This window comes from Hipposideros armiger, unplaced genomic scaffold (assembly GCF_001890085.2).
Source record: "Hipposideros armiger isolate ML-2016 unplaced genomic scaffold, ASM189008v1 scaffold_742, whole genome shotgun sequence".
Taxonomy (NCBI): domain Eukaryota; kingdom Metazoa; phylum Chordata; class Mammalia; order Chiroptera; family Hipposideridae; genus Hipposideros; species Hipposideros armiger.
In genome coordinates, this window is record NW_017732092.1 from 521,754 (window position 1) to 584,116 (window position 62,363).

A 62,363-nucleotide genomic window follows, 5' to 3' on the forward strand; every position below is an offset into this window, starting at 1 on the left:
CCTATAGCAGGTTGTTTGGGGGTCTTGGGCCCTCCCAGTTGGACCTGTCTGACTGGGGTCACCTTTTTGTGGGGTCTGTCTTCCCCAGACTAGAGGACCGTGGTGGTAGCACTGGTTGCCAGTCGTCATCTAGCAATTTTTATAGGGTCCAAAACAGTACCTGAGGTCCCCTAGTAGAGACTGGCCCCCTTAAGAGACACTGATTCCTGGAGGCCTCATTGTCATAGCAACCAATAAGGCCCTTCCCCCTTGTGGGGCAGACTGGGAGGTCGCCCCCTGCCCTGTTCCCCTTTATAAGTTACATGTCTAAGGCCCCAAGGGTACCTGTAAGTCCTGCATCTTTAAGGGTGTACCCTTTTGGGAACCCTGGTTGCTAAGGCCACCTTTCCTTGGCAACCAGGTCCAGAAAGGTTCAGGGAGCCTAACTCGCTTTCTGGTTGTCTGGGCAACCAGGCCCAGTGGAGATTAATGATGCAGGGTTTCTCCACTCCCCACTAGTGACACTTGGGGCCAGATAACTCCTTGCTGTGGGGGCATCCTGTGCACTTTGGGGTATTTCGCAGCCTCCTTAACCTCCATCCATGAGATGCCAATAACACCCCTTTTCCCCCAAAACTGAGAAAACTGAGACAGCCAAAAATATCTCCAGACATTGCCAGACGTCCCTTTGGGGGTTGTGGAAGGCCGGATCATGTCCTGCTACAAAGCGATCCACCCCCTGATACTGAGAACAGTGATTATGTTACTTTATAAGGCAACAGGAATCCTGTAGTTGTGACTAACACTAAAGTCCTCAGGTGGGGCGATTGTGTTGGATTATCTCAGTAAGTTTTTAAAACCTTTCCCAGCTGAAGTCAGGGTTGCAGGGAGATGTGACCACAGAATGACCTTCAAGAAGATGTCGTGTTACCAGCTGTGAAGATGGGAGATGAGCAAAGGAATATGGGCCTGTGGCCTCTCAGAAGACAGAATCGGATCCTCCCACCCCATAGCCTCCAGGAGGGAGCGTGGCCCGGTTCTTGGGACACTTTGATATTAGCTTTGTCATTTCTGACGTTGGTGAAATGGGCCCTGAGTCTGGAACCACTGCTCCCAAGCAGACTTGACTCTGGGACTTGGGGTTCTCCAGTGACAAGGCCACCCAAACTCCTGCCCCCATGGCTGGGGTCCTGTTTACCTGCTCCCTGTCCCCATGGGGCCTATGGGATACCTATTCCAAGGGGAGGAGCTGCCATATCTCAGGAGTAGAGCTGAGCAGGACTCTCTCCACTTAGGAATTCGGGTCATCTCTGGTTGTTAGGGAATTCTACTTCCTGACAAGGAGCCTAGCATCTGGGAAGCCCCACCCCCTGGAGCACAGGGTGCATGCTCCCAGGTGAGGCCCAGTCCTTGAAGGCCAGCTCAGCAGGGCCAGAAAGGGCACCAGCTTCTCCAGGAACCTGCTCACAGGTCTGCAGATGATGCCTCAATGAAACAACAGTGTCAATGCAACAACAGGTGGTCCTTGCTGCCCCACAACTAAAGCCTCACCTGCAAACCAAATGCTGCAGCATATGGTCATCAGGAAGCCTCCCCTTCACCCCACAGGATAGAAGAGGGAGATAGCCCCACACCCCTGCTTCCCACCTGCCAGAGCCTGTACGGAGGGCTGGTCATGAGTGCTCAACAGCTGTGCCTGGATGGTCTCCACGACTCGCTTGAACCGACGGCTGGGACCTGGAAGGGGCAGGGAAACAGACTGACTTGGGGACTGCTGGGGACAGGGAAGGCCCTCCCATCCTGTGGAACCTGTGGTCTCTCCACCCAGCAAAGGACTCTCCTTCTCTTGGTCTCAATTTCTCCCACTCTATTGGGGCCAGGCATAAATCCATGGTTTGTAAATGGAGCTAAGAAATGTTGGATTTAAAATAACAATGGGTGTTGTTTACTATTTAAGTGGGTTCTATTACGTGTTAGTTTCCAGTGGAGGCCATGAAGCCAGAAATGTAAGAAAAATCAATGGGAGGAAAAAAATCTTAAAACTGAGAATGTTCTGCATTTTAGTCTTTAAGGAAGAAAAAAAAAAAGCCATAATTCATTTTGGTGATGTAACACCCAGTGTTCCATAGCAACCTGGTTTAGAAACTATGGGAGCAAGCTCATCTCCCAATTGTGACATATTAACCCTAGTGACAAGGAGAACAGACAAAGGTATCCCTCCTTCTCCAAACTTATTATCAGGACTCATGAACCAAGTAGAATTGGAAAGAAGGCATTTCTGTGGTTTTCATCTCTTGTGCCAACTCTTGATTGGTTGTGGCTGCCTGGAGTTTCTGAGGCTGCTCTGAACTCAGCAGGAAGAACTGCTGTGACCGATTGGTAATGTCTGCTCTGGGTGAAGGAATGGAGCTTGGTTTCTACGTTTTCCACCGGTGACAGCATCACCCATGTCTTCGCTCTTCTGACATAGTCTTTTTTTTTTTTTTTAGCTGAGCCATCCTGCCACCTGTTGGCAGCTCAGCGGCAGCTCAGGTTGGGCTGGGAATCGAACCGGCAACCCTGTTGCTCAGAGCTCACACTCTTGAGCAAGCCCTTAAACACCTGAGCCATTCAGCCAGCCCTAGAGTCTTAAAGTAGTAGGAAGAGCTCTGTACTGGGAGGTCAAGAGACCTAGGTTGAGCCCCAGCTCTGTCACAGTGTGCAGCGTGACTCTGGTCAAGTCAATTTAGGACTCACTTTCTTTTTCGTCAGATGGATGATTACTAATACCTCAAAGGCTACTGAGAATCTTTGAGGAAATAGTGAAGCACTAGGCACATTGTAAATGCTGTTATGACATTAACTGTGAAGGGAGAAGATGTGGGTGTCTGAGTGAGGAGGGGGTTCACCAGCTGAGCACCATCTCCTCCTCCCTCATGCTGCCCTTCTGGGCTGCTATCCTACCTCAGCTGCCTTGTGTGTCCCAAACACTGGGCTGGGGCCGTCTAGTCGAGGTAAACTTACCAGAGATGAGAGTAAAGGTGACAGAGTAGATGCCGCCACCACCACCACCACCATCCCGTCGTGGGGAGGGCTCTGGCCCCTCAGAGGAGCTGATGTCCACCTGGAAGCGGACAGGCTTCTGGAAGACGGAGGGGCCACCGCTGGCCTTGTACTCAGCCCTGAAGCTGGTCTGTGACAGCACACTGTGACTCAGGCTGGGGATCTGAGAGAGGTGGGGGACATAAGGAGGGGGTGACTCCAGTGACCTGATTCCAGGGAATGGATAATCAACCCTACCACTGCCTCTGCCCAAGGAATTAAAAGTCCCATCAGTCACTGGGGCAAAAGGGATAATAAAAGGCATCAGGATGCCCCTTGCCTGCTGGGATTTGTAGTTTTCTCCCTCCTATATAAACAGGGTACAAGAGGAATAACTGAGCAACTGATTCCCAACACAATGGTAAGGGAATGGCAAGTCATCAATCCTCAGGGGACACTAATATGCGGTAACTGTAATTCAGAATTCTATTTCACCACTTCCAGACCCCAGGGCACAACAAACCTCTCCTGCTTCCTTTCTCCCACAATGACCAAACCCAACTCTGGCTGTAAAACTACAAATCCCATGAGCCCCAGGAGGAAGTCAGGCCTGTGCTAAGGTGGTAAGCCCCAAGGGCTGCTGGGATTTGTAGTTCTGTGGTGGCCTAGGTCCATGGGCACCCAGTCCCCTCACCGACAGGAAGGCATGGACAATGTCTGCTTTGATGCTGCTGAGAGGTTTGTCCTTTAGCACGAGGAATATTTGTTCTTCTTTGTCCAAGGAGATGAAGTTACCAAACCAGGAGCGTTTTGCCAGCCTAAGTGGGAGGGGATGGTTGGAGGAGGGTCAGGAGGGGGCTAAAGGAATGACTTCCCCCTCCTCTCCTCCATCCCCTCTTCTCTTTTTTGTCAGACTCACTCTGGAGAGGACTCTGGCGTCAAACTGGACATCTCCTCTGCGGTGGGGACTGGAGGGGGGAGGGGAGGGTATGGTCAACACTTGTCCATCATCCTCGAGTCCAGCACACAGGCCAGCAGTCGCCTCCAACTAGGGGGTCCAGACCCAGTGTCTATTCACCTCCCAATAGCTAAAAAACCCCAAATGACAGGCTGCCTGATGTTTCTAGGGCTGCTGACCCATTAGGCCAAGCCCCTGGGTGGGGCTTACTCGCCATGAGCCAATGGGAAGGTGAGCCAGAGCACCCAAGAGGCGTGTCCTTCAGAGGAAGAGGCCCCACCTCCTCCAACACCTGCATCTCTGCTCACAACCCCATTTTCTAGGATGTGGGAATCCGGGCCTCAGACTCCTCCCCACATTGGGACGTAGGATTTCGCGCTCCCAGGGACCCTGTACCCTGCATCTTGCGCCGGTGAAAGCGAGGGGAGCCCAGGAAGCTGTTGCGGATAGAGTTGAGACGACTCCTCCAGGCGGCTCCCCCGACGCCACCGCCGGGGCTTGGAGGCGGAGTTGTTCCCGGGGTCCCAGTGGGACTGGCCCGGGGCGTGTGCAAGGGCGAGTGCAAAGGGGTCCCCCCGGAGGAGCGTGGGGAGCCTGGAGGACCAGGCAGGGGCGTGGAGCGAGCACTGGGGGGAGGGGGCTGCTCCCCGGCGCCCCCACCCCTGGGGCCCCGAGAAGGCAGCGTCTGCGTTTTGGAAGTCGGAGAGCCCCCGCCCCGAGCCTCATCTCCAGCCCCCGGCTCCGGTGAGAAGGAAAAGACCGGACTCTGTGGAGGAGCGGAGGCGGGTAAGAGGACTACAATTCCCAGGAAGCTCTAGGCTCCCATTCACACACTCACGCAGGAGAGCCCAGATGCATGCTGGAACTTGTAGTCCGATTATTTCTTCCCCCCCCCCCATTGTTAAGGGGGCAGGGACTTTTTCTATTATGCTCTCCGCTGTAAACCCAGCAGTGACTGGTACACAGTAGTCGCTCGATTAGCTTCTTTTAAATGAGTAAATGAGTCCCTTAGACAGTAAACACCCAACCCTATAGAGGTGGCAATGGCCCATGGATTAAAATACTAACGAGGCCTTGGGTCTTTTGGCCCTTTAGGGACAAGGAGGCAATATCTCTAAACTTCATGGGAATTATTTTGTGCTGCTCGATCTTTGCTCCACAGGATCTTCAACCCCTTCCCCCTTCCCAATTCATTGGGGACCTGGCCTTACCCTCGGGCTGCTCAGAGGACTGGAGGACAAACCAGTGGAGGCTCCACTGACACTACGGGATCTGTTTCCAGGATAGATTAAAAAAAAAAAAAATCAGGAGTAAGGGCTTCAAAAAGCTCAAATGTCCTCTCCCTTCCAAATGAGGAAATGAGGCCCAGAAAGGGCAGGTGACTTGTTCCAATAACACAGCACCTTGGAGGTGGGGATGGTGTTAGAACCCTTAAGTCCCTTCCCACCCAGGACTGTAGATCCCATTGGAGGGGCAGGGTTCCTACCTCTGGCTGTGCTGGGCCATCTCCAGGGCCCTTCGGGTGGGTACGGGGGAGCCACCACCCCCGGCATCTGTGATGCTCAGGACTTCCATGGACTTCCGCTCTGGCCGCCGCTTCCCGTGACGGCTCAGCATGGGGGAGTCCACACGCTTCCGAGGGGGGTCTGAGGGCCGAAAGTTTCAATCCAATCAAAAGACGGATTCTTCCAGCTGTACATGGCACTCAGCCAGATGGGGAAACTGAGGCCCCAAGTGAAGAGGTGTTTTGACAAAGATCACAGAACAAGTCAGAAAGTCTATAAACCCAGAGCCTCAGGTCCTGCAGCTAGCTCCTTTCCCCCTTGGAAATCTGGGGTCTGGACTCCCAGCCCTGCCTTCTCACCAACATCATTCCGGGGAGGCAGGTCCTGGTCCTCACAGCTGGGGTACCGCTCCTTCCGATCCAAAAGCAGATAATATATCATCTTTTCTTGGTTCTCCCTATTGAGGTGGATGGTGGAGGGTAGGAGAGGATTGGAGTTAGAGGTCAAGTCCCAGAGTCAGTCTCACCCCCTCCTCTCAGCTGTGGCTCTCTGAGAGTTCAGTCCACCCAGTATCTCTGTATATGGTTGCATTTTCCTAGGTATCAAAATGGTTGGTTCCTTTGTCTTGGTGTATATCTCAGCATCGCTTTACTCAATAATAATAATAAATGTAATGATGATAATAATATCTAACATTTGAGCATGTACTCTATGTAAGTACTATGGGAGACACACCATCTAAGTCTGTCTCAGCATCCACTAATACTTTTCAGCATCGTCTGTCTTTTCCCTTCTGGTCCTACCGCCCCCTCGTGGTTCCTCTGGGAACAGCTCCACCCGGGAGTTTTAAGCCACGCCCCATCTAGAGGCCGCGTCTAGGGCGCTGCCGCGTCCAGCGAGTCTGCGCGTGCGCCAGGTCAGGCGCGCCCCTGTCCGCCCGTCGGCTGCGGCAGGAGATACCGCAGTTCACCGGGAGTGTATTTTGGCGAAAGCCTTACTCCTCGCTGCGCAGCTCGCGGTGCAGCCGCTCGCGGTCCCTGAAGCAGCCCAGGGAAGCCATGCTCTCCAGGACGTCGGGGTCCAGCTCTCCATTTGATGGCAGGCTCCGCATGGCCACCCTTCGGCCTGGGGTTGGCTCCAGGCATGGATCCGGCTCATGTTTCCCACCCCTGGGGAGGGGAAGAAACATGATAGGGAACCCAGCATCAGGGATTCCAGCCTTCCCTTTCACCTGAGACTCGGGGGTCCTGGGTCCCAGCCTTCACTTCTCTTGGGAACTCAGGAATCCAGCCCCCCCCCCAGCCCTTCCTCAATGCAGAGAAGTCCAGGCCCCCAGTCCCTCTTCCCTCAGACCCAGGAGTCCAGGCCCCAGTCTCTCCTGTCCTCCACCTGTATCCTCTTCCTGTAGGACCCAGAAGTCCGAATCTCTAGCCCCTCCTCATTCAGGAACTGGGACATCCCACCCAGTAGCTGGCCCTCCTTTTTTGGGGGGGCCCTTGATATTTGGGCCACTGTCCCTCCGTCCCTCAGGAACCCCTGTGTCCAGTTCCTCCATACTTACAGGTACCAGGGATGTTTTTGAATTTGCTCCAGCTGTGAGGGGGTGGGTAGTAGAAAAGAACAAGTGAGGTTGTATGATCACAGTTGGTCGCAATGAAAGTTGATGGGGTGGTGGGGGTCCTTGACTGTGCCCACTACACTCCCAAGGGCAGGATGACTGTTCTTGTCTCCCCTTAGTGGTGGCTGAAGGAATTGCCCTGTACATGTGCCGTCCAACTACTCTGGACCCTGTCTGGGCCACGTGGGAGGGCCTGTCTGGGTAAAGGGGAGAGGGATGATCCTCCCCGTTTTGGAGTGGCAGGTTTGCAGGACTTGGTGCTCCTCCTAGCCATCACCCCAGGGACTGACAGGCCAGTCCTGGAAATCCATCCTCATGAGTCCCTTAGGGATTCTGTCCTCATCACCCATTGTCCTTGTCCCTGTCCTGGTCCCCCCAACTCACACTGAGCCTTTTCTCTGGCTCCACTTCGATCATCCCCCTCAGAAGGCTCTGGCAGTCTGGAGGAATGAAGTGTGGCATGTGGAAAACTCCCCGTTTCACCTTCTCCAGCAGCTGGCGGAGGTTGTCATCATCGAAGGGTAGAGCTCCCTGGGTGACAAATCACCAGCCACTGTCCCAAGCTCTTCCAAGGCTCCTGGCTGCCCCATCCCTTTTGGGGACCCCCTTGGACCATCCCACAGCTCTGTGACTGAATGGTTACCTCCAGGATCTTGGTCTGCTGGTGAATACACCCCCCACCTTCCTGATACCAGTTAAATATTTGAGAGACAACCTATGCAGTGAGGATGGAACTTCAAGTTCTATGCTTCCACCAGGCAGGATTGTTCTAGAAATGAAGCAGGAGAGGTGAGGGGTACCTTACCACAAGCAGGGCAAAGAGGATGACGCCACAGCTCCACATGTCTGCCCGGCGGCCGTCATACTTTTCTCCCTGGAAGAGAGCAAGACCAGCCATGAAATTCACTTCACCAGGCTCCCTCCACTCCTCTCCCCACCACCTGCTCCTCACTCACCTTAATCACCTCTGGACATGCATAGTGGGGGGACCTGAGGGAGAGACGTGACGTCAGCCTCTGGCCAGCTTCTAGCCCTCTCCTGGGGACTCAGGAGACCAGGCCCCTGACTCACCCACAGCTGGTCTCCAGGAGGCTGTCCCCCACCTGCAGGGACGCCATGCCGAAGTCTGCAATGCGAATGTTGTTCTTCTCATCCAAAAGTAGGTTCTCAGGCTTCAGGTCTCTGTGGCTGAAATAGGTAGGTGGGGCTCAGGCCTCTGTCTCCCTCCTGGAGGCCTAGGCCCCATTCACTACCTCTCAGGGGGGGAACACTTCTGGAATCTCTGACTAGAGACAATTTCAAACATGTCCCAAGGTAGATAGAAGAACATACATAGAGAAGCCCCTGTACCCATTCCCTGGCTTGAGCCATTATGAACTCAGGAAAAATCTTCTCTCGGCACCCCTATATTGTCTCTCTTTGCCCCACTGGGTTATTTTGTGGGAGCCCCCAGACGTTGTATCATTTTATCCACAAATATTTGAATATGTACGAGGCAAGATATTTTGAGGTAAACAGGGCTGATATTGAGCTGGCTCTTTAAATATTTAAATATTTCCGTACTGAATAATAAAAATAAAATACTGCTACCCCAAGCTTGTCACTGGTCCCTCCCTCAGGTCTCCTTCCTCCAGGGCCAAACTTCTTAAGATTTAAGGGTTAATGTCTGGTGGTGGGGGCGGGGACCTGGGGATTCTACTATTTCTGTTGCAAGTGGTCAGAACTGGGTCATACTGGTTGTTAAATATGTTGACTATAGTCCCTTGGAGGTCAGTATTTTTTATTTTTTTTTAAGATTTTAATTTCTTTTTATTTATTTATTTTTTTATTGGGGAATTGGGGGAAGGGGAACAGACAAGTTGCTATCCTTTTGTTCCTCAGTCTAGCTGTGGAGGACGTTGCTTCACTAGCCCAAGTTGGCACCATTGCTTCACTAGCCCAAGTTGGCACCATCATTGCGCTCTTCCTGGGTGATCAGTCACCGGCTTCTGGACAGCCGCTCACAGCAGCTCACAGCAGCTGCTGGCCGCTCACTGCTGGCTGCTTGCTACACTTGGTAGCCCATGCCAACCCACCTGCCATGTTGCCGGTGACTCACTGCAGCCCAGCTCCAGGTCGAGCTGCTGGTCAGCATTTTAGCTGTAGAGGGCACTGTCACTGGCTCTCATATGTGGGATCCAAACCGGGGCCCTCTGGCATCCCAAGCCAGCTCTTAACCAACGCGCCACTCGGCCGGCCCGGAGTCAGTATTTTTAATGTCAGGGTTTAGATGCCATAGTGTCAATAGGGAGGTGTTGATAATTGAAATAAGCTGCCTTCTTATCACCCAGCTTTACGCCCAAGTCTGAATCCCTCCACCCTGATCCCCACCCCATCTCCAATTCCCATCTATTTTGCACCTTAATTAATCATAAACATGCTGCATACTAAATATCTTGTTTTGAGAGCTGAAAACAATTCAGAGAGGAAAGAACGATGTTTTCCTGTGGGCGTTGATGTCCTAAAAAAGAACCTCAACTCTTACCTCCCACCAAATACAAACATTAATTTGAAATGGATCCCAGGCCCAAATGCAAGAGCTAAAACTATACAACTTCTAGAAAAAAACATAGGAGGAAAACTTAGCAACTTGATCTGGGCAAATATTTCTTACATCAGACAAAGCATGAACTGTAAAAGCAAAAAAAAATCAACAAACTGGAATTCATCAAAATGGAAAACTTTTGCTTTTCATAAGACGTTGTAAAAATGCAAAAGTATGTCACAGACTGGAAGAAAATACTTGAAAAATATACATTGATAAGAGATTTGTTCCTACAATAAATCATTCTTACAATTCAGTAATAAAAAGACAACCAATTCAATTAAAAATGGACAAAAGATCTGCATAGACATTCCCCAAAAAAAGATATACAAATGGCCAATAAACACATGAAAAGATGTTCTACACCATTAACCATCAGGGAAATGCAAGTCAAAACCACAATGAGATCCCACTTCACACCCACTAAGATGGCTATAATCAACCAGATAATAACAAGTGCTGACCAGGATGTGGAGAGATCCGGACCCTCATAGACTGCTGGTGGGGATGTTAACTGGTGCAGCCATTTTGAAAAACAGTCTGGCACTTCCTCAAAAGGCTAAACATAGGGCCGGCCAAGTGGCGCGATGGTTAAGAACTGGCTTGGGATGCCAGAGGGCCCCGGTTCGGATCCCACATATGAGGGCCAGTGACACTGCCCTCCACAGCTAAGATGCTGAACAACAGCTCAACCTGGAGCTGGGCTGCAGTGAGTCGCCGGCGACAGCGTAGGCTGCAGCCCCTGTGGCAGTGGGTTGCCATGGGCTACCGTATGTAGCCAGCAGCCAGCGTGAGCGGCCAGCAGCTGCAGTGAGCGGCCGGGCAGAAGCCGGCAACTGATCTGCCTCGCCCGGGAAGAGCGCAATGATGGTGCCAACTTGGGCCAGTGAAGCAACGTCCTTTACAACTAGACTGAAGAACAAAATGATAGCAACTTGTCTGTTCCCCTTCACCCAATTCCCCATCACTGTTCCCATCCCCCCAATTCCCCAATAAAAATCTTAAAAAAGAAAAGATAGTCTTTAAAAAAAAAAAAAGGCTAAACATAGAACTCCCATAAGATCCAACAATTCCACTCCTAGGTATGTACCCGAGAGAACTGAAAGCACAGGTACACACCAAAACCTGTACATGAATGTTCATATGTCCACATTATTCATAATAGCCCAAAAGGAGAAAGAACCAAAATGTTCACCAACCGGAGAATGGATAAACAAATTTGGTCCATCCATACAATGGAGTATTACTCAGCTATGAAAAGGAACGAAGTACTGACACCTGTTACAACACGGATGAACCTTATAAACATTTTGCTAAGTGAAAGAAGCCAGTCAAAAAAACCACATATGAAAAAAACCAAACAGCAAGGCTGGCCGAGTGGCTCAGTTGGTTAAGAGCTCGCTCAAGAGTCCGAGCTCTGAGCAACAGCGGTTCGAGTCCTGGCCTGAGCTGAGCTGCCGCTAAGCTGCCAATAGGTAGCAGGATGGCTCAGCTAAAACAAAAAACAAAAAAAACCCACATATGGTAGGATTCAATTTCTATGACATGTCCAAAATGGTAAATCCATAGAGATAGGAAGCCAATTAGTGGTTGTGCCCCTCACCAGATGGAGTAGCTATGGCAGAAGTCCAGCGCTGATACAATCTGGCGGAAGAACTTCCGGGCCTCCTTGGGGGTCAGTCTCCCCTTCTTTACCAGGTAGTCAAACAGCTCACCTCCAGAGACATGCTCCAGAACCAGGTACCTGAAGGATATGGAGGGGGCAGAGGGCTGGAAGGGGCAAGCGGGGGACCAAAGAGCCTGGTCTACCTCTTCCATCAGTTCCTCAACCCCAACACCAGGCCCTCAATCATGGAGGCAGAGAACCCTAATTTCCATAAGTCCCTGGAAGGAGCAGATTCCAATTCCCATGAATCCCTGGGAGGAAGAGCTTGCAAGTCCCATCAATCCCTTGTAGAGACTCCAATTCCCATCAGTCATTGGGAAGCAGAAACTTAATTTCCATCACCCATGGGCAGGGGAGACTCCCATGTCAACCTCAGGAGTCAATACTTTGACTTATAGTTGTCCTCAGAAGATAAGGCAATTTCATTAGCAACTGGAGGTCCCAATTCTCCTAGGCCTCTAGAAAATAAAGCCCCCTATTTCCATCAGCTCCTGGAAAGCCAGAGTTTTGATTATTAGTTTCTGGTCTATAGATAATGGAATTCTTGTCTATTCTTAGGCAATGACATTTGCAGTGTGCACCACAACTGTCAACTTCTGTGAGGTAAAGACTACAACTCCCATCAGCCCCTGGAAAGTAAAGACTCCAATCCCCATCAGTCCTTCAGAGTAAGAGACTCTAATACCATCAGCCTTTGGAAAGCCAAAATTCAATTCCCATCAACCCTAGGCAGCAGAAACTCCTATGGCAACTTCAAGAGTATTAATACTTTGACTCCTAGTTATTTCAAGAGATATGGCAACGCCGTCAGTACTTGGAGGATGGACACCCCCAATTATCATAGGATTCTGGGGAATAGAGATAACCCACCTATACATCACCATTGGCCCCTGGAAAGCCAAGCATTTTATTCCCATAAATCTCTAGGATGAATAAACTGAAATTACACTAATTCTTGGCAATTATGATGATAGCGTGTACCAATCTAAGCCAATTTCTGTGAAGAAAGTGACAACTCCCAATAGCCCCAGAGAGGTGGAAAAACCCCCCAATTCCCATAAGCTTCTGGGACATAGACTCCTAGTTCCCATCAGCCACCTGGATTTTAAAGACTCCAAATCCCACGAGGATCTGGAAAGTTAAAACTCTCACTCCCATCAGCCCCTCCCCCGCAACCCCAACTCAATTTCTATGAGGTCTTGGAAGGCTGAGATTCCTCAGTGAGACACAAGCTCCCCTGGAGTGGGAGTGATGGCTCCTACTGCTACACCTGGGGAAGCCCAAGAACTACAATTCCCATGAGGTCCTCCTGGGGCCAGGGCAGCTTCCTGCCTGGGGAAACCTGCCTTAGCATCTGATGGGTGTTGGGAGTCAGTTCATCCTGGGGACTGTGTGGTGGGGGCAGAGGGGCTGTCCCCTGTCCTGCTGCCCAGCCCAGCTGTCCCTTGGGTCACCAGAGTCCAGACAAAGGCCTGTTGTCTGAAGTCCGGACAGCTTTGAGAGATGAACTCAGAACTCCTAAGGAGTACCATTGTTGGATTGTCCAGTCATAGTGCCCAGAATTATGTTGGGGGAGGAGAGGGGCCTCCAATGCTCCAGAGTGCGGGGGTTGGAATTAAGCAGGAATCCCTGGGCCTCGGGCTTTGCTAGGCCCCATTGCCTTAGCAAACAGGGTATGGGATTGGATAGGGAACTGTCCTTAGCAAGTTGGGTCTGGCCGAGGGCATCCAGGTTATTCAGTATAGAGTGTTCCCTCAGTGCAGCGGAATGAGTGAATGGGGCTGGAGTGCAAGGGAGAGGATCAGCCTCTGTCTCCCTCTCAGGGCAGCTCAGGCTTGATGGTCCTATTGCTGAGGCATGTTCGACTGTTAACATCAGGCCAGGTCAGTGTGGGAACAATCTGTTAGGTGTGTGCGGGGGGGTGTCCCTGTGTAGTAGAGAAGTAACTGGGCCTTCAGTGGCCCAGCCAGGAGACCTCAAGTTTCCCCAGGCCCCTTCAGGCCTTGTTTCTAAGAAAGGTCCATGCTAGGAACTTGGGGAAGGCGCATGGAGGGGCTGGGTGTCTATAAATACCTACAAATATTTCTTGTTCTCGTAGACGTCGTGGAGCTTGAGGACGTGTGGGTGTTCAATGAGCTTCAGGATGGCGATCTCCCTCTCCACCTGGGGGACAAGGTGGTGACAGAGAAATGGAGGTCAGCACAGCTTCTCTGCCTCCCACGCCCATCATTCCCATAGGGTCCCCTCTCCCTGAAACACACCTTCATCAGCACCGATTCAGACAGCTTCTCCCGGTTCACGATCTTGATGGCGACCTTCTGGCCCGTGATGCAGTGGACCCCGAGTTTAACCAGCCCTAGGGGAGCAGGACTGAAAATGTGGGGTGTGCTCCCAGAGCACTGTCCCCTACTTTGGCTCTTAATTACCCCTCGCTACCCTGTTTCCTCCTTCTCCCACTGGCTGTTTCACAGTGGCCTGATTCATCCTGACTTGAGCTCCTGGGGGCTGACAGTCGCCATGCCCACAAAACACAGTTCTCTGCCCTGTTGCCTAATTCTGTTCCTCCTGATTGTCCATCCATCCACCTGCCTTCGCCTCCACAGCCGCCTTTGATTCTCACCTCGATTCTGTCCTTCTGGGGTGCCTCTATAAGTTCGTCTAGTCTTTCCTCACTGTGTCTCCATAGTTTTGTCTCTCCCAATCTGCCTCCTTCAAACCTCTCTCTCTCTCCTTCAACCCATCACTTCCTTGAATTCATTGTGCTTCAATCTTCCGGAGACTCCATGTCTCCCAAGGAATATAATCTCATGTTTGCCTCCATCCCAAACTATCCTCTCTACTCCCTCCCAAACTCTGACCTTCCAATCTCCTTCTTTTAATAGCAGCTATAGCTGGGTGCGTGTAACCCCGAAGGGTATGCCCACTCCCTAAGGGAAACCCCAAAGCCACAGACCCAGGAGTCTGGGTCCCCAGCCCCTTTTCTCTCAGATATGGAAGTCCAGGCCCCCAGCACCTCCTTTTTCAGACCCAGTAGTCCAGGCCCCCAGCCCTGCCCCCTTAGGCCCAGGAGTCTGGACTCCCAGCCCCTCTTCCCTCAGACCCCAGCCAGGCCACTGGCCCCTTCCTCCCCATAACTCCGGAATTCAGGTCAGCAACACCTTCACACTCTCATCACTAGGTTCTGTAGGTCTGACTCTCTCCCCTCAGGCCCTGGCCCTCAGCTTCACAGAAACTCTGGGCCCATCCCTGGGCCCCCTGCCCAGGTCACAGGTGTTCAGCTCCCACCACTCATCCAGCAGGAAAGAGGCCATGACTGGTGCCCCCTCCCCTCACAGCCCCTGCTTAGGGATTTGCCTCTTACATCCACCTTGCACCTCTGCTCCTGGTCCTCACACTGAACCAGCATGCTGGAGAATGGGGAGGATGCTGTAGACCCCATCGCCCCAATCTCACTCCCTATCATCCCAACGGCCTTCTGAGGCCAGAGGACAGTGCAAAGGGAAGTAGCTTCCTGGGTGCAACCCAGTCCGGCGTCTCACCCCAGCCTGCGGCTGTACTGCACCAAGGACCTCTGCTCTCATTGCCACCATCCCTGCTGCAGGCTGGCCTTCCTTCCCCACCGCTGCCAGTGCCCCTCCAACCTCTGCCCCAACCGGGTGGGAGCCCTTGGGCCCCAGGATCCTACAGGAGTACCGGACCCCAGACCCCTCATCCCCAGGACCCCAGAGTCTGAGCCTCTTCCCCACTCTATCCTGGGAACCCAGCTGGACCCCAAGTTCCTTTTCTGTGAGGGACCCAGGGGTCTGAGCGGCCAGCTGGTGCCCTTTGAATACTCGTGAGTCCCGCCTTCTGCCCCCAGCTCCCCCTGCCCCCGCCCCCCAAAGTGTCCCTTCCCCTGGCTCACCTGTCTGTCCCTTGCCCAGTGTCTTCTCCAGCCGATAAGGGCCCACGTATTGGGCATGCTGGGGTGGGTGTGGGTGTGGGTGCGGGAGGTGGTAGGCGGGGGAGCCCCCGCCTCCCTCCTTGGCCCCAGACGACATGGTGCCCTTGGTCCCGGCCCGACCGGCCCCCCGGCCGCCCCCCCTGCGGCCGGTCGCCCCGTCTCTCCGGTGGGGGCCGGCGACCGCTCTGTCGCGGCCCCCCCGGCTGTTCCCCACCTCTCCGGGGGTCCCCAGGGGGCTGGGCTGGGCCCCCCAGTCGGCGGGCCGCGGAGNCAAGGGATTTGTAATAGATATGTATGATATTGGGGGGAAATGGGGCGGCGGATTGGGGGAGAGGGGTTGTCACTTCAAGGGGTAAAAAGTATATCTATTTCACTGTGTTGTACAGCTGAAACTAATTCTAAAAAATGTGTATTTCATAATAAAAATAATTTAATAATAAAAAATGAAATGCCTTATAATGGCAGAATTTCTCACAAAAATTCTCTCATTATAGGTAGGTAGGTAGATGATAGATAGATAAATAGATAGATAGATTATAGATAAATGATAGCTAGACAGACAGTTTGCCTCTATACTGCAAGAAACCCAAACTACAAGGGGAAGCCCTGTGAGGGTGCAAGGGCCAAGAGCCCATGCTGGGTCCAGCCTTCGGTGGTTCATCTGGGTGCCAGACATGTGAGAGAGAAAGCTTCCAATGGTTCTAGCTCATAGCCAGTCAAGTTGCCTCATGGTTCAGGTCCTCCCAGAGGAAGTCCTAGACATCACAGAGCATCACAGAACAGCTCTACTATGCAGTGTCTGAATTTCTGACTATAGAATCTTCACAGTAAATGATGGATTTAGGCCATTAAACTTAGGGGTGGTTTTCATGTGCAGTTCGTGTTTCATGAACCGGAACACGAAACTTCTGGCTGTGACATTTCCTCAGTGGTCGTTGTCTGGCTGACCCTGTGAATTCCACTCCTATAAGATATGTGAGCTGGAGAAGAGGAGGTGGGGGGATGCGGGGAGGGATGGAGAGATGCAGAAGAGAGGAAGGAGGGAGAGAGATGAGGAGCAGACAGATGGGTCAGTGATGGAGTTGCACAAATGGAGATGAAGTTCCACATAAAGAGTTGGCAACAAGAGAGATGGAGAGGACCAGGGACCCGGCTGGGGCAGAAGAGGGAGATGCAGGAATACAGCGGGCAGAGGTGGGTAGAGACAGAAGAGAAGAAAGGAATGGAAAAAGAAGCACAGAGATGGGGACAGAGCTGTAAGAAAGTAGAGCAAGGGATAAGGTGGAGAATCAGAGAGGTGGGAAATGGGGAAACAGCCAGTCAGAGAAGGGGCAGAAAAATGGCCAGGTGTAGGGACAGGTTTGGAAAATAGCTGGAGAGAAACAGGGAGATGTAGAAAGAGAGAACTACAGAGAGAGAGAGGTACAAAGACAGGGATAGAAGCGGGGGTACACACAGGTGGAGGGCTAGATGCTGAGGGAGATGGGGACAGATTGGAGGGGCACAGAAAGATAGAGACAGAGAGAAGGAAGAAATTTGGATAGAGGCAGAGAGAAGGAAGAAATTTGGAGACTTGCCAACCCCACTCATCTCTTTCCCCAGGCCCCCAAACCTGCCCCCCCCCGGGGGTCTCCTTTCTCTACCAGCATCAGGGCCCCATATCCACCCACAGCCCATGGCACATGTTCTCAGATGTTTTAGGATCCTCAGTGCTCCTACAGAGAGACTTCTAGAACCCCCTGGGGCCCCTGGGCATGTTTTTAGACACCTGTGTATTCTCTATGCCCACACAGGGTCCCCTAGATCTTCGTGGGAGTCTTGATATAATCATATGTTCCCCCTTTAGCATATTCATGGATCTGTGCTCAGCTAGATTTCCACATCATCCAGGACTCCCGTATATCAGTTACCCAAACGTGTGAAGCATCCATTTAACCCCCGAGTCCCCTACAGACTGTACACATGAACCTTTCTAGTTTCCTGGTCAACAACCCTCATTCTATGAACCTCTATTGAGTGCCAAGTCTGAGTTAGGCACTGTTGCAAGTGGTGAGGGCATAGCAGCGAACCAAACCAACAAAGATCCCTGCCCTATGGCGCTCCATTCTAGTGGATGAGGGAAATGATTAATCAAGATAATCAAGCAAAATATATAGTCTCTTAGATAGTTTGATCAGTGGTAAAAAGAAGACAAGCAGGGAAGGGGGATAGGAAGTGTTTGTCCAGAAAGCTATTTTAGATAGAGCACCAAGAAGAAACAGGAAGTGTGAAGGCTCTGTGTGGGAGTGTGCCTGGTGTGTTGCAGACACACTGAAGGGGCCAATGTGGCTGCAGGGGAGCAGGGGTGGGGACTAAAATGAAAAGAGGTGAGGAAACAGATCTCATGGGACCTTAGAAGTCCTGACTTATGCCTGGTATTCTGTAAGTATTGATAGTGTCTATTTTCACTCTCAAGTGTCTCACTATAAATGGAAAATTACATAATTACCCTACTTACAGGTCATTGTGAAGGCTATGGCTTTTGTAGATACCTGGGACCGCCATCTAGGCCACCATCATGTTACACATATACTCATATATATAATGTTATATACATTAGATGTTGTATGTACATATATATGATATTATGTGTAATTATATATGTAAATATATATTATAGACAGATAAGATAGACTTGTACATAGGTGGATGTAGGTATGGTAGGCTGAATGAGGGGCCCCAAAAATATTGCATCATATTCCCAGAACCTGTGAATTTGTCACCTTAAATGGCAAAAGGGACTTTGCCGATGTGATTGAGTTAAGGATCTTGAGATGGGGAGAGGATCCTGGTTTTCTGGGTGGGCCCTAAATGTAATCACAGGGATCCTTAGGAGAGGAAAATAGGAGGTTCAGAGTCAGAGGAGATGGGACAAGAGAAGCCGAAGCAGAAGGGATGTGGCCACAATCTAAGGAATGAAGGCAGCCTCTCAAAGCTGGAAATAGCAAGGAAACAGATTCTCCACTGGAGCCTTCAGAAGGAATGCAATCTTGCTGACACCTGCTTTTAGCCCAGTGCAAGCCCACAAGTGCAAAACCTATTTTGGACTTTTGACCTCCAGAACTTTTAAGATAATAAATTTGTGGTTTTGTTTTTTTTAAGATTTTTATTGGGGAATTGGGGGATGGGAACAACTCTGGGGAATTGGGGGAAGGGGAACAGACAAGTTGCTGTCCTTTTGTTCTTCAGTCTAGTTGTGGAGGACGTTGCTTCACTGGCCCAAGTTGGCACCATCATTGCACTCTTCCCGGGTGAGGCAGATCAGTCGCTGGCTTCTGGACTGCCACTCACGGCAGCTGCTGGCCGCTCACGCTGGCTGCCGGCCACACATGGTAGCCCATGGCAGCCCAGTGCAGCGGGGACTGCAGCCTACGCCGCCGGCGACTCATGGCAGCCCAGCTCCAGGTCGAGCTGCCATTCACCATCTTAGCTGCAGAGGTCAGTGTCACTGCCCTTCATATGTGGGATCCGAACCGGGGCCCTCTGGTGTCCCAAGCCAGCTCTTAACCAACGCACCACTTGGCTGGCCCAAATTTGTGTTGTTTTAAGCCACCAAGTTTTTTGGTACTTTGTTAATAGCAGACATAGGAAACAAATACAATAGGGTACCCATGGGCCCAGGCCTCTCATAGCTATCCTCCACAGTACTACAAACACCACACACACACACACACACACACACACACACACACACACACACACACAACTGCCTTTTTGTCTTCCCATCTCTGCTCAAAATATTGCCCTGCAAACCCCAGGCCTAGCAGCTCAATATATCTCAATACATCTGAGACTGTGGGCCCCATTTGAAGCTGACTGCAACTTTTTTCTGGAGGGCGACTATCACGTCCCCGCAACAAGGGCTGGCGTTTTGAGGAGGGGCGGCAACGGGTTAAGAAATCACGAGTCAAAAATAGAGTTTCTGCAGGCCAGGGGTCTTGTCTCTGCTGACTGAGAGAGCAAGCCCTGATACTGGCAGGCGAATAAGTTTTATTTACAACTGTCACAAAGAAGTCAATTTGAATATCTATACCCAGTTAATTGATTTGATTAAACCGGCAGCTGCTTCACTGAAACTCATTGTGATCAAGCACAAGTTGTGCTATCACACAGAGTATGATCCCCGGGATGGCCTCAGCATTCCAGACCACCGGATAAGGAAGTTTCACCGAGATTATTCCCTCGGGTCTTAGCATTCCAAGACACTCTCTTATGATCAGTGCGCAGGAGCATTCGAGTCGGCAGCTTCAAGGAGACAGGCAACAGTCTTTTACGGAAAACTAGAACTAGGGTTTCCTTAAGCTCAGGCCAAAGCAAACACCTCTGCAGACCAGGCCTGCAGGGGCACAGTCCCAGCCCTGAGCCTTGAATGTGGTGCTTGGAGGTTGCACTCTTCCCAAACAACCTCACCTAGGCATTTGCTTCAAGAATCCCGCTCCTCTGCACCTGGCAAGACCCAGGGAAGATTCCAGGAGGGAGAGGTGATAAGAGGGGTCTGCGCTCAAGCTGCAGCATGGAGAACAGGCAGCTCCCTTTGATGAGTGAGGAAACGGAGGCCAAGAGAAGGGGTAGGGTGGGTCAAAGGCTGCCTAGGTCAGATAGGGGTGAGAACCGACGGCTCCAGTAAAAGATGGTGGCTGCATATGAGGGCCAGTGACACCGCCCTCTACAGCTAAGATGCTGAACAACAGCTCAACCTGGAGCTAGGCTGCTGTGAGTCGCCAGCGACGGCATAGGATGCAAGCCTGGCTGCAGTGGGTTGCCATGGGCTACAGCAGCCAGTGTGAGCGGCCAGCAGCCGTCCTGAGCGGCTGTCCAGAAGCCAGAGACTGATCTGCCTCACCCGGGAAGAGCACAATGATGGTGCCAACTTGGGCCAGTGAAGCAACGTCCTCCACAACTAGACTGAAGAAGAAAAAGGACAGCAGCAACTTGTCTGTTCCCCTTCCCCCAATTCCCCAATAAAAAAAAATCTTAAAAAAAAAAAAAAGACGGTGGGGGCTCAAATGGAGGGGAAAAGTCCTGCAGGTGAGGGACATGCACAACCTGCAATGACGTGGTGAGGCGGGGCCAGAGAAGGGGTGTGATCACAGAAGGTGTGTGCTCATGGTGGAGGCGGGGCCTAACTGGGAGTGGCCTGCACACCGGCACGGGGGCGGGGTTTAGCTGGAGGAGGCCGAAAGGCTTATAACAGGGGCGGAGCCTGAGATGGAGGGGAAGGACAGAGTGTAGAGGAGGAGGGGAACATGGGTGTGGGCGGGGCCCAGCTGAGGCGTAGCCAGACCTAGGGGGCGGGGCGTACACCAGGGCAGGAATGGAGCTTGCATGGAGGATAAAGAGGCAGGGCTCATTAAGGGACAGGATCGGGACGAGGGAGGGGCTTAGACTGAGCGGCAGGTGAGGGGAGGGGCCCAGCGCGGTATCCAGCCAGGTGGGAAGGGCTTAAGAACAGGGCAACCGCCTCAGACTCAGCTACGACCCGAAATTGGGTGGGTGCGCCGGGAATTTCCGGGTGAGACCATGAATATTTCCGGTTAAGATGGCGGCCCCCACCAGAGTCCGGTGCGGACGACTCTGTCTTTAGCAGCGGCGGTGACTCAAGGCCCTGGAAGGTGAGATCCGCCACTCTCTAGCTCCCTTTTCGGAGATGAGAAAGAGGAATCTTTGATAAGACGACCAAGGTGGGGGCTAGTTGCTCTGGAGACAGGGCAATTGGGTTGCTAAGAAACGGGGACGCATGCAGTGGAGATGGGGAGGGGGTTGCTAGGTTGCTAGGGAGAGTGGGTGTGGTCTGTTAGGGAGGAAGGCGGGGCTTGTGACTTGAAGGAAGGGTTCGTTTGGTTTGAAGGAAGGAAAGGGGACAGTGGTTAAACGGTGGGCAGAGTGGTTTGGTGTCATGGGCGGGCGCCGAGCTCTCCTAAAACGCCACCTTCTCAGCAGACCCCCAGGAGTCGACCCGCCAGGACGCCAGAGCTACCTCAGCGGTGACCATACCCGGCCCCAACACCTTCTTCCCTTCTTCACAAACAGCTCATGGCGGACCAAGGCTCGGGGGGCAGCCGCCTCCCCCTGGCACTGCCCCCAGCTTCCCAGGGTTGCTCGTCAGGGAGCGGTGGCTCCTCTGCGGGGGGCTCGGGCAATCCCCCTCCCCCGCGCAACCTCCAAGGCCTGCTGCAGATGGCCATCACGGCGAGCTCTGAGGAGCCAGACCCCCCTCCAGAACCCATGAGTGAGGAGGTAAAGGGTGGGGCGTAAGAAACTGGAGTGAGGGGGGTGGGGACAGATATATCTTGGCAAGCGTGGGTTGGGGAGCTGGAAGCTGGGGTTTTCCTGTCTGGGGGTAGGGAGTCTGGGTGTGAAGGCACAGTAGGCTATATTTGTGCTAGATGGGGTTATTGTAGACTGAATGAAGGTCAGGTCTCAAGAGTGTCTGAAGGTCAGATCCCTGGGTCCCAGCACAGTGCCGGGAGGCAGAATAACCTTATCATCAAAAGAAAAGCAAGGGTTCTCTAGAGCCAGACATACCTGGATTCAACTTTATCCAGCTGGTGACCTTGGGTATATCACTCAGTCTCTCTGAGCCTCAAGTTCTTCATTTGCAAACTGATGATGATAATAAGAATAATGACGGTACTTCCTAGGGTAATTCTGAGCTTCCAGTTTAAGTAGGGCTCCACACAGCGCTGGGCACTTAGGCAGTGCTCCTGAAGGCAGCAGGGCGTTATTAAGAGCAGAGGCTCTCTGGACAGACTGTTTAGGTTTGATTTCAGGCTTTGCAGATGGCTGTGTGATCTTGGGCAAGTCACAACCTTTTTTTTTTTTGTATTGGGGAACTTTTTCCAGGACCCATCAGCTCCAAGTCAAGTAGTTGTTTTAATCTAGTTGTGGAGGGCTCATCTCAGTGGCCCTCCACGTGTGAGGATCGAACCGGCAACCTTGGTGTTATGAGCACTGTGCTCTAACCAACTGAGCTAACCGGCTGCCCGGTCATAACCTTTCTGTGCCTCAATTTTCTCACATGTGAAGTGGTGATAATACTTCATAGGGTTGTTTTGGAGATTAATAGTAATATTATGTATGACATTTAGTTGGCAATGGTGATTACAGGCATACCTGATTTTATTGTGCTTCATGGATGTTGCGTTACTTACAAATTGAAAGCAGAACCTTCCACCAGCAAAAAGATTATGACTCGTTTTATTGTGATTCTCTCCATTGCACTGGTCTGGCGCCAAATCTGCAGTATCTCTGACGCCTGCCTGTATATGAAACCTTGCGCTAATCTAGTTATACCTGTGATGTCTTTGAACCTTTAGGACAATAATGTAGGAAACAGGCACAGAAAGATTAGCATCTTGCCCAAATTGATCCAGGACTTTGATGACAGAGCCCTCGTATAAGCACTTAACACAGGGCCTGGCAAAAAAATTTCCAGTGGCCAGTTCTCAGCGCTCACCTTATTTGACTGAATAGTAGCATTTGATTACCGTCCCCTCCTTGATTTCTTGCTTCATTTGGCTTCTTGAACGACATAGTGTGCTGGTTTTCATTCTGCTCACTGGCTGTTCCTCTCTACCTTCTCTGTTGGTTCTTCCTCATTCCCCAGCCTCTTAACGATGGAGGCACTGGGACTCTTATCTGCGCTGTCTTCCTGTGTGATCTCATGTCATGTTGCAGCTTTACCCTGACGACTCTCAAATGTACATCTCTAGGCCAGTGGTTCTCTACTGGGGGCGGTTTTATCTACCAGGGGAGTTTGGCAATGTGTGGAGAGATGCTTGGTTGTCACAAACTGGGGTGCTGGTGCTACTGGCATCTGGTGGGTGGAGCCCACGGATGCTGCTCAATACCCTGTAGTGCCCAGAGTGGCCCCACAATGGAACTATCCTGCTCAAAGTGTCAGTCAAGGCTGAGAAACCCAGGTCTAGACTGGACCTCCTCCTTGAACTACAGGCAGCCTATTTAACATTTTGCTGTGGGTGTATAATAAATCCCTCAAAGTTAACATGTTCAAAAACGAGCTCTAATTTACTCCTCCTGCCCCACATCTGCTTCTCCTGCTGTCTTTCCCATCTCCTTCTAGTTGCTCTGAAGAAAAACCTAGGAGTCCTACCCTATCTCTTTGTCTCCCACCCTATAGCCTGTCTCTTCATAGATCTTGTGTCTAGAAGAGTCTGTTGGGCCGGCCGAGTGGCTCAGTTGGTTAAGAGCTCGCTCAAGAGTTTAAGCTCTGAGCAACAGCGGTTCGATGCCTGGCCCGAGCTGAGCAGCCGCTGAGCTGCCAACATGTGGCAGAATGGCTCAGCTTAAAAAAAAAAAAAAATAGAAGAGTCTGTTGGTAGAAAAGAGGTGCAACAGATATCTGTTGATTGAAGGAACAGTCAACTCTCAGATATTGGCAGTTATTATTAACGACTGTTATTCATGAATTAATTATTGATAAAGTTTGCTTTTCCCCCCTACCCTCCCATTTCACCTCATCCCCCAGAGGCGCCAGTGGCTACAGGAGGCCATGTCAGCTGCCTGCCGGGGCCAGCGGGCGGAGGTGGAGCAGATGAAGAACTGCCTCCGAGTGCTGTCCCAGCCCATGCCTCCCTCAGCCAGGGAGGCTGAACTGGCCTCGGACCAGCAGGAGCGTGAGGGGGCCCTGGAGCTGCTGGCTGACCTGTGTGAAAATATGGACAACGCTGCAGGTATAGCCCAGCCTGCCCCCAGCTGCCAGTGCCCTGCCCCTTCTGCCTCCTGGCCTCCCTTGTATGTCTTGCCACCTTGTCAGCTCGTGTCCTCGTGGCTCAGCCCTTGTCCTTTGTCTTGGCCTCCTGCCTGGCCTCCCAGCCTCCACGCTGTCTCTCTCCTGCCTGGCTGTGACACCAGCCCCAGATGGGACTTCCCTGTCTCTTCCTGCTTGGTCCCCTTGCCATCAGGAACAATGATGGCACCTTCTTCCATCCCACACAGCCAGCCTGGCAGCAGGTTCAGTCCACTACTTTCCTGATATGCCTCCAAACTGGCCATTTCGTCTTGGTCTGTTGGTATGGTAGTTCACTGTCACTCCCTAGAGTAACAGAGAGGGGCAATTCTGGGCAGGGTGGTCCCAGAAGGCCTTCCTAAGGGGAGATATTTGATCAGAGACCTGCCATGAGGATGTGTGTCATGGGATTAGCTCTGGAAAAAACATTGCAGGAGGAGGGAATGGCCAGTGCAAAGGCCCTGAGGTGGGAACATGCCTGGCATGTGCAGGAACAGCAGTAAAGCCAGCACGGCAGCACAGAGTGAGTGAGGGGCGAGGAGTGGGAAGTGACACTGGGCTTGCAGGGCCTCATGGGCCGAGGTGGGCATCGTAGGTCTTATTCTAAATGCTGTGGAGCTGATAGAAGGTCTAAATGGGCTAGTGACAAGGTGCCACTTCCATTTAGAGGTGTGTGGTGTAGTCGTTGAGGGTGTGGATTTGTCTGCTCTAGGCATTTTGTGTAAATGGAATCATAGACTGTGTGACCCTCTGTGACTGGCTTCCCTCGCCGAGTGTGATTTTTTTTTCAAGGATTTTTTTCCCTATTGTAGCCTGTATGGAGCTTTACTCTCAGTTGTGTGGACAGACCACATGTTGTGTATCCGTTCAGCAGTTGAAGGGCATCTGGGTCATGTCCTCCTTTGGCAGTTCTGAATAATGCCGCTGTGAGCATATATGTACAAGCGTCTGTTTGAGTCTGCTTTCGATGCTTTTGGACATATATGTAGAATCGGTCATTTGGTGACTCTGCATTTCAGGTTTTCACCAATACCGCTTTCTTTACAAAACAGGCAGTGCGCTATCATTTGCCAACTCTGGTCTAGTGTGTGGTTCTCCCACAGGGGATGTGCCGATTGTCACAAAGACTGGGGTTGAGGTGGGGTCAGTGCTGGCATATAGTGGGCTGGAGCCTGGGACTCTAACCCCCCCAAATGCTGACATTGTTGAGATACACCGGCCTTGGAGGGACCCCCCAGTTGGGTGCTGGAGACAGCCACCACTTGTCGGCAGGTCCCCTGGGAGCCAGCCTGCCTCTCTGCACTCACCTGGTATATTAGTCTGCTTGGGCTGCCAATACAAGGGACCACAAAGTGGGTAGATTAAACAAGAGACATCGATTCTCTTGCAGTCCTGGAGGCTGGAAGTACAAGATCAAGGTCTCTGCAGGGTTGGTTGCTTCTGAGGCCTCTCTCCTTGGCTTGCACATGGCTGTCTCCTCTTGTGTCCTCATATAGTCCTGGCTCTGTGTGTGTGTGTGTGTGTGTCTTAATCTCCTCTTTCTCATAGGGACACCAGTCAGATTGGATCTACTTAAAGGCCCCATCTCCAGAGACAGCACATTCTGAGGCACTGGGGGGGTGAGGAGGGGTTAGGGTTTCAGCGTATGAATTCTTGGCGGGGCGGGGGGAGACACAGCTCAGCCAGTAACACCCAGCCTCTCTCTTCCCCTGTGGCACAGACTTCTGCCAGCTGTCAGGCATGCACCTGCTGGTGGGCCGGTACCTGGAAGCGGGGCCCGCGGGCCTGCGGTGGCGGGCAGCTCAGCTCATTGGCACATGCAGCCAGAACGTGGCAGCCATCCAGGAGCAGGTGCTGGGCCTGGGTGCCCTGCGCAAGCTGCTGCGGCTGCTCGACCGGGACCCCTGCGACTCGGTGCGCGTCAAGGCTCTCTTCGCCATCTCCTGTGAGTGTCCTGGGGGCTGCCAGGAAGGGGCATGTGTCCCTGAGAGCCAGAACTGGCACTGGAGGCGGGCCTGCAGGAATCTGCTTGGGGGCAGAGGGAGAGGGGCCTCATTTGTTTATTTATTCCCAGTACCTGTCCGGACTCTGTGTTGGGTCCTGGGAACAGGGCGGTGAGCTCGCCAGCCCCCTGCTCCTCAGAGCCAGAGCCTAACAACACAGGAACATTACTAAGTTTAAGCGCTTTGTGCCCATCAGGGTGATCAGCCTCAGCCCTGTTGACATTCCTCATTATGGGGGGCCATCCTGTACAATGTAGGATGTTGAGCAACACCCCAGCCTCTACCCGTTAGAGATACCAGTAGCTCTCACCATGCTGCCCCCGGGCCACAGGTGCCAGGTCGGCGATGGGGATGATGCCAGCTTGTGTGGGCGCTTGCCTTGTGCCAGGTCCTGTGTGGTGTTCACTTGTTTAGTCCTCATACCCTCCCTCTGAGGGAGGGATGACTGAAACCACATAGAAGAGAGGCCAGTCAGGGAGGCTGAATGGCAGCCCAGGGCACCCTGCGAGGACACATGGAATTCACTCCAAGGTCACATTGAACCTGTGCTGGGCCATCTATTGGGTTGTCGGAAAAGTCATGACGCATTTTTTGCAACGAAAAACAAAAAATATGTCATGACTTTTCCGACAACCCAATATCTGTGTGTGCTATGGTGGAGGCCCCCATTTGACTGTTTCCTTTTTTTTTTCAAACAGCTTTATTGAGATATAATTCACAGGCATACAATTCATCCTTTTTAAGTGTACGATTTAGTACTTTTAGTATATTTATAAGGTTATGCAACCATCACCACCTCCTAACTCCAGAACCCTTTCGTCACCCCCAAAAGAAACCCTGTACCTTTAGGAGTCCTTCCCCATCTCTCCACCCTCCCAGTCCCTGGCAACCACCAATCTACTTATTGTCTCTGTGGATTTGCCTGTTCTAGACATTTAAATCACTGGGATCATAGACATGGGCCTTTGTGTCTGGCTTTTTTCACTCACCATCATGTTTTCAAGGGTCATCCACTTTTATAGCGTGTGTCTGTGTTGCTTCTTTCCTTTTTATGGCCACGTAATATTCCATTTATGCACGGACCACATTTTGTTTATCCATTCACCAGTTGGACGTCAGGGTTGTTTCTACCCTTTGGCTATTGTGAATAATGCTGCTGTGAACATAGGCGAACAAGGTTTTGTGTGGACATTTGTTTTGATTTCTCTTGGGTGGGATTGCTGGGTTACATGGCAGCTCTGTGTTTATCTGACCCCCCCCCCTCCTCGGGTTCCATAATTTGTTAGAATGGCTCATAGAACTCTGGGAAATACTGACTTAATGTTTAGTTGTTTATTGTAAAGGACATGATCAAGGACACAGATGAACAGCCAGATGAAGAGGTGCATAGAGCAAGGTCTGGAAGTGTCCTGATCACAAGAGCTTCTCTCTCCGTGGAGTTGTGTTGCATCATCCTCCTCGTACAGGGACGTGTTCACCAACCCAGAAGCTCTCTGAACCCCATATTTTTTGGATTTTATAGAAGTTTCCTCATGTAGGCATGATGGATCATAAACTCCATTTCCAGCCCCTCCCCTCTCTGGAGGATGGGAGGTGGGGCTGAAAATTCCAAGTTTCTAATCATGATGTGGTCCTTCTGGTGATCAGCCCCCATCCAGGAGCCCACCCAGAGTGGTTTCAAGAGGACAAAAGATGCTCCTATCACCCAGAAAATTCCAAGGGTTTTAGGAATTTGGTGTCAGAAACCAGGGACAGAGACCAAATATATATTTATTATGGTGGCCCTGGGAAAACGAAAGGGAGGGTTTGGATGGGAGGAGATGATGAGAAGGGGGAAGGAATTCTGGCAAGGGTGAGGGAAGGAGTCTTGGAGAAGGTGGCATTTGGAAAGTCACGTCCAAAACTGGGGAGACAGATGGACACACAGACCTGGGGTGACTTGGCCACAAAGGGCAGACAGATGAACTTGGTGCCTGAGAGGTACCAAGAGCCAGAGCGTGGTGAGGGGAGGGATGGGGCAGCATTTTCTTCTAACAGCTTGTATTAATTATATCTCAATTTAAAAAAATTAAAAAAAAAATAATGCTTGTGAAGTGCAGCCCCCAAAAATTTAATGGTGGGCCAGCCGAGTGGCGCGTTGGTTGAGTTGGCTTGGGACGCCAGCTCTAAGCAGGAGGGCCCCAGTTTGGATCCCGCATGAGGGCCAGTGACACTGCGTCCTCTACAGTTAAGATGGTGAACAACAGCTCGACCTGGAGCTGGGCTGCTGTGAGTTGCCGGCTGCAGTGGGGCTGGCCGGCAGTGGGTGTGAGCTGCAGTGAGCTGCTGTGAGCAGCTGTCCAATGGCTGGCGAGTGACTGCCTCACCCAGGAAGAGTGCAATGATAAAACCAACATGGTCCAGTGAAGCGACATCTGCCACAACTAGACTGAAGAACAAAAGGACAGCAACTTGTCTGTTCCCCTTCCCCGATTCCCCAACGCTGTTCCCCTCCCCCAATTCCCCAATAAAATCTTAAAAAAAAAAAATTGATGATGGGGTCAGCTGAGTGGCTCTAAAGAGTTGGCTTAAGAGCACAAGCTCTGAGCAACAGGGCCACCGGTTCGATTCCCACATGGGCCAGTGATGCTGCACCTTGAACTGAGCTGCCGCCCGGATGGCTCAGTGGATAGAGCGCACTCTTAACAACAAGGATGCTGGTTCGACTCCCGCATGGGATCGTGGCTACGCCCACCCGCAACTAAGATTGAACACAGCACCTTGAGCTTAGAGGCCACAAGCTGCTGATGGGCAGCCAGATGGCTACTGGCATCCTCCACAATGAAGACTGAAAAACAAAAACTTGGCTGGTCCCCTTCCCCAATTTCCCAACACTGTTCCCCTCCCCCAATTCCCCAATTAAAAAAAAAAATTAATGTTGATGATGGTGGTGATGATTATAGTGGTGATGGTTATAGTGATTATTGTATGGTGGTGATGGTGGTTTGATGGTGATGATGATGATGGTGGTGGTGGTGGTGGTGATGATGATGGTGACTGGGACCTCGCCCTCTCTCCCCTCCCCCAGGCCTGGTCCGGGAGCAGGAGGCTGGGCTGCTGCAGTTCCTCCGCCTAGATGGCTTCTCTGTGTTGATGCGGGCCATGCAGCAGCACGTGCAAAAGCTCAAGGTTAAGTCAGCATTCCTGTTGCAGAACCTGCTCGTGGGCCACCCGGAACACAAAGGTGGGGCGTCTGGGGCAGGAGGGGTCTGGGGTGGTCCCCAAGGGAGGTTGGGTGGTAGGACAAGGGAGGGGGTATGTGAACAGAGGAGGGGTAGGGTCTGCCCCTCTGACCCATGAGACCCTTCTCTCAGGGACCCTGTGCTCCATGGGGATGGTCCAGCAGCTGGTGGCCCTCGTCCGGACAGAACACAGCCCTTTCCATGAGCACGTGCTTGGAGCCCTTTGCAGGTGTGCTGGGGCCCCAGAGAATGCGGCCTGCAGTGGGCACCGCCACCTCCCAGATGGCACCACTGGGCTCTGGCCTACCAGCCTCTTTCCTGGGACCCAGGAGTCTGTGCCTTCCCTTTGGGAGGGGGTGCTAGCCTTCTCTGAGCCTCAGTTTCCTCACCTGTAGGGGAATGACACAGCATCCCAGGGAGGAGGGAGAGGCTTTCTTAAACCCCTTCCACCACCCTCACATACACACAGTACAAGCAGATTAGTGCCTAAAGAAATGACAGTCTAGAGCAGCAGAGCAAGTGGGTAGCAGCTCCCATGTGCAGTGTCGGCTCCAGGCCAGGAACTGTGCTAAGTGCCCTGTTTTGTACAAGTCCTGGGGTAGGGTGGGGGCAGTGTGAAGTCCATTTCGCAGATGGGGGAACTGAGGCCTGGTGGGGGAACTGTCTTGCCTAGGCTCCTGTGGGAGCGCTGTGCAGAGGGAAGTCCCAAGGACTGCTTTCCTGTGCCCACAGCCTGGTGACAGACTTTCCCCAGGGCGTGCGGGAGTGCCGGGAGCCAGAGCTGGGCCTGGAGGAGCTCCTCCGCCACCGCTGCCAGCTGCTGCAGCAGCATGAGGAGTACCAGGTAGGGCTGGCAGGTATCGGCCAAGGGGACCCGCTGTGGGGTCCCTGTCCATGGGCCTCTCTGTTATATTCTCTGTGCTTTCTTTACGTTTCATTCATGTGTTTCTCTCATCACCCATTCAGCAAACATTACTGCTACCTCCCTTGTGCCCCTTGCTGTGTTAGTACCGGGGATGGCAGGGAGAACACATAACTCTGAGTTTATTTTCTTTTTTTAAGATTTTATTGGGTAATTGGGGGAGGGGAACAGTGTTGGGGAAGGGGAATAGCCAAGTTGTCCTTCAATCTTAGTTGTGGAGGGCGCAGCAAGCTCAGCTTCAAGTCCAGTCATGCCGCTCAGCTCAAGGTGCTGTGTTCAATTAGTTGCGGGTGGGCACAGCCATCATCCTATGGGAGTCGAACCAGCAGCCTCATTGTTAAAAGCGCACGCTCTATTTACTGAGCCACCCGGGCGGCAGCTCAGCTCCAGGTGCCAAGTTCAGTCTTTAGTTGTGGGTAGGTGTAGCCCACCATCTCAAACAGGCAACCTTATTGTTAGGAGCATGTGCTCTCACCAGCTGAGCCATCCTGCCACCTGTTGTTGACAGCTCAGCAGCAGCTCAGCTCACGCACAGCTCACGCACAGCTCACTGGCCCCTGTTGGAACCAAACCGGCGACCCTGTTGCTCAGAGCTTGTGCTCTTGAGCCAGCTCTTAATCAACTGAGCCACTTGGCCGGCCCCTCTGAGTTTCTTAAAGGGTTAACAAATTCATTTAATTATTATCCAAATTATTCACATCATATTCAAATATTTAATAATTAAATATTTATTAGATTGATAAATAACAAGTGAAAGATAAACAGCAGGCAATTAAATAATTAAATAGATGAATAACAAATATGTGATCAATAACTCGTTAGAGGGCCGGCCAGATGGCTCAGTAGTTGGAGCGCGTGCTCTTAGCAACAGGGTTTCTGGCTCGACTCCCACATGGGATGGTGGGCTATGTCAACCCGCAACTAAGATTGAACACGGCACCTTGAGCTGAGCAGCCGCAAGCTGCTGACAGGTGGCCGGATGGCGACTGGACTTGGAGCTGATCTAGCTGCGCCTCCACAACTAAGATTGAAGGACAACAACTTGACTGTTCCCCTTCCCAATTCCCCGACACTGTTCCCCTTCCCCAATTCCCCAATAAAATATAAAAACACAAAAACAAAATACAAAAAAGTCATTAGATATTAGATAAGTAACAGTGGTAAATAAAACTCACTAGCTAGTTAAATAGAGAAGTAAATCAGTGATAACAAATCACTAATTAGATGGTTAATTATATAGATTCTGAGTAACAATTATTTAAATAGATAAGCAACAAATAAGTGATAAAGAACAACTTCTCCCTAGCCATCCAATACCTCTTTCAGTTCTTGCGGCCTTCCTGTGCTAATCTATGCACAAATAAGCAATTGTGCATGCAAATTCTTTTCCTCTTCCTCTCTCCACTTTGTGCCACATCAGCATGTCCTGCCCCATGTCCTGCTCCTTGCCTCATTCCCTTTCATAACATCCAGGAGTGTGCTGGGTGCAGGTTCTTTCCTCTTTCCACGTATAGCTGGACAGTAGGGAGAGCCTCTCTCATGTCACGGCCCCTTTTGATGGATGTGCAGGTTGTTTCCACTCTCTTGCTACTACCAACACTGCTAAAAAAGAATAACCACTTACCTATATCACTTTACATGTGTGAGTATGTCTATGGAACAAATTGCTAGAAAGGGGAAGGCCTGGTTAGGGTAGGTTAAAGGCGAAGTTACAGGGGTAAGGGCTATTTTGTTAGGTATTGCCAAGTTGCTCTCTATAGAGGTTGAACTGGTCCACACTCCAGCCACGAGGGTGCCCAGCTGTCCCACATCCTGGCCAGGACAGGATGGCCTAAAACCGTTTGACCTTTTTTCAAGCTGATCGGTGAATCCAGTTAACATTTGCATTTCTCCCGTAAGTTAGGTATCTTTTTTCTTTCTTGTGAACTACTCACTCATATCTTTTGCTCATTTAGCTACTGGGTGGTGGTTTCTGCAGTTGACTTTTGAAAGGTCTTTAAATGTTAACTATGTTAGCCTTGGTGATTAGTTGCAATCATTTTTCCCGCCAACTTGTTTTTCTTTCATTTTTGTGTCGGGCATCTTTTTGCCATGAAGATACCTTTTATGTTTATGTGGTCCAATCCATCAGGGCTTTCATTCTTCGTTTCTTGGGTTTCTATTTGTGGAAGGGGTTTTAAGTAGGGATAAGTAGGGGTCAGTTTTATCGGAGTTAGAAAGAGCCCAAGGGGGCTGATGTGATGACAGACCAGTGAGGTATGACCAGAGGCTGGGAGACCTTGGGGTGTAGTTCTGTAGTCCAGACTTGGGTGAGACTAGAAACAGTGAGTCATGGATCTGAGCAGAGGTCGGAGAACCCTGGGAGGCTTCTGGGGCAGGCAGGTTTGGGGGAGGGAAGAGGACCATCACTGGATGCAGGGTGTGCTATAGGCAGGGGCTGGCCTCTGCCCTCAGGGCCCTGGCTCTTGCCTACCCCCCACGCCCCATCTAGGAGGAGCTGGAGTTCTGTGAAAAGCTGCTACAGACCTGTTTCTCCAGCCCAACGGATGACAGCATGGATCGGTGAAACCTGGTTGCTTCTGGCCCCCTCTATGTGGGCACCCCAGGCCTCCTGGCTCCCTCCCACCCATGAGGCCCTCTCCCAAGGGAGAACAGGGCCTTGTTGGTGCCAGGCCGGGGCATGCCAGCCCATCTCTGCTCTGCCTATAGGAGGGGCGCTGAGAAAGGCACCACCTCCTTGGACCCCACCTCATGCTCTCACGCCATTCCCCCATTCTGTGTCCACACTGTCTTCCAATAAAGGTATTTCTTTCTCCTTCACTGCCGCCTTTGTCAGCTTCTCTGGAGGTTGCCTAGGGAGGGAAGGGGCTGATATTAGGGGGCCTGGGGAGCCACTGGAGGGGACGTCAGTGAGCGGAACTTGGGAATAATAAAAGTGTTGTTCTCTAAAATCCAGAGCCATTGTCTCCTTTCATTTTCCCGGCCTTTCAAGAGGGTGTGGGGCAACACCCATCTTTCTTGCCCACCCATCGTTTCTGATTTCTCCTCGGTTTGAGGAAATCCCCACATTAGACGCCCTGCCACCTGCCCTAAGGTGGAAACGTGTTCTTTCCCAGCATCCTGTGCATGTGTACTTCACATGACTTCAGCCCCACCAATCAGAGCCCGCTGATGGAGCAGGTGCCTGGAGGTCTGGCAGCTATGTCTGCACTGGTGGTGGAGGCGGGTCTGTGTGCCCGAGACAGACCCGTGGTTGAGCGTGGGGTTCGTTCTGGACTGCAAAGCACCGAACCTTCTCTCTAGCCTTCTCAGAGATGGCGGGGCATGGCGTAGAGAGGGACTGCCTCACCTCCTTTAATAAGTTGCTTTTCAGTTTAGCTAAAGGTTTTGTCGTTTGCAATCAAGAGTCCTGACCATCGTTTTTCAGATGAGGAAGCTGCACCCAAGGTGTTTAATTTGTGGCCAGGTTCTCACAGGCAGGATTCAGACCTAAGCTAATTCTGAAACTGTACTCCTATGTCCTGTATCCTGGTTTTCCTAGCTCTGTTTGATGCCAGACTAATTTCTCTCGCGTGGAATTTACTTGTACTCGGGATTTTGGAGGGATCAATTATTTTCACCCCTCTTGCCAAATTCAGGATCAACTGAAAGATATCTATAGGATCTGAGAATTGGAGATCAATTGCCACCTTTATTACTATTACAGCCAATCAGAGGAAGTGGTTTCAGTGTTGCTGCTATTTTACCCCAGCATTAGACACTTGCCCATCTATCTGGTCACAGACAGCACTGGGCAAATACGGGCCTCTGCTTGCCAATCTTCACATCTGCAGCTCCAAGCTGCAAACATGATACATGCCACTGAGGTTATTATGGTTCTCTGTCACACAGCAGTCGCTACCTGATACAAGGACTAAAAAACATCACATACAACAAATATACTGGAAATAGCAAGGACCAGAAGAGACACGGCTGAAAAATCAAATTACAGATGTGGTAATCAGTGAATGCAGGAGGAAATGACAAAGATTAAAGCAATTAAAGAGAAACTAACATGTGAAGGACAAATGCATAATTAGCATCTTTTAAATAGAGAACAAACATCTAGAACAGGAAAATACACTCAAACATGATTCAATAAAATGTCCCTGAAATGAAAAAGGTGACACTGAAGGTTAAAAATAAAAGTTAAATCTTTACATCCTTTTACTCATCCTTATGAGCCTGTAGCATGGGCAAGGGGGGCTATGAAAGCTGGGGAAACAGGCCCAGAGCCACATGGGACCTTAATGAACTTTGATACAAGGTCTGGGAGAACGCTTCCAGTCGATGTTGTTACAGAATTCTTTGTGCAGCAAATGGCAGTAGCAAAGACACTGCTTGAGCAAAGGTCTGGTAGTGGGACTGAAGTAAGCCTGAGGCACAGAGACGTCGGGAAAGAACCCGGCGGGACTCACGCGCGTGGCCCTGGTTGGAGAGAAACCCGGCATGGATTCCCACTGGAGCCAAAGCTTGAATGTGATTGGAGGAGATAGAATAACGAATAAATTCCTCCCGAAGCGAGTAGGAAGAGAAATTCTGGAGCAAGAATTCCTCCGGATTTTGGAACGAAGCCTTAGAGCAAAGCGCTATCGGGTGTGCAGTGGCGCCTGCGTATTGGGTAGACTGGGTTTATTTCGGGAGACCGTCGGCACCAACCGGCGCAAGCGCACCGGAGGAGGAGGTGTTCTGGCTGGGCGGGGTCGGGAGCAGCCTGGCCCCATACGCACGCGCATTGCCGACCGGGCGCGCGGCCTCCGCACACCGAGACGACGGCAGGAGGGCGGGGCCTACTGTGTGCCCCTGCGCTGGGGGAATTGTGGGATAGTGGCGGACGGAGACGGGCTTCGGAGGCCGTGAATCCGACTGCAAAGCCGGGAGACTCAGCCAGCGTGGGGAAGGGCTTGTGGAGCAAGTGAGACTTGGCTTCTGTGGGTTTCCGCTCAACACTGCGGCCTGTTCAGACTGTGGAGGACGTCTTCCGCGACTGGCCTTTGCCGGCGGGGCGCTGGCCGCAGGAGACTGGGGCGGCTTCCCCGCTGAGAGCCTGTGCGAGCCTCGCGACCCCACTGACCTCCTCCAGCCCCGGGTCGGGACTTGCTCCCACATCACCGGCAGTCTCGGACCCCCGCCCGCACCCAGCCGGCGCGGATCCCCGAACTCTGGAACTCGGCGCGCGAGTGAGCCCCCTCTGTAGGCCCAAGAGCGCGTGCGCGAGCCCCGGCCCCAGCGCCTGCGTTACTCACCGCCGCCCCCCGCCCCCACGTACCGGGCCCTTGAGCAGGGCCGGATCCGCCGGCAGCGGGGCGGGGGGGGCGCCCCGATGAGCCTCGAGTGCGAGGAGCCGCCGCCCCCCCACGCAGGTGAGCGGCCGCCCCGGCGCCCTCCCCAAGGCCGGGCGCCCCGGGTCCCCCGGAGCCTCGTCTCGGTACCCGTCGAGTTTCCTCAGCCCTTCTCCTTCGGACGTTCCCCGCCTCCCTGGGGGTTTCTCCCAGTCTCTTTCCCTCAGCCCCCAAGCCTCTTAGTCTCTCTCCTGAGTCTCTTAAGTTTCTTAGTCTTTCCCTTCAACCTTCCAAGTCTCTACTGCCTCCAGCTCACCCCATCTCTCCTTCCCTTTCAGTCCCGTACCCCCGTCCACTACCACCCCACCTTCTTCCATGCGCTCTCCTCTAGTGTCTTAGTGTGTCCTTGCCTTCCCCTCTCCTATCCCACCTTCCCCAGTCTCTTCTCTCTACACACTCCCACCTCCTCCCCCCTTGGACTCAACCTTACTCTCTTACTCCTCCGCCCCTCACCCACCCTCACCTTTTCCTCCTCACCGACCCTTCCCTGGACACCCCTTACTCTTCTGTCCCAGTCGCCTGCCATCCTAGATTCCATGGCCTCTGACTGTCATCTTTAGGCTCACGATGACTGGAGGAGTGGGGTTTCCTTTCACCCTGACCAGGGTCTCGTGCCCCGTGGCCCTGGCATCTTGTGAGCTAGGCTTTGGGAGCTACTTCTGTGGAGCAGCCACCACTGGTCCCACTTTCTGAGATGAGGCCTCCTGAGGGCAGGGCAGGGAGCCTGGTGCTGGGCTCTGAGGGAGGGAGGGAGGGACCAGCCCTGGGAGACAAAGGCAGAGCTGGATAGTCACAATACTGGTGGTGTGATAGAGGTAAGTCAGGGTGCTGTGGGAGGCCCCACCGCTGAAGAGGGACTGGTGAGACTGGCTCAGCTGGTGGCTTTTTCTGTCTAGGAAGGATGAGTAGGAGTTGACATGGACCGGGGAAGGGTCTTCTGGGCAGAAGGAACAGCATGTGCAAATATGTGACAGTGGGAACCCAACAGCAGTCTGTGCGCCCAGAGTGCAGTGTATTGGGAGGGAGTCGCCTGACACCTTGGGGAGGCTGCTCCTCTGGTCTCTCTACGATGACCTTATGGCTGGGTCTTTCTTGCTTGCTCTGATAACACCTGTACATCTGTGCTGAGGATGCATGTGTTACTATTAACACCAGCCCAAAAAGCAAGATGTATCTCTAAAGGAAGACGGGTTGTCAGGTGTGGTATGGGGTTCAGAATTGTAAGGAAATGCCAGTGGGGTGTAAAGTGGAGCTGACATCAGGGCTCCTCTCAGGTTGGTTCTGGGGGTTCAGTGCACCGTTTATAGGAACCTGGAGCAGTTTGCAGGGCGCGGGCAGTGCTCCAGAATTTGCAGCTTTTCGGGTTAGTATTTGGTTTGGGGTTACCTACTGTGGTATTCAACTGGGGGTGATTGTGTCCCCTACGGGAACAGTGTTTTTTTTGTCACAACTTAGGGGATGCTACTGGCACCTGGTGGGTAGAGATCAGGGACACTGCTCAGCATCCTACAGTGCACAAGACGGTCCCATGACAGCGTGTCAGATTGTGTCAGTGGGGCTGTGGTCGGGGACACCCTGCTCTCTTGCTTGGGTGTGATGTAATTTTGGCTTGTCTGCTCCGTTGCTACCTGTGAGTGGCTGTGTGTTGTACATTATGACTTGTTTTTAGTACTTCTTGTTAGGTCATCTGCTGTTTCCATTGGAGGAGAATGCTCGTTCTCCCTCAACCCCCACAACTTTTTTTCAGGTCCTATGGCCGAATGACCTTCAGCTTTCATTCCTTCAACTAGTACCTCTAGCTGTAGGCCTGGCCTTACGCTAGGTCCTGGGAAGTGGGTATCTAGCAGGGGGAGGCAGGTGACTAAACAGGCAAATGCTGTCACAGAGCCCTCAGATGCTGTAACCCGGTGACCGCGGAAGCTGTGGAAGTGTGGATTAGGCCCCTAACGCAGTCAGGGGAGGCTTCCTGGAGGAAGTGGTGTCTGTGCTGAAGCCTGAAGGACCCAGGAGGAGCTAGTCAGGCTTGAAGGGCTGGAGGAAGACAGAGGGAGCAGCTGAGCCAGGGCAGAGGCGAGGGCGCAGAGGAGCAGTCAGGTGTGGCGGGAGTGTTGAGCGCCATGCGGGTGGCAGCAAGAGATGAGGTGAGAGAGACCTAGAAGCTTTGGTGAGAATGAGAAGCCTTCCTGGTGTTCCTGGGCTCCCGGACTAGAGGGCAGGCTCTGCACTGGGGTTGAGGGCACATCCTCCTTTTGAGGCTGAGCCACAGTTTTCCCTTTGAATATCAGTTTTATGGACCTTCCCATGGGAAATGTGGTCTTACCATCACCATGTGGTATCTCACAGGTGACTGCAGGTGAGGAGTTCAGGCTTCGTGGGGTTAGTTAGGTCTTTAGAGATTTCAATTTGGACAGCTAGGACTGGAACCCCCCGACTCTTTTTGACTGGATCGCCTGTAACACAGTCTTCACCTCTGTTTTCCAAGGGTCATTTCAGACTCTATTTGTTTTTCTTTTCCTTTTTTCCTTTGAACCTAAGACCCATCCAGGAGACCATCCTGAATGTGAGCTTTCGGGCCCCTCCTCAGTCCTTGGCCAGGTGTCTTGTCTCTTGTTTCCTAATTACTTCATTCTCCTGGGGATGGACCAGAACAGCCACTTCTCTTGGGAGAGTGGTCTGTGGTCAGAGGGAGAGGCACCTGAGGTGACTCTAACTGGGGACCCTTTCCCCCCACCAGGCTTTCCTGAGCCACAATACGGTCCCAGCCTGTCCTCCTGTGTGGCCTCAGTGATCCCTTCTCCCACTGCCTACCTTATTAGGTCTGTGTTTCGTTTTGTGGACACACAAACACACAGTCCTGCACTCATCTTCCTGTCCTTGGAATCCGAAGTCCCTCACCCCCTTTACAGATTTGGCTGAGAGCTGACAGTGGGTTGGAGGGAGATGATCTCCTCGTCCTCTGAAATGCCCCTGCCAGGGGCTGGGAACCAGGGGTTCTCTCCCCTCCTGGGCTTCACCTTGCCTGTGTCTCATTAGAACAGTTGGCGGCCTGTGATGGTTGAGGGTGGCAGCAGTCACTAGACTCCAGATGGTCTCTCCCAATGCTGAAGACTCTGCTGAGCCTCAGGGCAGCTCAGGTGGCCCCTTGGAGGCCCTCCCAGAGGCCTCTGCGCCCTTGACTTCCACTTCCGGGCGCTTTGGGGCCAAGGCAGGCAGGAAGGGGTAGCAGAAAAAGGATCTACCCGGGACTCCCGGCAAGTGGAGCTGTTTGGACGGGTGGTGGCAGCAGCAGTTACAGTGGGGACAGCTCTGTGGGAGCTGCAGACAGGCCCTGTCTGAGCCCAGGCGGGAGGCCTGAGAGCACAGCAAAGTGAGAGCCTGAGGCCATGGTGCAGAGCTGGCGGATGGACAGGTGCTGTTTGTTTTTTTAATGGCTTCCTTTCTCATTTACAGTTTCCCCTTCTTCCGTTTGCAGCCAGTCTTGGTTTTCAACCAGTCGCTAAAAACCAGTGGTAGTCACTTCCGTTTTCTTGACGTTTGCTAAAAGTTGCAAAGGGTGGGGATGACGGGGTGTGTGGCGCCCACCAGTGTATTTGAATCACTCAGCCAAACAGGCAGAGTCTTTCTCTGTCTTGCTCTTCTGTTTTTAGCACCGTCACCCAGTGTATGGTGGTCTCCTTCCTTCCTACTAGAAGTGTCCGGGCTTCAGCATGGTTTCAGGGACAGATAGGAAGGGGCCAAAACCTGCTTAGCGCGTGCCTGACCTGGCTGTCCTCAGAGTATGGGCCTTCCTGGTGGGCCGTGCCCCCATTTCACAGACCGGAAATAGGTCTGGGGTGCCAGCTGCCTGGCCTAGGTTCATGCTGTTAAAGCGTGAGAAGGAAACCCACTACTCCTATCCCCCCATTAAGTGAGAACATGAGGTTGACCAACAGGACTTGGAGCTGGAGTGAATTGAGTTTGTGGCCGGGAATGTTTTTTTCTCTCTTTTCCTCTTTTTTGTTTGTTCTTTTTTTCCAATTCTACATCTGCATCTTTGTTCTGTATAGAGCTTGAGAAGTGATGTGTGTAGGGTACCGTACGACCACCACTTGATTGCATCTGGGCCTTGCAGCCTCCTAGTTTTCAGAGAGGTGACCTGGGTTGTGAGGCCCCTGGAATCCATACTTCATGCCATCCAGCTTCCTTCCTCCTTTCCTGTTGTGGAGGCCCCCACCCCTCCCAAACCCACCCTGGTTCTCTGGAAAGCCAGGTTTGGGAGGGAAGTCCGATCTGTTGTCTGAAGGTGGAGGTAGGTTAGGGAAGGGGGATGATGCCATAGTCTGCACCCTAACCATGTACGTTGGGAGTGGGTGAACCTTTAGTCAGGAGAACACGGCTCGCAGATTCCTGGTCCTGCCTCTTGGTGGCCAGGGCTCCCCTCTGTGGGCCCCCATCTCTATCAAATGGGAATAAAAACAGTGCTATACTTTGTCATCTCAATGGGACAAGATAAAGTGCCACGTGCAGTACACAGGTTCTCTGCAGATGTTGGCTGGGCCTTGCCCTGACCCCTAGTTGGGGGTTGCCTACTTAGCTCTGGAACAGTGGTAGGGTGGTGAGGAGGGGAAACCTGGGCGGGCTCCCCAGGGTGGAGCTTTCATGTACTTCAGCTCTGTGGGCAGCTGGCGCCTTGTCAGCTCGGGGTGACTGGTGACTAGGACGTGGAGTTGAGGCCTAGGCCTGGCCCCGCCCTGGCACAGCGCTCAGACAGCTCTGGTTTTGTTTTGGTAACAGTTTTTGTTGAGATGTAATTCACACACTGTACGATTCACCCATTTACAGCGCGTGATTCAGTAGTCTCTAGTAGTCACAGAGCTGTGCACCCTTCACCACAATGGGTTTTTTTCAATTGAAGTATATATAACTGACAAATAAAATTGTATATAATTGATTTTAGAAGTGTTGGGGGCTTTTTTAGAACATCCTTTCCCAAAAGGAAACCCTGTACCCTCCTTTCCTTTTCCATCTCTCCCAGCTCCTGAAAACCACTAATCTGCTTTCTGTCCCTGTGGTTTTGCCTCTCCTGAACATTTGACATGGATGGAGTCATATGCCTATGTTCCTTCGTGACTGCTTTGCTCACTGTGCTAGGGTGGCCTTTTGGATTCTCTAGTCTCCTTTTTGCCACGAGAAAGTCTCCAATATAGAAACACGTGGTGTTCTTACCACATCCAGGTTCCTGCCTCTTGTAGCCCCGGGAGGCGGCTGCCCCTTGAGATGATTCTGGTCCCAGGTCCATCCAGCTCAGGAAGTCTGTCCCTGGGCCATCAGCACCTTGGGGCTGGTATATCGCCTCTGCTGAGCCTTACTTTCCTCACCTGTGACATGGGCCCTATTGTAGATTTGTCATCAAATGAGGTAGGATGTGTGGGAGGGTCCCTCGAGAAAGTCTAGGCTCTGGGCACAGGTAGGGGTTGCTGGCGTGCGAAGGGTAGCTGGACATTCACAGAGCGGGGCTGCTGGTTGGTTTCCTTTTGGAGCCGTAGTTCACTCCACCCCTGGTGCAGCCCACCCCACCTTGTGATTGTGGTTTAGGGAGCCCCTGAGTGTGGCTGGGGGGGCAGGGTGGGCCCCACTCCCTTTGCGCTGAAGCTATGGCAGCCTCCTGCCTCGGGCAGGGCCTGGTGAAAGGTGGTTTGTTTGCAGGCAGGGTGTCTTTCAGCTAACATTGCTGAGCACGTTTCGAGTGCCGGGTTCTGTGCTAGGTGCTGTCCCCGGGTGCTCGTGGCAGCCTGGTGAAGAACTTCTGTGCAGTTCTGTCATCCGGCCAGGGCATGTGTAGTGCACCTGTGTCATTACTGTGACTGTGCATGCTGGGCAGGTTGGGACACATGTCCCGGAGCTGGGAGGTGGGCAGGGGCCCTTGGGGCCTTGAAAGCGGAGACTGGAGAGGTCATCACGGGGTTTTGGCCTGGAATGAACATGTGTTCAAATTTGTCTCAGAAAAATGGTCCGATTTGGGATGGGGGGGGTAGGTGGAGGGCTGGGGTGAGTCCCTGAGTGTGGTAGGATAGGGCTGTCTCCGCACACAGGACTCTTCCTCCACTCCACCTTCAGGTGTGGTTGGCCAGGGCTTAGGAACCGACATGAGTCCCCTCAGGATTGTTGTGATTTAAAGCTTCTTGTTCCTGGTAATGGGCAGAAGGTCACCCTGGGCTGGGAGGACAGCTGAGGTGAGTGAGGGTCCTGTGGAGGCTGGAAAGGAAAGCTGGGTGTGGTGGCGGTATGTTGAAAGGGTTGAGGCTCAGAAGGTCAGTCACCTGCAGGCTCCACTTAGCCCCAGCCCCGGCAGCTTTCTGAGTCAGTCTCATTCTCCCTGGGTTGGTGCTCCGTCTGTGGCTGGGATGCTCTCCATGACTACAGTGGAGTGGGGCAGAGAAGACAGAGGGCGTCATAGGAGAGGGACTGGCACCTGCCGATCTGGGAGGTGCCCAGGAGGGGCATTGCAGCCTCTAGGTCTGTCTCTGCAGTGGCCTCTGCTCCAGGTGGTCTTCACAAAGTAGGTGACAAGTGTGCACTCTGGTTAGTGCCTGTGCAGTGCAGTGGAGCCCCCAGTTGCCTTAGGCACGGGTCGCGCACTGTGTGATGGAATGGCAGCTCCTTGGAGCGGATGTGGGCATAGTGCCCAGCACTATGGCTGGGTGGGGACCAGTGGCCTGGGAGTCTGGCGCAAGCGTAGGGCAGGTCTGCAGCTGGTGGTGAGGACTGGGGGCCCTGCAGGCTCCTCAGGGGCAACAGAGTCTGGGCACGGGGGCTCAGACCTGCTTGGCACCCAGTGAGTGCTCCACACGAGATGCTCCTGAGACTGGTTAGCACCAGTGCTGGGGGCGGACCATAGCCAGGCATGCAGGGTCTTGAGTGCCAGCCTCAGAGCCAGGATGCCATCCTCCAGGTGGTGGGAGCCAACCTGTCCTCCCTACTGAGCTGGTTACCCCATTTGCCCTGGTTCCTTTGGGCTCTGGTCAATGACTGTCCTGGGAGCCACCACCATTTCCCTCTTTCCTGTCCTGGGCCATGGGTGGGGATGGGTTTGGGTGTGTGGGTGGGTGGGTGTGTGTGTGTCTGTGATCCAGGCAACAGCACAGACTTCCCTCTGCCTGCCACCGCCCCACGCCCTGCACCACGTGGTGATTTGCTGGGCTGGATGGCAGCCACATGCTGGCTATCATGAGGCACTTGAGTTTGTTTAGCCAACACAGATTGAAGCGAGTTTGATGGCAGAGGTTCCCGGATGAACATGGCTCTGGCCCTGCCCCAGGGGGTCCCTGCCCAGATGTGGGGACAGTAGGCACAGGCCTTTGTGTGGGGGTGGGGTCCATGGTCGCTCAGTGTACAGCATCAGTCCACACTCCGAGGCCTTTTCTGAACCTAGGGACCAAGGGACGGGCAGGACAGCTGGCCTCAGGTGTAAAGTGATTCCCTGGACTTCCGATCTGCATCAGAGGCAGAGGGAAACAACGGGGTTCAGTGCTTGGCTGGGTAGGGCCAGTGTGTGACAGCCCCTGCCCACAGGGCGCCATGTTTTGGAAGTTTGACCTGCACACAAGCTCGCACCTGGATGCGCTGCTGGAGCGGGAAGATCTGAGCCTGCCCGAGCTGCTGGATGAGGAGGACGTGTTGCAGGAGTGCAAGGTCGTCAACCGCAAGCTGCTGGACTTCCTGCTGCAGCCACTGCACCTGCAGGCCATGGTGTCCTGGGTCACCCAGGAGCCGCCAGCCAGCGGCGAGGAGCGGCTGCGCTACAAGTGAGCCCCACCCCATTCTGACTCCCTGTTGATTTCACTGACTCCCTTGTGGGGATGAGGAAACTGAGGCAGGCAGAGGCCAGGCCTCTGGGTGCAGACCTATATAGCCTGTGCTCCAAACAGCTGCTGATAAAGCTTTTTTTTTTTTTAAAGATTTTATTGGGGAATCGGCAAAGGGGAACAGACAGGTTCCTGTCCTTTTTGTTCTTCAGTCTAGTTGTGGAGGACGTTGCTTCACTGGCCCATGTTGGTATTATCGTTGTGCTCTTCCCGGGTGAGGCAGTCCCTTACGGCCATTGAACGGCCGCTCACGGCGGCTCATGGTGGCTCAGACCCGCTGCCAGCCAGCCCTACTGCAGTTTACGCCGTTGCCAGCGACTCATGGCAGCCCAGCTCCAGGTCGAGCTGTTGTTCACCATCTTAGCTATAGAGGGTGCAGCATCTCTGGTTCTCATGTGGCATCCGAACCAGGGCCCTGCTGCTCAGAGCTGGTGTCCCAAGCCAACTCCTAACGAATGCGCCCCTCAGCCGGCCCCCTGATAAGCTTTTTAAAAGCATTTTTATGATGGGGTTTTGCAGACAGCATCCAGTGGAGGGACGAGTAGGACAAGCTCCATGGGTCCTGCACTGGGCCCCAGGGAGCAGCATCTGGGCAGTCTTGTTTCAGTGGCCCCCATTCCACCCTCAACTTCTTTTTCATGGTGTTTTATTCAGTTGGATTTTTGTTGAGATGACTGTAGAATCCCATGCAGTTGTGAGAGAGAGTATAGAGTTCCCTGGTTTCCTCCAATGGTGACATTTTGCAAAATATAGCACAGTGTCACAGCCAGGATGATACTGTGAGACAGCCTGCAGGCCCTGGTGTGATCTAAAGCAAGTCCCCTAATTCCAGACAGTGTCTTTTTACCTATAATTCTCTTGTAAGTTTCCCTTTTTGGAGAATGAGCGGCGAGGGGCCTGCCCGTGTCCAGCATGGTGCCTAATGGTGCCAGGCACACAGGGCACAGCTGTGAGCAGAGTTGACACAGGCCATAGGTGGCCGCCGTCATCTCCTGTGTGCTGCTCTCTGCTCTTCTCTCCTACCGCCCCCACCGCCACCTGTCACTCCGGGTGCTTAGGACCCTGGGGTGTGCTGGGGGCGAGGCTGGCAGGGGCCTGTTGGGGGCGCGGTTGGAATCGTTTCCATAACTGGGGGCTTTCATCTGCCCTGGTCGCTGCTGCACTTCTTGGGCCCTGCACTGTCCATACCACACATGGCCTTGCTTCCTGTTCATCCTCCCTTCTGTTTCCCTGGTGCCACCATCTGCCCAGCTCTCCTCTCTAGATGGAGCGTGGGTGAGGGCTGCCCCTCAGTTTGCCCTTTGTAAAGTGGGAGTTTGGTGAGGTTGGCACAGGACCTGGCACATCTGGCAGGATCAGCAAGATGTAGTCCGTGCCTCCTGAAGTCCATCTGTCCATTAGATACCTGTCACCATGTGTGTCTTCTCCCTCCTTGCTCGGACCTCTGTCTGTCCAGAACAGGGCTCTGGCTCACAGAAGCAGGGAGATTGAGGGAGCCTCCATTTTGACACCTGTGCCATCCTGGCTCCTGGTGTCCCTGCCCAAGGACCTCAGGGACAACACACACAGGGTCTCTACAGTTCGTTCACAGGGCACCTCGAGCTGGTTGTAGTTGGCCACCTGGGACCCTGGGTGGGCCGCTGGGCTGGGCGGTCTTCTTGCGAGTATATGGAGAAGGAGGCGAAGGGTGAGGGTGGGTTTTAGGTAGATCACCCCGGGGTGGGCCTAGAACAGACTGAGAAGGGGGGCTCTGATGGTGATTTGGGCTGGGGCACGGCAACGGGGACAGGCAGGTGGATGTCCTGGAGGTAGAGGGACAGGCTTGGTAGTAGGGGTCAGGAGGATGGATGTTGCTTTGGGGGCAGGTACAGGGAGGTGAGGGTGGCTCTGCCAGCCCTCTCCCGCATCTGCCTGGCTTTCTGGAACTGACAGCCTACTCCTTCCAGGTACTCTAGCGTGGCCTGCGAGATCCTGACTTCAGATGTGCCCCAGATCAACGATGCCCTGGGTGCTGATGAGTCCCTGCTGAACCGGCTCTATGGCTTCCTGCAGAGCGACAGCTGCCTCAACCCATTGCTGGCCAGCTTCTTCAGCAAGGTCATGGGCATACTCATCAACCGCAAGACGGACCAGGTGCCTGCTGCCTTCCTGGGGCTATTGTGCGGGTGGGTGGGTGCAGCCCAGGGCCTGCCACCTGACATGCCTGTGCCCCCAGCTCGTGTCCTTCCTGCGCAAGAAGGACGACTTCGTGGACCTGCTGCTGCAGCACATTGGCACCTCGGCCATCATGGACCTGCTGCTGCGCCTCCTCACGTGCGTGGAGCGGCCCCAACTGAGGCAGGACGTGGTCAATGTAAGCAGCGCAGCAGCGTGTGCTGGGGGTGGGGCGGGGCCAGGGCGGGGTTAGTGAGCGGAGCCCCACCTTATTTCTCACCCTCAGTGGCTCAACGAGGAGAAGATCGTCCAGCGGCTCATCGAGCAGATCCACCCGTCGAAAGATGACAATGTGAGTGCCCCCCACCTACCTGTTGCTCCCAGCCATGTGGGCCTCCTCCCGTCAGAGCGGAATTGATGAGAAAAGGGAGCATTGGGAACTGCCAGCGCACTCTCTCCGACTCACTGACCCCCAGGGTTCAGAGGGGCCACAAAAGAACAGAAAAAGGGTTTTTTTTACACACCATGGGACGTTTCCAGGGAGCCAGGAAGTTGGTCCATTCTCCCTTGAGGGGTCAGCGACCTGGTGACAGTCCTCTGACACCAGGCTCTGTCTTGGCGCTCTCGCTACTGTCTACCCTCCTTCACTCTGGTGCTGGCTCTGTGGCCTGCCACTCCTTCCATCTCTTATGGCTGGACAAGTCCTGCTTGTTCTTCAGAGAATTCACCCAGAGGCCCTGGGTCCTCACCGGCAGCTTGTGGAGTCTTGGTTGTCATCCAGCCAGCACCTGTCCCGGGAGGGTGATGACCATTCAGGCCTTTGTGGCAGAGGGACAAGAGCGCCCACTGTGAGCCAGGTGGCGGGCCACCTGTGCTGGGCTCTGAGGTGCAGCCCATGGCCTGGATGGGTTTGGGGTCTGCGTGGGGGGGCCCTGGCAGCTGCCTGTTGGGTTAGACTCAGCACTCTGCTCATGCTTCTCTCCTGTTTTCCTTCCGGTGACAGCTTTATTGAGAGTGAGTTCATGTACCATGCAGCCCACCCCATTTATGGGGTTCAGTGGCTTTTAGTATATTTACAGAGTTGTGCAACCATCACCACGTTGACTTTAGGATATTTTTCATCTCTCCAAAAGGAAACCCTGTGTCCATTAGCTGTCACTCCCTCCCCCTTCATGGTCCCCCAGACCCCGGCAGCCACCAGTCTGCATTGTGTCTCTGGGTTTATCTCTTCTGGGCATTTCGTATACAGGGAATCGCACAATGCGTGGTCTTCTGTGACTGGCCTGTTTGCCTTAGCACCGTGTTGTGTGCATCCATGTTGTAGCATGTTGGTGCTGTGTCCCTTTCTAAGGCTAAGGAACATTTCACTTGTTGACAGACCATGATTGCTTGTCCATTCACCAGTGGTGGATGTAAACAGTGGTTCCTGTCAGTGGTGCAGGGTTTCTGTGGGATATATTCTTTTCCAGGAAGCCTTCCTTGGTTTCCCCTTTCTGTCCGCCGTCTCTCCCCTCCCAGTGTTTAGTGCCTCAAGCTCCCTCCCTTAGCATTTGTGTCCCTGCCCATGCTATGCTCTTCCCCTGTCCCTAAGTGCTTGGGGTCAGGTGGTCAGCTCATGGGAGGGTTCCCGATACATGGAGGGCCCAGCGGCCTGACTGGGGTCCTCAGCTGTCTGTCTACCTCCCCAGCAACATTCCAACGCATCCCAGTCCCTGTGTGACATCATCCGCCTGAGCCGGGACCAGATGATCCAAGTCCAGGACAGTCCAGAGCCCGACCAGCTGCTGGCCACCCTGGAGAAGTGGGTTTGCGGGTGGCACTCCAGTCCTGGGAGGGAAGCTGTCCTGGGGCCCAGGCCCTTCACCCTGACTCTCCTGCACCCCAGGCAGGAGACAATCGAGCAGCTCTTGAGTAACATGCTGGAAGGGGAGCCGAGCCCATCTGTTCTCGTCAGTGGGATCCAGGTGCTGCTGACTCTGCTGGAGCCCAGGAGGCCACGGTGAGGGGGTGACCTCCCTGGATGGTTCTGTTCCGTTCAGGGGACATGGTCTCCATAAGTGTTGTCCCCTTCAAGGTGGTTCTTCCATACCTGGAGAGAAGTCCTCCTGTTTCTCTGACAGTCAAGGAAACTGAGGCCAGGTCAACCACCTATAGCTCCAAGCTGGCTATTGGAATCTGGGGCCCCTTGGGCGGGTTACTGCCCAAAGCACAGTGGGACTTCTACCCCAGGGTCCCCAGGTGCTCACCCCCACCTGGCTGCCTCCCCTCTTAGTCCTCACCCTTGCCTCCTGGCTGGGAGCAGCTTCTCATTCCCTTGTAGATATGTTCTGTGTGCGTGTACATAAGCTGGGCAGCTCACTCTGCCCTCAATCCTACCCCTGCTGCAGGTCCGAGTCCATGACAGTGAATAACTTCTTCAGCAGTGTAGACGGGCAGCTGGAGCTGCTAGCCCAGGCAACCCTGGACAGCACCGTGTCCTGCATGGGCACCCTGCACGCCCTGCGTCCTCGGCTCAGCCGCTTCCACCAGCTCCTACTTGAGCCGCCCCAGGTGGGCCAGGGAACAGGTGGCAGGGAGGTTCACTCCTTGGTTTCCAGCAGCACTGAGCTGCGAACCAAGCCTCCCCTGTGCCTGCAGCTGGAGCCACTGTGTACAACATGGGGTACCCTGGCCCCGCCACTGGGCAACACGCGGCTGCATGTGGTCAAGCTGTTGGCCAGTGCCTTGAGCGCCAACGATGCTGCCCTGACCCAGGAGCTTCTGGCGCTGGACGTGCCCAACACCATGCTGGTGCGCTTGGCTGGGCTACTGGGCAGGGTGGGGTGGGGTCAGGGCCAGGGTCTCTTGGTACCAGCCTGTGTCCCCTCCACCAGGACCTCTTCTTCCACTATGTCTTCAACAACTTCCTCCACACCCAAGTGGAGGTGTGTGTGAGTGCCATGCTGAGCGCTGGGCCCCCTTCCGACAGCAGCCTCGAGATGCCTGTCCAGAACCCTGTCGTGAAACACGTGAGCTGGGGCTCCCGGGTTCCCCCCCAATTTCCCCGGGGTGGGCTCTGCCCCAGGTATGTCCCTCACCTGTCCTGCAGCCAGTACTTGGTGGGTGACCACATCCTGGGGCTGGAGGCTCAGCCTTGCTCTTAGGTCATGCCTGGGAGAAATAGAGGATGATGTGTGGGGAGGTGAGTGGATATGGTAACTTCAGGAGGTAGCACGTGACCTGGGGGACAGAGGGAAGAACTGTCCTGGAGTGCCAGCTGCCACGGTGGATGGGGACACCTCCCTGGGTATAGCTGGGGCCTCAGGGAGGAACTGTTCAGTGCGGGTGTCGGATTAGATGTAGGAGGCAGGCACAGTGCCTTTGGGGTTTGTCGTCCAGATTGAGAGGAAGCTAGACAGGCCAAGGACCTTTCTGGGGAGAAGTGGGTGGCCAGGTATGTACATGAGGAGGACGCGCTACGTGCTCGTGGGAAGATCAGAGGCTTAGGTGCCCAGTGAAGGTGGTGGGGCCGCCTCTGTCTCTCCCTCTCCTGCGGTAGATGAGTCTGGGGCCTGGCTGGCTGCGGTGGGTGACATCCCTAGCTGGTCCCCATCCCCACATGGCCATCATGCTTCCCATAGCTGCTGCAGCAGTGTCGCCTGGTGGAGCGCATCCTAACATCCTGGGGAGAGAATGACCGTGTACAGTGAGTGTCCCTGGCCTTTCTGCCCTGGGGAGGGTGAGGCAGGGGGTGAGGCCACTTGTGTGCAGCTGTGGTCTTCACTCTCACCCAGGTCTGCAGGGGGCCCTCGGAAAGGCTACATGGGTCACCTGACTAGAGTGGCCAACGCCTTGGTGCAGAACACAGAGAAGGGGCCCAATGCTGAGCAGCTGGGACAGCTGCTGAAGGGTGAGGTGGGGGCTCGTCCGGGCGGTGGGCGTGCTGGAGGCTGAGGGGGGCCTCACGTCCTTGTCCTCCCATTGAGCAGAGCTTCCAGGCGAGCAGCAGGAGCAGTGGGAGGCCTTCGTGTCGGGACCCCTGGCCGAGACCAACAAGAAGAACATGGTGGACCTGGTGAGGCCCCCACTGTGCCCACCTCTGCTGCTCCTTTCCTCTCGCTCCAGTTGCATCCTCTCCATCCCCACAGTCCCGTCCTTGCCCCGGGCCTTGATGGGGGCTCTGGCAGGCCCTGATGCCCCACTACCTGCCCACCAGGTGAACACCCACCACCTGCACTCCTCCAGTGACGACGAGGACGACAGGCTCAAGGAGTTCAACTTCCCAGAGGAGGCCGTGCTACAGCAGGTGGGGCCGTGGGGCAGCAGGGTCCTGCCCCACCTGGCTTCCCCCTGGCCCACCGGCCCTGACCGCAGCCCTTTGCTGCATCCCCCAGGCCTTCATGGACTTCCAGATGCAGCGCATGACCTCAGCCTTCATCGACCACTTCGGCTTTAACGACGAGGAGTTTGGGGAGCAGGAAGAAAGCGTGAAGTGAGTGTGCCCCTCTGTGAGGCCACCTGCCATGTGGCTACTCTTGCCATCATTCCCGTGTCCTCCCTGGTGTCCCCACCTCCTGCCCAGTATCCCCTCAGACTCAGCCTGGAGGGCGGCTGACCTTGGGCCCCTCTCCTCCCTCCCTGGGGGCTGGTGGGAGGCTGATGGGGGTCCTGGATCATAAGGAGTGTGTGAGATGGGCCCTCGCAGAGGCAGGATAGCCCTAAGGGCCAGAGCCACCCCTTTCCCCTCCAGAGGCCTTGGGGGCAACAAGGAGGTTTTTTTTTTTTTTTTTCCCCAGCGACCAGTTCTGCTTATTTGTACGTTATGCATCCACATATAGCATCATCACCTCTGGTGGTGTAGTCATGAATTTTCTTCTTTATTTTCTGCCACAGGCAACTGTTGCTTATATAGTCAGAGAAGAAAATTAAAATTTACTAATGTTTTATAAATTGTACAAGTAACCTTGTGACAGCACCAGGCAGACAGCAAAGGGAAGGGCAGACAGCCGAGTGAGTGCAGGGGACACTGAGCCAGGGATAGGAGTGGAGTGGCCGCCATGGTCATGGAGGGTACTACCCAGCTGCCCAGGAGCCTCCATTCTGAGCCTGGTTCTGCCACTACTAGGCCTGGGTCTCCCTGTGTGTATCTTGGGCCTTAGGGAGCCTGCTTTCAGGGCTCCTGAGGGAAGTGCCTGGGGAACAGTGAGTTGTGCCTGTGTCCACTGAGCAGAGGATTACTTTTTTTGTTTTTTTTTTAGCTGAGCCATCCTGCCACCTGTTGGCAGCTCAGCGGCAGCTCAGCTTGGGCGGGGCATCGAACCGCTGTTGCTCAGAGCTCAAACTCTTGAGCGAGCTCTTAACCAACTGAGCCACTCGGCCGGCCCTAGAAGAGATTACTTTTGAAGAATAAGCCTGTGATGCCCTGAGGTGGACCGCGAGGAAGCAGATGGAGAAGGGCCCAGTTGGCCCACTAGGGACTAGCATGGGGTGTCCAAGGGGTGAAATCCAGGGACAGGCAGGAAGGGCTGCAGCTGTGACTCAGTTTTGGGGGGCCACCCGATGCTTGTCCTTTTCATCACCTGGCAGCGTGCCAGGCACCTTTCAGTGTTATCCATTACGTGCCCACGACCATCCTCTTCTCAGGGCTTGGGAGCTCCTTTACAGCTGGGGAGACGGAGCACATGCTTGCTGGTCAGCGACCCTTTGCAGTACAGTGTGAAGGTCAGCTGTGGCCTGTCGTGCCCATGGCTGGACAGAGGCCCCTTGGACATAGATGTGAGATCGTGTTTGCTGCTCTGCCTGCACAGTGCCCGGCAGTAAGGATTCAGCAGTGCTGGTCACTGTCTCAGAATCCCGAGACACCTGGGGAAAACACTGCCCAAGGGAGGCCCCGGCCCCATCCTAGCGGGGTGACGGACTGCTCAGCGAATAGCGTTGGGATGAATGGCTGCCATTTTGGACAAAACTGTTACTCCTCTGTCAAGATAAATTTCAAACTTTAAATGTAAAACAAAAACAAAAACAAAGCTGAGAAGCATTCTAGATTGGAAAGTGGGTGAATATATTTATACTCTCGGCTGAAGGTGCTGCTCTGTTCAAGTCAGTGGCCCACCTGAGCAGCTGTGCTGTGCGTGGCAGACCCCACTCCGATTCTGTGCGTTTGGAAGGAGACAGGAATACCTGCCTTACTGGAGACAGTAGAAAGTAAGCGCAGGAAAACTGGAGCCCAGCAAGCACTCAGGAGTTGTCAACTCATGTTTGTCCCTTGATCTTGGTGGCAAAATACTTGCTGAGTTGGAGAAACGACTTCCCAGATAACCTAGGAAATCTCCCTAACACGTGGGGCAGAGTGTGGGCCCTGGGGAAAGGCAAGAATTTTCACCACAGAACAGGAGGAAGACCAACACCCCAGGACAGGAAATGGGGAAAGGATACAAACAAAACAAGTAGGAGCTGCTGAGAAGTTGCTTGGTCTGCTGGTAGGAGCATAATCGACAAATTCTTTGCAGCAGTTGGTGTCAATATTTAAAATGTGTGGCTTTAATTTCTTACTCCAGGAATTGCACTTCTGTGAAGCTTTCTGAAAACACAGAGAATTGAGCAAAGAAGGTAGTAGGAGGACGTTTAACTCGGCCTGTTGATGACAGTGACAGATTGCTGATGGGGCTCAGTTAGCTGGGTCATTAGGAAAATTAGGCCCAGGCTGGTCCTACATTCCGTTCTTGTTTCTCACTGGCTGCTAACACTGAACCACCACTCCTAATGGAAGTTTATCCTTGTGTGTAAATCTCTCACCCAGATTATAATCTTGAATCCTACAAATAAGTAGTCCACGTAGAGTGTGTTTCCTTTATCTCACAACAGAGAAAATATAGTTCAAAAGTGTTAAGTGACTTGCCTGGAGGTCACCCCACTAGCTGGTACCAGAGTTGGGATTCACACTTGATGCAGCCCGTGAGGCCAGCTGGCCGGGCTGTTGGTTCCTGCTGTACACAGTCCCCTTAGGCATCCCTGTGCTGGGACTGAGACAGGAGGGTGGAGTGTGGGACCTCAGCTGGGAACGTGCACGTCTTCACTGCTTTACAAACCTGCACAAATGACAAACGTGCTGCAAGTGTTGACTCAGGTTACAGATAAGTTTTAGCCAGTGGGTGCCCCACATGCCTCGCCTCACTGCTCTGGTGCTTTCTCTTCTAGCGCGCCTTTCGACAAGACAGCCAACATCACCTTCTCCCTCAATGCCGATGATGAGAACGTGAGTGCCACCCTGTCCTCTGGTGGTGGTGGTGGTGGTGGGGCTGAGTGTAGTGCAGCCCAACCCACCCTCCCTCCCACCCCTGCACCCTGCAGCCCAATGCCAACCTGCTCGAGATATGCTACAAGGACCGGATCCAGCAGTTTGATGATGACGAGGAGGAGGAGCAGGAAGAGGGCCAGGGTTCTGGGGAGTCTGACGGGGAGGATGGTGCCTGGCAGAGTGGCCAGCTGGCCAGGGGGGCCCACCTGGGCCAGCCCCCAGGCCTGCGGTAAGTCCCCCTCCTGCCTCCTTTTCCAGGCTCCCTAGCACAGTGGGGGCTGTGCCCACATGAAACAGTTTTCACCAGCTCAAACGAGTGAGAAGCAGACAGGGAGTGCAGTGTGTGTATTACTTTAGGCACTTTCAATTTTGAGTGATAGAAACCCAATTCAGGTGAGTTAGACTACAAAAGGAATGGGTAACAGCTTGTGTGTGGCCAGAAAACATGGCTGCTCTTTCAGATACGGTTTGGTCCAGGTGCATCTGTAATCAGTTCTGCCCCTCCACCCTTGACTCAGGTGTTCCCAAAAAGGCGCTATGGTGGTCCCATCAGCTTCTCTTTCCCCTAATTGCAGTAAAATGAGAGATGATGATTGTCCGCCTCTCTCAGGCTGAGTGTCAGTAAGTCATAACCAGATCTTTGTACAAACATTAAATGTTCTTTTTCTCCAGTAGTGGCTGGCCCCAGAATCACTGGCTGAATGGGTTTGTGCCACATAGCTTTGCCAGCATGAACAACTCAGGGCTCCCAAATCTGGGCCTTTGCCCCCGTGGCTTCTGATTTGAGAATTAGAGTGTTTTAACTTTTTAATTGATGTGTAACAAGCATGCAGACGAGTATACAGATCCTGACTATACAGCCACATGGACATCCGTTTGCCAGATGAGGGAGTGGAACCATCCCTATACCCCCTGCCAGCCACTGTTCACCCTCCCCAGGGTGATGCTGTCCTGACATCTTGCCCAATAGATCAGTTTTGTCCCTTCCGCTTTGAGGCTCTCCTTCTGGTAGTGTGGGTATGTTCACTTGCCATCTGCGGGTGTGCCATCGTGTAACTAACCAAGTTCATTGCACTTAATGTGTGTCATTGACAAATCCAAGGCTGTGATTCACCTGTGTTTTCTTCTAAGAGTTTATTGTGTTAGCTCTTACATCTAAGTTTTGATCCATTCTGAGCTAATTTTTTGTACATGGTGTGAATCAGGGTCCAGCTTCATTCTTTCGCATGTGGGAATGCCACTGTTGCACCATCACTTGTGGGAAGGACTGTCCTTTCCCCACCGGATGGCCTTGGCACCCTTGTCAGCAGTTGTTTCGCTGTGTGTGGAGGGTTTCCTCTCTCTCCTGGTCCACTGGTGCAGATGTCTTATCTTTATGGCGTAACTACTTGGTCTTGATCACTGTTGTGTTATGATAAGTATGGAAGTTGGGAGGTATGAGTCCTGCCACTTTGTTCAAGATTGTATTGACTTCATGGGGTCCCTTGAGATTCCGTGTGAATTTTAGGATCAGTTTGTCAGGTTCTATAAGGAAGCTGGCTGGGATTGTGAGAGGGATGGCCTTGAACCTATAGGTCATGTTCGAAGTGTACCATTTAGTAATATTCCATCTCCTGACCCATGAACATGGGATGTGTTTCCATTATTTAGGTCTTGTTTTACCTTCAACAGTGTCCCAATAGTGAACACTCGGTTTCCACCCCTGAGTGTGGTGTTAGTGGTGGGTTGTGGTGTGCGGGTTTGGGAAGCTCCCATCTGGTCCTTGTTTGCCAAATGTGTTAGTTTATTTTCAGTGACAGCAGATGTATTCCTTCCCACCATGAAGACGGTGGGTACGTTCAGCATTTGCTCAACCATCCCCCGTTGGTGGACATGTAGGCCAGTATGACTTTGTCCATGGTCTCTAAGTCACTTGTTAAGTCAACAGTCAGCAGTATTTTTGGAGAAGCTGCCCATGCCAGTGCTCCTCTAAGCTGAGGATACAGTGGTGACAAAAGTTCCCCCAAGTTTGTAGTTGGGGGAAGAGCATCAATTCAGCACCCCTACCCCTAGATGGCAGTTCAGGTGCCGGAAGGGTCTGTGAGGGAGATGAGGTGGGGCCTTTCTACCCTTGATGGCGGTGGCACGCTCCACTGACCCTTGTGATTCCCACCTGTCTGCCAGTCGTGGGATGCTCTCCTGGCATTTTGGCACACCCTGGGCCTAGGGAGGCCCTCACCTTCCCCACTGTGTGTGTGTCGTCGTCCCCCCCATTCCCTCCCCCACCCCCGATCCATTTTTATCATCTGTTGATTCCTTCACAGACTGCTCCCTGGGGTCAGCCCTGGGGAGTCGGGAGGTGGGGACAGGTCACCTTCCCACCCTGTCCCTGCCCTAGCTTAGCAGCTGATTGCTGGTTTCTGGGACAGGAGTGGAGGCAGCACAGACAGCGAGGAGGAGGAGGAAGAGGAGGAGGAGGACGATGATGAAGAGGACGACGAGGAGGATGGCCGGGTGGTCCGTGGAGGGGCCGGGCCCTCCTCTTACCCCAGCCCCGGCCCTCAGCCTCCGGGTGGGTGAACGCGCGGGCAGGATGTGGTTGGGGGGCGTGTGGGTGTCTGCCCGCCATGCTCACTCTTGCCCTCACCCTAGGCCCCAGCTGGACAGCCACCTTTGACCCAGTGCCTACAAATGCCCTGACTGGCTCCCAAGACTCCAGGGACAAAGAGCCGTGCTCTGGTCCCTCTGTTTCACAGGGCCCCCTCTGCATGCCCCAGGACCTCCCTGCCCCCAGCGGGGCCGGCCCTGCAGCTCCCAACGCCCTGCAGCTCAGGTGAGGCCAGGAGGCAGGGCCGGGAGGTGGGGCCATGTCCTGATTCCCTTAGGCTCCAAAGCCAACCCCAGCTGCCCACTTGGACTGTTTCTCTTATCTCCCAGGTCTCAGGACCCTGCACCCACCTCAGCACCTCAGGAAGCCACAGATGGCGGCAAAGCAGCAGAGCCCTCGGGTGAGCCCCTGCCCACTGTCCACCTAACACTCCCTCCTGCCCACCGTACCCTGTAGCCCTCCCCCTGCTGTCTCCTGGCCTTTCAGTCTGGAGGAGTTTGCCAAGTCTCACATCTCTGGGCCTCTCTGCTCTGCACAGCTCCCTGTCAGGCCTTGGTCAGCGTCGGGGACCTCCAGGCCACCTTCAGAGGGACAAGCTCTGCTCCCAAGTCCTTGGACAGGTGACCAGCTGGGGAGCAGTTTCTGGGGGGCTGCATTGGGAAGTGAACAAAGTCTGGCCCTTGGGTCATGCCTGCCCCGGGGCTGTGCCTGTGCCCACACATGGGTGCCACACAGGATCCTGGAGCCCAGGGCCCCCAGCCTAGCCCCAGGGGCAGGAGGGAAGCTTCCGGAAGGGCCAGGAGTGTGTGGAGCCTCTATCCCAGACGACCCTGAGCTCCGGCCTGGGACAGCTCCCAAGGTCTTTGGATACGAAGCGCTGGGCTGTGTGTGCCTGCCTTCCTTCCCTGCTCACACAAACAGCTGAGGGCGAGAGCATCCATCAGGGTGGCCTGATGGTAACCCCACTGACCTGCCCCCACAGTGCAACCAGAGACCCTACTACCTCTGTCCCAGCCCCTGGGGCCCACCAGCCCCCCCATACCATGGAGGGGGAGAAGAGCCCAGAGCCCTCGGGGCTCCCCCAAAACCAGAGGTGAGCATGGAGTGGCCCTGTAGCTGGTGGGGGGTGTTTTGGGGGGGAGGCACTGACCTCTCATGTTCATCTCTCCTGATAGTGCCCAGGCCCTCCAGCTGCCTCCAATGCCCAACACCTCTGCCCCGGGAGGGCCAGTGTCCCCAGGCTCCCAGTGAGTGACAGAGGCCAGGGGGCTGGGGGTAGAGGCGGTGGGTGAGCCGGCGGGCTCCTCCCTCAGGTGTCCCTCTCTGTTCCTAGGTAACTGCCTGGTCCCGGTGGTGGCAGCCAAATCCTCGTCCTGCATGTGGACCCTGCCCGGGCAGGGGCAGGACAGATCCCACAATGGCCCGTTGCCCCATCACCCCATCCCCACCCCTTATCCCCCACCCCCCATGTTCTCTCTCTGGACTTACAGGAGGCTGGTGCCAGGGAGACAGGTCCTCCCCCACCCCCCATTTGCACTGAGAAAAGAAATGATGGAGTTTTGTCTCCTAGAATAAAGATATAGAGTCGAGTAGAGAGAAAGAGAGAGAGACCTATATTATATATTATATATATATATTGAGGGAGGAGAGAGTGGGTGGAAAGAGCCAGAAGGAAGCTAGGCCCCAAGGGCAGGCGGGCGGGGGTTGGACCTTTACCCTGTCCCAGTGGGGGCTGCATTGCGGTTCCCGAGGCACAGTCCACCCTTTCCTCCCACCATGCCCGCCCTCTCCCATGCAAACACCCACATCCACACTCGGCCTTTCAGCTCAGGTCCACCTGGAGGGGAGGGCCCAAGTGGGGGCCATGCCTTTGCCCAGCCCCTCACCCTGGACCCTGCACTTTCCCCCAGGCTGGGAGCTAAAGGACCCTCTGGCCTGGTGGCTGTCTGGGGGCTGGGGTCCCAGTCCAAGGGGGCCTCCCTGGTGACATTCCCACAAGGCCCTGACACACTCATGAGACCCTTGCGCCTCCCATGGACCCCAGGGTGGGGGCCTGACGGGTCTGGCTGGGGTCCCCCTCCTACGCTCCGTCTGGGGTCCAGCCCAGCTGCCAAGTGACCTTGTCCCAGCTCCCTCTCCCCAGGCTGGCGTGAGTGTTGTGTGTTTGTGCCTAGCTTCTATTTCATATTGCAAATATAAATAAATAAAGGAAGACAGTTTAAGACTCCTGCCACTCAGACCTTGAGTTCTGAGACATGGGGTGGGGGAACCTGAGCTGTCCCTGCACCTACCTCAGCCTCTGGGGTGTGACCCTTAGAATGTGGAACTAGGCTCTTAAATCTCCACACACTTCTGGGGGAGTGGCTTCTGCTTAGCCCAGGAAGGGGCTTCCTGGGAGGAGGAGCTGGGCATTGCCCAGCCTTATCTGGGAACCATCTCCTAGGGCCCCCTTAGTCTCCCCAACCCCACACGTCCACTGCTCATCCCTCACCACGGAGGGGACCTTGCAGAAGCTATGTCCCCTGAGCCATCTCTCTGGCGGAGCAGTGAGTGGTTGGGGGCAGCCAAGGAAGCGAGCGAGATAGGCCAGTGGGTGCCCAGTAGGTCTGTGCTTTCCAGAGGGGACGTTAAAGACTAGACTCAAGTGCACTTGCCAGGCCTGTGTGGGAAGACTTTGTTCTGGTGACATCCAAAGCTGTGGGCTGCAGGCTGATGGTGATCTCAGACAACTCATTATTGGCATTTGATCAGGAAGTATTTATGGTGAAGGCCATGGGGTTAGTGCAGCGTGGTTTGGGCTCCCACTGGAAATAACCACCCAAAGGCCCAAGTGCAGGAAGGACTCCTGGGTGGCCTCAGGGTCCCAGGGTGGTGAGGGGTGAAGGATGTCCTGTTTCTTGCTCTGGCAGGGTGGTGGTCCCACCAGCAGAGACTTGAGATGATGCCCCTCCCCCCACATGGAGGGGAGGGCATTGACTGGCTGGGTTCAGGACTACAGGACAGGCATTTGTACCCACAGCCTCCCAGGCAGAGGGGGAGAAAACTAGGTCCCGGGGGGGCTGGAGGAGTGACCCCTGCGTCCTGATGGGCCACCTTATCAGCAGGTGCCAGGCGGGGCCATCCCCGGGTGGGGGCGAGCATCTCCCTGAGCTGTTATCAGTCCCAGAGTCCACAGGACGCTCCTGGGTTAACGTGTAACCACACGCAGTCCTCTCCACCCCCAAAGCCATTGGTGCCCACATACAGGCCACTCGGGGGGTTACAGGCCGATATGGACGCCCGGAAAGAGGGTCTGCCCCGAAATCCTCACCTCGCAGCCCAAGTGAGAGTCCCTGAGTGTGGGAGGGAGGCTGGACCTGGGATCCTGGGGACTCAAATAGCCTGGAGGAATGGGGGGCTGTGGCCTCCTAGGAGGCTCGGTTCTGTGGGGCTGGAAGTCCTGGGGTCCCTGGGTGGGGGTGGGATGGAAACCCCAAGACTTCAGTCTTGGTCGAGTGGGGCCTGACCTCCAAGGGCAGGGGACTGGCTGGGACCCCAAGTTCAGGTTGGTTCTGGAGCCTCATCCCAGGGGCTGGGGGCTGGGCTGAGCTCCAGTGGCTCAGCGGCCCCCTTGTTCCCAAAGCAGCCACACCTGGGCAGGTGCCTGAGCCCTTTCTTCCTCACCTGCGTCACCTACTTCCTTCTCTGGATCCCTGAGGACCAGCCATCCTGGGTCGGTGCCCTGGTCAAGTGCCTGCCTGTGCTGTGCTTGGCGGGATTCCTGCGGGCCTGCTCTGGCAGGGACTATAGCTCTCTCCTGCAGGTGGCCCTGCTGCTCTCAGCCTGCGGAGACGTCTTTCTCATCTGGCCCGAGGCCTTCCTCTACGGTAGGCAAGAGGAGCAGGGCCGTGTGGTCCTTTTTGGACTTCCACACTGAGGGGTCTGGGGTGCAGGGGTGACTACCCGATAGCACCTGCCATGAGCCAGGTGGTGTTCAAAGGCACTGGGGTATGGTAGTGACCGACACCCACCCAGAGCCCTGTCCTCATGGAACTTGCTCCATTGAGGCCCTGGGCAGCCTAACCTTAAAAGGTGTGAGTGGCAGACATGGAGGAAATAGAGCAGGAGTCCAGGTGTCACAGCCTTGAGTAGACTGGTTGAGGACGGCCTTGCTGAGACGGGGACATCTTGGAGGGGGTGCAGGAAGGATGGTCAGGCAGAGGGGTCAGCAAACACAGAAGCACTGTGGTGGGAGTGTGCCCGGTGTGTGCATATAAACAGGCCCAGGGATGGAGCAAGTGGGGGGCGGGGTGGGGGGCATGGTGGACAGTTCCAAGCCCTGTAAAGACAGACACCACCATGTGGCCCAAGGGCAGGGGAGGCATGGCCACCAAGGAAGTGAGGTGGCACGGCCTGGGTGGAAGCTGGTGCTCGGGGGCGGTCCTGACCCTCAGGCTGGGAGTGGAGAGGCGATGCAGCGATGGCCTCACTGGGTGCCCTGAACCTGTGTTCTCCAGGTGTGGCTGCCTTCACCAAGGCCCAGCTGCTCTATGTCTGGGCCTTTGGCCTCAGACCCCTGCAGCTGGGCCTCCTGCTGCCCGTCGCCCTGGCCTCTCTCCCGTTCTACTGCCTCCTGCTCTTGCACCTCCCCCCCGACATGGTCCTGCCCCTGACAGCCTACACCCTGGCCCTGGCTACCATGCTGTGGCGCGGCCTGGCCAGGGGCGGGAGCGCCTGCTGGGGTGCACTGCTCTTCACCATCTCGGATACCGTGCTGGCCTTCAACACCTTCATCCGGCCCCTGCCCCACGCCCGCCTGGTGGTCATGGCCACCTATTATGCCGCCCAGTTCCTCATCTCCCTGTCGGCCTTCCAGAGCCCCAGGCTCAAGACCAACTGACTAGGGGTCCAGATAGGAAGGCGTCTGCCCTCTCCTGTCTTGCAAGAACCTGGACCTCTCAGAAGGGCGCAGTGAGGGAAACGCCCTTGGCTCGGAGCCAGGCTCCCAGACTCCCATCTGCAGGTGGCGGTCCATTTGGAGATGTGTGGGAACCGTTTGCAGAATTCGCATCCACGCCAAGTTCCAAACACCCTCCATTCTGATTCCAGGCCCCAGGCCCCACATCCAGGCCCCTGCCTGCTACTGTGACCCCAGGTGGCTTCCCACACCACCTACGCCCCTCCTTCTGGCCCTAATCTATTTTTTGTTACCTGAGTAAAGCTGACATTGAAACGACATCTCCTTTATTTGGGAAGGGGTGTTAGGGACAGGGGCGATCACAATGAGTACAAAAGTTTTTTATTTTTTTACCTCCAACAAAATTTATCATTTCAGGTGTATGATTCAGTGACATGAAGTACACTCACAGTGGTGTGCACTGACTCTTTAAAATTCTTGTGGTAAGAATGCTTAGTGTGAGATCCTTCCTTGAAACACATTTTTACGTGTGTCATGCAGTGTTAAGTATACACACAGGATGCTCGCTGTGACCAGGCCTGGGGCCCAGGGCTTATGGGACATGGACTCTACCTAGGGGGCTTTGATGGCGGCAGGATTCATGCCCATCACACAGATGATTTTACAGATCTGAGGCCAGGAGGAGGCTTTGGTCCATGTGTTAGTTTTCTAGGGCTGCTGTCACAAATGACCACAAACTGGGTGGCTTATAACATTAGTCTCTCACAGTGCTGGAGGCCAGAAGTCCAAAGGCAAGATGTCGGCAGGGCTGCACTCCAAGGCTCTAGGGGAGGGCCCTTCCTGCCTCTTCCTGTTTCAGGGGGCCCCAAGCCATCCCTGCTGTCCTTGTGATCTCTGCCTCTTGTTTCCACATGGCGTCCTCCCTCTGTATCTTCTGAGGACATCAGTCATTGGATTGAGGGCCCACTGTAACTCTAGGGCGTTCTTATCTTGAGATCTTTATTTACGTCACCTAGGACCCTGTTTGTAAGTAACAAACATAGGGACTAGGGTTTAGGACTTGGACATCTGTCTTTAGGGGACACAATTCAACCCACTACAGTCACAACAATATCAGGAGAGGAGAGGGATGAGGAGGTAAAGAGGCTCAGAGACGAGGGGACGTTGGAGGAAAGGGCAGGTAGCAATGGGGTGGGAATAGGATACTAGGAAGAAACCCCAGGGGTGTCTCTCATCCTGGCTGTGACCTTGGCAGCCCACTGCCCCTCTCTGGGCCTCAGGATCTGCATCTGAAGACAAAAAGCGATCAGAGCTGCTCTCCAAACCATGTTTGACTTCTACATCTATGATGGGTTTTAAGGGAATTTTACAGCAGCGAGGGGATTTTTACATCCATAATGTGCTTTTAGAGACCACCTCCCCCCCAAAGAGCCCACCCCTGTTTCTTAGTCCCTGCCCCACCTTCAGGCCAGGGTCCCTACTCGCCACAGAAGAAGGCATTGGGCCAGACGAGGCATGAATGCTGTGGCAGGGCCTGGTCAGGGGAAGGTGTTCTGGATGGGGTACCTTGCTCTTCACAATCTCACATTCAGCCCCTGCGCCACTCCCACCTGGTGGTCATGGCTACCTGCTACACTGTCCAGGTCCTCATTGCCCTGTCTGTCATGAAGAGTGAGAGGCTCACAACAGACAAAGTGGGCAGCAATAAAGTGAGCACCTTCTCTTTTCCCCTCCTAAAGAGCCCCGCACAACAACTTCCCAACCCAGCAAAAAGTGCTAAGAAGCCACATTTCAGCTTCTGTCTGAAGACCATGTTTTTGTTGTTTTTTTAATATACAGGCCATTCCTGAAGCCAGAAAGATCAAGGTGTCAGTAGGGTTGGCTCCTTCTGAGGTCCGTGAGGATGAATCTCCTCCTTTGCTCTCCTCCAACTTCTGGGGGTCTGCTGGCGGTCTTTGGCAGTCCTTGGCTTCACTAGGGTCCATTTCTGCAGAGAAACAATCACTTCCTGTCAGC

At 53.9% G+C, this 62,363-nt stretch overlaps 4 protein-coding genes and 1 long non-coding RNA gene across 11 annotated transcripts in view; 4 read left to right on the forward strand and 1 right to left on the reverse strand.

The window, feature by feature from the left end:
- The window catches only part of BRSK1 (BR serine/threonine kinase 1), a 16,634-nt gene extending 1,096 nt beyond the window's left edge, over positions 1–15,538 (reverse strand). The window contains exons 1-18 of one of the 2 annotated variants that reach the window (XM_019627918.1): positions 15,236–15,538; positions 13,593–13,687; positions 13,409–13,494; positions 11,269–11,409; positions 8,153–8,269; positions 8,038–8,071; positions 7,887–7,955; positions 7,466–7,612; positions 7,025–7,056; positions 6,462–6,632; positions 5,823–5,920; positions 5,445–5,604; positions 5,170–5,230; positions 4,355–4,724; positions 3,920–3,968; positions 3,695–3,818; positions 2,983–3,184; positions 1,627–1,716 (exon numbers count right to left, since the gene is read on the reverse strand). In XM_019627918.1, the coding sequence (XP_019483463.1) occupies positions 1,627–1,716; positions 2,983–3,184; positions 3,695–3,818; positions 3,920–3,968; positions 4,355–4,724; positions 5,170–5,230; positions 5,445–5,604; positions 5,823–5,920; positions 6,462–6,632; positions 7,025–7,056; positions 7,466–7,612; positions 7,887–7,955; positions 8,038–8,071; positions 8,153–8,269; positions 11,269–11,409; positions 13,409–13,494; positions 13,593–13,687; positions 15,236–15,371 (2,182 nt within the window). In that variant the 5' untranslated portion in view covers positions 15,372–15,538. Of the gene's footprint in view, positions 1–1,626; positions 1,717–2,982; positions 3,185–3,694; positions 3,819–3,919; positions 3,969–4,354; positions 4,725–5,169; positions 5,231–5,444; positions 5,605–5,822; positions 5,921–6,461; positions 6,633–7,024; positions 7,057–7,465; positions 7,613–7,886; positions 7,956–8,037; positions 8,072–8,152; positions 8,270–11,268; positions 11,410–13,408; positions 13,495–13,592; positions 13,702–15,235 lie in introns of both variants that reach the window. The other variant, XM_019627919.1, reaches the window with a different exon arrangement.
- On the forward strand, positions 4,654–5,262 carry LOC109373781 (uncharacterized). The gene is made up of 2 exons (XR_002122281.1): positions 4,654–4,744; positions 5,121–5,262. It is a non-coding gene; the product is annotated as an uncharacterized LOC109373781 (long non-coding RNA).
- Positions 15,539–21,137: 5,599 nt separating the features above from the next.
- Positions 21,138–33,028, forward strand: HSPBP1 (HSPA (Hsp70) binding protein 1). Its single transcript, XM_019627935.1, is given in 8 exon segments — positions 21,138–21,312; positions 21,315–21,550; positions 23,802–24,006; positions 25,783–26,007; positions 29,133–29,288; positions 29,419–29,515; positions 30,019–30,130; positions 32,700–33,028. Coding segments are annotated over 8 exon segments (1,209 nt in total). The 5' UTR covers positions 21,138–21,209; the 3' UTR covers positions 32,775–33,028.
- Positions 33,029–35,040: 2,012 nt separating this feature from the next.
- PPP6R1 (protein phosphatase 6 regulatory subunit 1) lies at positions 35,041–57,672 on the forward strand. Of its 5 annotated transcripts, XM_019627896.1 has the most exons (24): positions 37,708–37,730; positions 43,141–43,373; positions 45,380–45,566; positions 45,649–45,786; positions 45,874–45,939; positions 47,276–47,388; positions 47,473–47,586; positions 47,975–48,137; positions 48,225–48,377; positions 48,461–48,595; positions 49,208–49,272; positions 49,361–49,476; positions 49,556–49,641; positions 49,783–49,872; positions 49,961–50,058; positions 52,764–52,821; positions 52,917–53,092; positions 55,272–55,414; positions 55,495–55,675; positions 55,780–55,850; positions 55,989–56,070; positions 56,433–56,543; positions 56,626–56,697; positions 56,784–57,672. In XM_019627896.1, exons 2-24 carry the CDS (start codon positions 43,147–43,149, stop codon positions 56,785–56,787), a joined length of 2,649 nt encoding a protein of 882 aa, XP_019483441.1. In that variant the 5' UTR covers positions 37,708–37,730; positions 43,141–43,146; the 3' UTR covers positions 56,788–57,672. The 5 variants fall into 5 exon arrangements, with proteins under 5 accessions (XP_019483442.1, XP_019483441.1, XP_019483444.1 ...); XM_019627897.1 differs by lacking the exons at positions 37,708–37,730; positions 56,784–57,672 and adding an exon at positions 35,041–35,610 and having other exon boundaries at positions 56,626–56,701; XM_019627899.1 differs by lacking the exon at positions 56,433–56,543.
- A 102-nt stretch (positions 57,673–57,774) lies between these two features.
- TMEM86B (transmembrane protein 86B) lies at positions 57,775–60,662 on the forward strand. 2 transcript variants are annotated; one of them, XM_019627900.1, is made up of 3 exons: positions 57,775–58,772; positions 59,073–59,316; positions 59,947–60,662. In XM_019627900.1, exons 1-3 carry the CDS (start codon positions 58,722–58,724, stop codon positions 60,327–60,329), a joined length of 678 nt encoding a protein of 225 aa, XP_019483445.1. In that variant the 5' UTR covers positions 57,775–58,721; the 3' UTR covers positions 60,330–60,662. The 2 variants fall into 2 exon arrangements, with proteins under 2 accessions (XP_019483445.1, XP_019483447.1); XM_019627902.1 differs by having other exon boundaries at positions 59,076–59,316.
- Positions 60,663–62,363: the final 1,701 nt, after the last annotated feature.

Bases quoted from the DNA above. Each gene is read 5' to 3' on its own strand.
- PPP6R1 (XM_019627897.1), top strand. From the start codon at position 43,147: ATGTTTTGGAAGTTTGACCTGCACACAAGCTCGCACCTGGATGCGCTG. The intron at 50,059-52,763 runs GTGAGTGTGCCC...TTTCTCTTCTAG, and splicing joins GAGCAGGAAGAAAGCGTGAA to CGCGCCTTTCGACAAGACAG. The intron at 56,071-56,432 runs GTGACCAGCTGG...CTGCCCCCACAG, and splicing joins GCTCCCAAGTCCTTGGACAG to TGCAACCAGAGACCCTACTA.
- TMEM86B (XM_019627900.1), top strand. From the start codon at position 58,722: ATGGACGCCCGGAAAGAGGGTCTGCCCCGAAATCCTCACCTCGCAGCC. The intron at 58,773-59,072 runs GTGAGAGTCCCT...TTGTTCCCAAAG, and splicing joins ATCCTCACCTCGCAGCCCAA to CAGCCACACCTGGGCAGGTG. The intron at 59,317-59,946 runs GTAGGCAAGAGG...TGTGTTCTCCAG, and splicing joins GCCCGAGGCCTTCCTCTACG to GTGTGGCTGCCTTCACCAAG.